At 34.5% G+C, this 72,089-nt stretch overlaps 2 protein-coding genes across 3 annotated transcripts in view; one reads left to right on the top strand and one right to left on the bottom strand.

Moving 5' to 3' along the window:
- Positions 1-22,834, top strand: part of LOC148956506 (uncharacterized) — a 397,828-nt gene extending 374,994 nt beyond the window's left edge. The window contains exons 11-15 of the mRNA XM_089108420.1: positions 1,641-1,743; positions 7,010-7,171; positions 12,734-12,933; positions 16,759-16,970; positions 20,687-22,834. Of these exons, the coding sequence (XP_088964546.1) occupies positions 1,641-1,743; positions 7,010-7,171; positions 12,734-12,933; positions 16,759-16,970; positions 20,687-20,844 (835 nt within the window). The 3' untranslated portion in view covers positions 20,845-22,834. The remainder of the gene's footprint in view (positions 1-1,640; positions 1,744-7,009; positions 7,172-12,733; positions 12,934-16,758; positions 16,971-20,686) is intronic.
- Positions 22,835-25,189: 2,355 nt separating this feature from the next.
- LOC148956505 (dnaJ homolog subfamily C member 8) lies at positions 25,190-67,789 on the bottom strand. Of its 2 annotated transcripts, none has more exons than XM_089095695.1 (6): positions 67,733-67,789; positions 46,141-46,299; positions 42,039-42,105; positions 39,640-39,734; positions 32,362-32,601; positions 25,190-25,348 (listed from the first exon to the last, which is right to left on the bottom strand). In XM_089095695.1, exons 1-6 carry the CDS (start codon positions 67,769-67,771, stop codon positions 25,238-25,240), a joined length of 711 nt encoding a protein of 236 aa, XP_088951821.1. In that variant the 5' UTR covers positions 67,772-67,789; the 3' UTR covers positions 25,190-25,237. The 2 variants fall into 2 exon arrangements, with proteins under 2 accessions (XP_088951821.1, XP_088951816.1); XM_089095690.1 differs by lacking the exon at positions 67,733-67,789 and adding an exon at positions 52,564-52,703.
- Positions 67,790-72,089: the final 4,300 nt, after the last annotated feature.

Below are 72,089 nucleotides of genomic sequence, written 5' to 3'. Positions count from 1 at the left end.
TATGCAAATAGCTCATTTAAACAGACTTCATAGCTACACTGATTTCCAAGCATTTGGTATTTAAGGATTTCTGAGCTTGCTGATTACGAATTGGAGGCTAAAAGTCCAAAATCCAAATACCTTAAGTAAAAATTTCATAAACAGTATTTGACCATATACAATCAAAGTTGCCATTATAATTAGTATATGGCTAGTGATTTACATAATATAATTAGTAAGTATCTACAACGTATCTAGCCAATGACGCGAGGTTACAGAACGAGTAGCTGAAGTTAAAATTTCCCTGGAGTACTTATGCAGTCAGAGACTCACAGTGTAATTGGTTTTGGATCATCACAAGAGAGAATACTCCGTTTTGTGTCACATCAGGAGGATCAATTTGAAACTTTCGGAGAAGGTTTTTTTGGAGAAGCAAGGGGGCTTCTAATTTGGTGGCAAAATATTTCTTTCTCTAATCTTCACAAAAGAGGATATGCTACGGTTTTTTTGTCTTTTTATTCCTGTTGACCAACAGGCCTCGCTGCTAGTTTCAATATAAAGCTCAAATATGAGAACATTTTAGGTATAAAAATTTTACAAATACTTTGATTTTTGCTAAAGTGGATATTTTAGGACCTGTGGATTTTGATGTTTCAAAGTATTATTGCACTGTAGAAGCACAAAATGGAATGCTGTTATAGCCTATATATTTTGCAAACGGTATTTGATTTTCACCAAATTGGGACTTAGGGATTTTTCAACTTAGAGTACAGATCTGAGGCTAATGTGGCAAGAGAAACGTGCAAAACTAAAAGACCGTCCTTATACTCGTATATTTTCAACCATCACGTTTGATATCCACCAGAGTAAAATTCATCACTACTATTTTTACAATCGCTATTCCCAACCCGATGCTTACCCATACGCTTTTCTCATCTAGACTCTCCTACAACGACTACCATAATTAGGTGTATTGTTGATAAGGCTTAGTTGCCAAAATCACTACTATTAATATATGCCCAAAATATATTGACTAAACTATGAGCAAAACGAGCAGAAATTGGTTACATAATGTGTCAAAAACAAAACAGTCCATAATAAATATGAACGGAAGAATTAAAACTATAACAAACAGAAATCACAATGAACAATCAAGCCAAGCTTAAAACAATGAACAATTACTTCAGTTAATTGCTCTGCTACCGAAGGTTTCAAAAGGCTAGAAAATCTTTTTCGTTTTACTGATTGCAAAATGGGTTTTTGACAGTTTTCTTTTTTACTTTGTTGTTAAAAACTAAATGCTGCTCAAACTTCCAGGAATCTCTTTCTACATTAGTATATTTGAAATCCTGAAGTTAATTTTAATAATCTAATATACAATAGATTTCCATCACTCTTTTCTTCCTTTTAGAATGTTTGGGTCGTTTTTAAATTGAATGAGCTTTTAAATTGAATACTTCTTTCCGTGTAAAGAGTCTTTTTTAATTTATATTTTAATTGAGAGTTGAGAGCTGCTTTCAACACTACATTGCACCTATTACAGTTGCCATTATTTTCACTAATATTAAGTTATCTCCTTTCTCTATTAATCTTGCCTTATGATACTAATTTTTATTTTCATCATTTTAATTTTAATTTCATTTTTATTTTAATAATTTTAGATATGTAAAAGTCTACTTGCTACCTGATCGTTCCAAGAGTGGGAAAAGAAAAACTAAAGTCAAACGGCATACCTTGTCGCCGGTTTTTGAGGAAGTACTGAAGGTGAGGAAAATTATATTTAAGCATTCGGGGTTTCAACCTCGAAGTTCAACCGGTTTCAACCTGAGAATTCAACCTATTATTAAAAACAACTAATAAAATAAGAAAATAGGTGAAAAAACATTATTTGACATCTTTTCGAAACTACAATTTGCAGTCTACAACTTTAAACTCACCGCAGCAATCACGACCGAATGGTTCAACCCAACTTTCTCGTATGTTATTTATTTTGAATAATAGTTTTTCTTTTTTCTCAAAAGGCCGAATGGTTCAAGTAGTAATAGCTGGGTCATGTACTATAAAAGGGTTTGGTTGTTTGCAAAATGCTGTTTGGAAAGGTAGAGCTTCACGACATTGCATTGGATAAAATAGAGAAAGCAGTACTCTCACAAAATTTCTTAGAATGCTATTTTACTCTAAGATGCTAGCTCATCAATAGGGAAAAGTATAATCCGGACAAATTATCCATATCTAGTTCTTAAGCCACCTGTGTTGCTAAGGCACCTATCAGCTCATGACCTTACACTGAAACTCATGGCCGTAGCTAATAACCCTATCTAGACCTGATTTTCGCATAAGCAAACACGCGTGTTAAATGCGTCTGATCTCATATGTAAAAAGAATGCAACATTTTTCTTTGACTTTGTTGAGAAATGTTTTATGCTTCAATTAATATAAAGGTTTTTCTATGCTCATTTTCAGCTCTATTTTTAAATTTTCCTACGGAGACTTTGAAGCCTTTTAACTCTATTTTATAATCACCCCGACCCGCTGGACTAAAGCTTAGAAAATTGCCCCTTTTAGCCATGAATACCTATATCTTTATGTCGTTTCCTCACCTCGAATTGTATTCTTATAACCGAAAATTCCCACCCCTATTTTCTCATTCTGGCCTGATTATTTTCTCTTTTTTTTGATAAATTAACGGTAGCTTACTTATTGCCAAAGAGTAGGTAAAGGACTTCCTTTCATTGATTTTTTTTTTCTTTTCTCATTTTTAACTTTATTTTTGGAGTTTTTCTCCGAAGGCTTTTAATTTTTTAACTCTATTCAATGATAACCCCCATGCGCTGTACAAAACCTTGGACAACCCGTATTTCAGCCGAAAATACTTGTATTTTAATGTCCTCTTTTTACCTGATATTTTATTCTCTTCCCTGAAAATCCCCCACGCCCCATTTTCTCATGTAATGTGAAATTCTTATTTTCTTGTATCATTATTTAATTATGCAAGTGGAAAGGTATATTAACAGCTTGTATTTATGTAATCACGATAGCTGCTATAAAAATAACTTTTAGGTTGGAAAAGCCTTGCAGGCCTGTCTGCTACTCTCTGAATTATTCAATTTACAATATTTAGTTGTTTTTTTAATGATTGCCCCTGCACCTCTCAAAAGGGTGATTATTTTCTTTTTTCATTTTCAATTAATGATAGATTGTTTTCTCCAAATAATTGGTAAAAAATATTCCTTTTATTGATCTTTCTATCATAATTCTTAACCCTATTTTCTTAAAAAGGAATGATATTTAATCCCCCCACCTTCTCAAGACCCCTAAGAGAGCTTATGTGCTTCTATCACTCTTCAATTATAAACTAGTTTTTTTTCTATTGTTATTATTAATGATAGACAATCCTCCTAAAAACCCCAAAATATGGGGTTTACTTTTTAGTAAACCCCAAAAAATGGGGTTTACTAAAAACCCCAAGATACTCCGCCTCCACTGTAGTTACCAATTTTCCTTCAACTCTATTTTTATGTTTGCAGATGTAATAAGAAGCAACGATAGTATCAAAAATGAGCCAACAAAACCCCAAAAACTTCAAGGAAGAACCCTTCCCAATTTAAGAATCAAAACAAATGTCACAGGGCAAAAGATCTGCGTACGCTGCTACTACAACGGTTGACACACTGAAAGATAAGTCCGGAGAACTCATCCGAACAGAAGAAGGACGCATGGAACGCTGGCGAGAGCATTTTTCCGAGCTACTGAACCCTGTCAAACCCCCGTGTGATCTACCTGCCTTCTCGAGTGCTGCTAGTGAGCCCTACGCAGTAAACCTCGATCCGCCAAGTATTGCGGACGTACAAAAAGCGCTGAAGTGCATGAAAAACAATAAAAGTCCTGGAGAGGATGAGATCCCTTCTGAAATGTTCAAGTCCTCACCAACTCTACTATGCCACCTAACCGACCTTTTTGTCCAGGTGTGGACAACAAAGACCTTCCCAAAAGACTGGAAAGTATCAGTCCTCGTTCCGCTATACAAAAAAGGAGATAAGGCCATTTGCGGAAACTATAGAGGTATCTCCCTGATCGACCATGCCATGAAGATCTTCTGCGTCATTCTTTTAAATCTATTCAAAGACGCACGTGACATGTTAACCCGTCCTGAACAAGCAGGCTTCAGACCAGGCAGAGGCTGTCCAGAACAGATATTGACGATTCGCCTCATCCTTCAGCAGTACAGCAAGTTTCATCTACCCCTTCTCATCGCTTTTATTGACTTTGCAGCTGCCTTCGACTCTCTCATCAGAGAGGAGCTATGGAGAATTATGGATGAAGACGGTGCGCCACAGGAGATCATTGAGATACTCCGAAGTGCGTATAAGGACACTGAGACTTGCGTCCGTGTTTCCGGCAATGACACCCCTAAGTTTCCAGTGGAGTTTGGGGTAAAGCAGGGATGCCCCCTTTTGCCTATATTATTCAACTACGCGATAGACTGGATCATGTATAATGCAATGAAAAACCACAGTGGAATAGTCTTCGGACAAATAGCTGGTTTCTTCCAGTCCCTGACAGATGTGAACTTCGCAGACGACTTTGCTGAGATGGAAACTACCGCCGCCAGCCTACAAGACGTGATCAATGTTACCTCTGTGGTCTCAAAGTACATTAGACTGATAATCTGTGGCACAAAGACTAAAGTATTGGCTCTCCACCAACCTGCTCCTTGCCAAGTTACCCTCGACGGTGAGCCAATAGAAAGCGTTGAGGAATTCAAGTATCTTGGCTCTGTCATAACACCAGATGGCGGAGCTGAAAGGGATATCTCTGCCCGCATAGCAAAAGCCTGGGGAGCCTTTACTAGTCGGAAAAAAGCATTATGGACCAGACAGGAGATCTCAACCAAAACAAAAGTCAGAATCTATGGTGCAACTGTTCGAGCAGTACTACTGTATGCTTGGGAGACATGGCCGATCAAGACTGAAGATGCGAGAACTTTGGATGTGTTCGACCACCGCTGCCTTCGTTACATCCTCCGCATTAAGAGATAGGACAGGATTTCCAATAGTGAAGTAAGGAGTCGCTGTGGCCAATCAGAAGAGCTATCGCTTATCATTAAAAGACATCGCCTGAAGATCCTTGGATACACATTGCGCCGTCCCAAAGGCACGATATGTCGAAACGTCCTTGTCTGCGAACCAGCCCCCTCCTGGAAACGTAAACCAGGAGGACAAAAGAAGAACCTGTGGCAAAAATTCAAGGAGGACCTGGAACCGTGGGGAGGATTCAGGAGACACGGTCGGAGATGGGACAAATACTGGCTGAAGATCGCCGGAGATGCTGCAGCCGACAGGTCCAATTAGTTGTCGAAGTCATCCCAAGATCCTTTGGTGCCGGGCAGGACAGTTCATCGTCTGGTTCCCGCCGAAAGTAAAAAGTAAAGTAAAGTAAAGACCCTTACGACGCATTACACCCTCCTATACCTATTTACTCCAATGTAACGTAATTTGCACAAAATACATTTTAAACGTTTTCTCTTTTGCAATTTTAGTACATTCAAAATTGTTGCGACTTTCAAAAATGAATATCAGTATATACTAAACTGTCAGTCCCTATTTATTTGTTCTTCTGAGTAAACTTGGTTATTATTGTGAATTTTTGTTGTTATGACCAATAAAAATATATAGTTCGAAGTCAGAGTTGTTATTCAGCTAAGTGTAAATTCCGTTCTGGTTTTTAAAAGGCACAAGGGGTGTTAAGCCTAATTTTCTTTGGGGTAGTTTTTTATTTTATTTTTATTTTGCTTGGTTATTTAATGTAATTTTTGTTCATTTTGGGTTTCATTTACTTATCAATAATGATTTATGGTACTCTTTCGCTCGAAGAATTATTTGACTTTATTTCAGCTTATCTTTGGTTTAATGTGGCTCTTTACTTTTCTTTGAAAAATTTTTTGGCAGAATTTTTTTTTTTAATAGTAATCAAAGAAAAGTCATTTTAGATGAAACTAAGTCAAAATTTTAGAAAATGATGGCTTCGTGGCCGAAAAAGTATTAAAGCTTATGATGCAAAGTTTGTACTAAAGCATTTTGGGGACAAGTTTGTCCCCAAAATGTGGTGGTAATTATTGAGAATAAAGTAAAAAAACAACTTCAAAGTCTTAGAGTCGAAAGATATATTAAATTAAAGGTGAGCTGTACGCCGCTTTTTTGCGCATATTGCTAGTTTTAGCATTTAGATGAATAACAAGTTGGACATTAAAGAAAAATAAATATTAATCAAATAAAGAAAGCTGTATGTGTAGCTGTGTTGTCTTTGTCACAGGGATGAACTATAAATATTATTTGGAAAATAGAGATGAAAAGGAAATATACAATACAAAGGAGCTAATTAGTGTGTAGCAGGGGCGTACGCGGATCTGTCGCCCCACGAGATTTGTTAAGATTCTTGAATTAGGAAGGGTTCTTTCTTGAGTTTCCGGAGATTTTTGTTGGGTTATTTTTGCTATTATCATTCTCATTACATCCTGGAAGATAAAAATTGGCTTAAAGCAAAAAAAGGGGTTAGGGTAGAGGTGGTTTCTTTTCGACAGAGTCAAAAAGAAAAATTAAAAATTAGGTTTCTGAAATAATTTAGAGGAAGGAGTGTGATTAGCTGTGTCACAATTCTTGTTAGGATAAGCTGTAATAATTTAAAAATAGACCTGAAAATATTGAAAAGAACTCATACTGGATCAAATAGGAATAGAAGGGTGTATGGGTGTCTAATGGTCTTGGAAGATCAATAAAATTTAAATGATAAAAGAGATGTACAAAAAATAAATTCTTGGTTTAGAGGATTACTGCTACTACTACTACTACTACTCTTGGTTAGAGGATGGTTAATAGAGGATTTTAGGGCAGTATGTGCTGGTGTCAGGTTTCAGGACACGTTTAAAACTATGTAGGAGATCTCTGAGTAAGGCCACTCTCTACTGTCTCCCAGTGTTCACCCTTGGTTCTGCTCTTAATAACTCTTAATGTTTTTTTGTTTTTTTTTGCAGTTCTATGTAAGTCTTGAAGAACTTGAATTACGGACGTTATGGCTAAGTGTTTGGCACTCAGATATGTTTGGAAGAAATGATTTCTTAGGCGAAGTCACTATTCCATTAGCAGGACGGGTGTTCGATGATCCACAACCAAAGTGGTTCCCTCTTCAAGAAAGGGTATGTCTAACTCTGCTAATGGTGCTGATTCTTCGTCCCTACAGTTGAAGCTATTTTCACCTAAAAGGGATGAAAGTAACTTAAAATTATCTAAATGACAACGAGACGTTACTCTACTTAAAACTCTATTTTAAGCACGCATATTTCAAATCAAATCATTTTATTCTAAAACCACTTTCATAGCAATTGCCAAATTACGGTTTGCGTCATAAATACATATCATAGGTCAATGTGTCATAAAGATACATCATATTAATACATAAAAATACATAAAAATACACAAATAAACATGAATAAAGATGCTACTTTTTAGAGGGTAACATTGTACTCGTTCACGAAACTGGGAACAAACGTTCTATCGTACCGCAAATGTTTGGCTTTTATTTTTGTCAGCTTCGGGACTGGTCCCGCGACAACCGTTGTTGGTCGTTTCGGGTTAAAATCTGAGGGAAGAATATCACGGTGTTTATTATTATCAAGACATTTTTTCCGAAATTCATATTCCGCTTCAGCCTCTTTTGCCCCAGCGAAACCAACTCAAATTTAACTAACAGTTCAGAATACGGAATTTCAGGTCCACGGGAAATTATAACAAGAGCACGTTTCTGGATTCTTTCGATGCGGTTAGATTGTTCCAGAGTTAAGCCGAAATGCCACACAGGGCAGCATACTCCAAAAGCGGTCTAATAAAAGTACAATAAATTCTTAAAAGATGGGTTGGTGAAACGCGAAATTTTGTCATTAATTTTAACATTTGTAAGCTAGCGTTACCTCTCTTCACCAACTCTGTAGTGAGCGCTTCCCACTTTAGATCAGAAGTAATGGTTATTCCTAGTAATTTAGTTTTATTCCTAGTAATTTAGGTTATTCCTAGTAATTTAGTTGCCCGGATTAGGCCTCAGCCATGTTAAAGGGGAAAAGCTTGGCAAGAAACTTACTCCAGAAGAAATATTGTTTAGCCCGATGATTTACCCCACCTTTAATAAGCTTATTAGGATTGTTTCTTGTAATTTTTGGCGTGCAATAGCCAATTCCAACTATTAGATGGCGCTCAAAACGCTTCGCCTTGTGAAAGCAAAAAGGTCGTAATTGACAACCCTTTTTAAAATTGAGATACTTGCGCTATCAGCGCTATTTTTTACGAGCTTTCTAGTGGTGTAGTTCGTTTTATCGTACGGTAACTCTTAGCTAAGCAAATCAACAATTTAGATTTGTTGTAAGTGCATGATCCCCCCCCCCCTTTTTTTTTAAAGCGAAAATCGTCGTAACTGATCGGAGGATTAGCCGCGCGACTTTTGTCGTAACTGTATAGCTACCATCACAGACATCCGAGCAGAAGGAGAATAAGGAATTACTAATTTGCATTCGTATGAAGGAAAAGGCTGGCATTTGCTGAAGCACTCAGCTGTTTTGAATCTCTGAGGCTAGTAATTGACCTTCTATCTTGGCATTTTGTAAACTGAAGTTCTGAAGTATAGAGGATATTTCAGTATTTTGGCTTACAGAAGGATCTAAAAGATAGTCAGAGGGTATTCAGAGTACACCAGTAAAGAGAAAAAGGTTCAGTTGCATACTGGTGCATAATGTTTTGGGACAATTCAATAAGTTTGAGAATAACAAGACAGATTTCGCCAAAGCTGTATTTGATGATTGTTTTTTTTTTACTCGCCTTCCTGTAAAGAAATATCCCCCTTTGTCGAAACTTACCTTTATTGCATAAAAACAACAAACATAACAAAGTGTGTATATAAAGCTTGAACGAAAAGTTTGACTAAATAGCTTTTAAGTATCTGCGATATCAACTTAAAAGTCATCTAGAACTTGGAATAATTTTGATCTTTCTAGTATAAAAGGAGTTACTTGACTTCAAACATTTTTGATCTGCCCAGACAAGCTTAGGTCGGGGGACCTGTTATGACCCAAGAATAATATTGTCCTTTTGGTGAAACCTGTAAGGCAATTTAAGATTGTCATTAGAGCTTGAATTAGTTATCTACTCTATCGACTTGGAAATCATCTAGAGCTTGGAATAATTTTGATCTTTCTAGTATAAAAAGAGTTACTTGATTTGGAAGATTTTCAATCCACCCAGACCAGCCAGATTTGACTTGAGTTAGTTGATTCAGACTTGAATCAGTTGCAGTCACAGTCATAATTTGTCGTAATCGCAAATAGTCGCAGTCATAAGCATTCGTAGTCTTCAGTGGCCACAGTCATAACTAGTAACGGTCGCAAGTAGTCGTTGGTGTATTCTGATGTCAACGGGCTTCCGGGGAACACATAGAAAATGTGTACTGCGTAGTGTGGCATGAAACAGCTGCAGGTCGAGAAGCTAACAAAATAGAAAACGGTTTTTCCTCGTGGTTGACAGAATTCTGTCAACTTAGCCTGACGTTTTTGAGATTATCACTTGGTCGGATTCACGTGTGAAACGGAACCAGAATTAAATCTTAAGATTCACTATGCATGACGTACTTCGTAAGTACCTTAGACTGCTGAAAGTAACAATGAAAGACTTTGATCCATGTCATTCGAGCATGCAAGAAGTAGATACAGTTTATTGTTGTATTGAAAGATGTCTCAAGCATCTCAAGTTACGCCCACTAGGCTACTGAACTTGGTGAAGCAACTCAAAAAAGTTAACTGAAACCACCCATACATCATCACCCAAATAAACAAAGTGCCGTATTTTCAGCAAACCTCCAAGATCTATAAGTACGCTAATGTTCCATTTTTCGAAGTTAAACAACTTCAATTTACACATGGGCACTCCAAAAGAGTCGGTTACGAACTTTTGTTTTTTGAAGAATCAGTCTCCAAAATAATCATGGCTGTGGAGACTAAACTGAAAGCAAGCAACGACCTTCTTGGTTGTTTCTATGGTCGCAAAGCAGTTGGATCTCAAACCAGTCATTCTTTTTGAAAAAATCAAACGATGTACATCCGTCTACAGGTTTATGTCGGCTCTAAATGAGGAAACTACAATTATGTTTTTGTAATCATCGGTCAAGATAACAACCATCCTCGCACTGCAGCAGAGACAGCATGCCGAAAAAAAGTGGTGGCCCCCTCTTCCTCCCCCTGGAAAAGCTGAGAAGGGGCAGGGCATGGCAATTGAAATATCCGAAATTGGTTTATTATCATTTTGGATTAAAGTTCAGTTTAAATGATCAAAGTTAGGGCCGTAAGCAGGATTTTTTGGGGAGGTGTTTTACACAAGGAATTTTTTCGAGGGGGGGGGGGCTTTACACAAAAAAAAAAAATACATAAAAACTTGTTCATATCCATTTTTGTTACGCTTTTACGAGTCAGGCCAACCATTTCGGGGGGAGGAGCTCAAACCCCCTAACCCCCCCCCCTACTCCCCCCTGAATACGGCTTTGATCAAAGTAGTGCAAAAAGGTAAAAATACCTCATTTGAGCCCTGAGATAAACCTTGACTATTTAAGAGAAAACCTTGGCGAAAAATTATAATATTAAAGTGGTAAAAATAAGCGCTGTCCTGCAGTTTTGTTGTAACGAACACAGCAGCAGAAGGGACGGGCAAAACTGTCGTATTAGTTTTTCGTTTGACCTTTGACCACTTAAATTGCGCCAAACAGACCAAAATTCTACCAATAGGTCTCCCAGACTAGCGGTTTTAAACTGGTGTTTCATTCGTTTTTCTATCTACAACACATTCAGCTCCACAAAAACCGATTTTTTCAATCGCATTTTTCTCGAAATTTTAAAGATGTATAAACGCCCATTTTGCTATCACACTGTGACTTGTTGAAACCCTTTGCAAATAATTGTTTGCTTATTGTGTTTCAGAGCTCAACAAGCCGCGATTCGTCCTTTTACAGGTAGAAAGTTCTTGGAATATTTATCTATTAGTGCAAGCTAACAGTATTTTCAGTTAGTTTCGAAGTTTCTACGGTTTTACAAGTTTTTTGTTGATGTCGTTTTTTTCTGCAATAAATTTCTTTATAGGTCCAAACCGCGTTCAGTAAAGCAAAACAATTACGCTTGTTCAATAATTTATTGCAGTTAATTGGAATAAGCTATGTTGAGCGCGGGCTTGATTTGACTGACTGTTTAAAGATTGGATTCCTCAAAGCCATACTGGATACGGTCTTCTTACTTGGGCAATAATGATCTTGGCGTTTATTGATGCTTCCTCCCCTGCGAAACTAAACAAAGTTCATATTGCCCTCGTAGTTCTGGAGTAAATACACTAATTACTCACTCTTAATAAAAATTATCGCTTATAGTGTTTTTTTTTTACCGTCGTTAACGCTATCTGTAATGAACATGTACATAGATCTTATAAAATTCACACAGAAAGCCAATAGCGTAGAGATATTAAATGTATGCAAGTACTTCTATTATTTTTGTTAAAACCTCGTAAAAATAAAAATTCTGTTTCTGTGCTTTCTATTTTCAGTGCTTTAACTCAGTATAATGCAGAGGCTATGGCTCAGTGTAGTCTGCATCTTTTCTTACTCTGTCTTTTCTCTTTCTCTCTATCCATGTCTCTGATTTCCCTGTTTTCTTCGTATAACTGGTCAAAAAAGGAAAGCCACCGAATAGACAGGGCGAAAGAAAGAGAGCGAGAGTAAATGAGAAAAGACATGAAGCAAGAAATAAAATGCCAAGTTCAACTTGATACTGTGCTTAAGATTGAACATTTGTTTACAGATCAAATTAGCAGTGTATGTATGAATCAGCTTAACCACTCTGAAATAGTTCTAAGACTCTAGACTAAGCATAATTAAAGTAAAAATTATTTATAGCTGTTTCGTGTTGTCTCTATTTATCCTATTCAACAATATTTTATTTTGTTGTGCATGATCTAAGTGCTTTAACTTTGGTTTCGCAATTGCTTTAGCCTTACACCAATGATTTTGTTGTTTCCGTTATTTACGCTGAAATATCATGTACTCGCAAGCCTATTAGCTTCCCTTAAATAGTTTCTAAGAGGGCACTGGCCATACATGACAAAATGGAAAATTGGTAGTAAAACGAGATGTTTGTAATCAGTGAAAAGAAGAAGGGAAGTACAAATATTTTCCATATCTCTGCTCGGCCGTCCTTAGTGTAGACGAACCTTAAGGGCAACAGACGGACCTTAAGAGCAAAAAAAGTTGAGAATCATCTTCTCACTTGAACGGTAAAAAGGTCACTAAACAAAAAAAACACAAAAAAAACGGTAAATCAAACATTTGAAAATTATTTTTGTAAGGTTTTTTAAAAGCTAAATTATTTACAGGACTTGAAACTATGCTTATTTAATATAGATATTGCTCAAGGCTATATAGTCTTTTCTTTCATCTATACAAGCTTGTTGGAGCGAGGGCGTGGTTCAATTTTTAGCCTTTCTTTGGTCACCAATCAAACATATTATTACAATTTACAGAATACCAAGTTTTTCTGTTGTATTTAGGACACATTTTGTAAACACACGAGTTCTCTAAAATGGGAAGCTTCAGCTCCGTAGAGGAAGCAAAAACTGTTTCGATTTATTTTGTAATGTGTTGTATTTTAATAAAAAATATTAAAATTATAATAAATGTTTTATAGAGCGATGCATTAGATGATTCTGCCTCAATCCTGACATCTCGTGGCGACCTGATAATCGCACTGAAATATGTCACCGTCGAGAATCTTCAAGGGAGTCGACGCGGGAAAAAATCCCGGGGAGCATTGCAAGTTCTCGTTCGAGAAGCTAGGAACTTGATGCCTCTTCGATTAACCGGCATCGCTGACCCTCTTTGTAAAGCGTAAGTTATACAATTCGTTATTGATTACCATTCATTTCTTCTGGTGTAAATTTGATGCTTCAACTAAGGTTTCCTTAGGTGGCGAGTCGGATCTTTGGCCATTCTTTTTTTGGGGGGGAGTGGGGTGCTAAAATATTGTGAGAAGGTCTGAATTGTCCGTTTACGCGTGGTCCTGTTTCAGAGGTTGAAATTTCGTTCGTCAATGCTATAATTCAGAAACAAATATATGGAGGTATTGTTGAACTAAGCATGGGATGTCATGTTGACCACAAATAAGGGCCTTTTCATGGATCATAACATGATTAGAGCTGTAGCTCTAACATAGTAAAGACCGAACCTCAGCCCATTGTAGCCGGAAGTTAAGGAACTTGTTTTCAAAGAAATTGTTTATTGTGAACAGCCGCTGTGCAAAAAGTGGGGTAGCAAAGTAGCAATGCTACTTGGCAGTTTTCAAATTTGTTGGCAGATTTTGTCGGAAAATATCATTTTTACACATAAAGATAATTTTTGCTCAAAGAAAAGCTGTCTAAACACACAGTTGTGCTCTGCCATGCAAAAAGTGGGGCAGCAGAGTAGCAATACTACTTGGCAGTTCTCTAAAACTCCCTTTTCGTTCAGGGTTGCCACACCTAGTGATTTACCACTAGCGACAATCCACCCCTAGTAACTATCACTTTCACTTAACTTTACATAATTTTTTCACTACTTTCCATAGTTTTTGTCTCCATTATTTACTAGACATCAAAAACCAGACATAGGTCATTGAATTGCTGACCTTTCTTCCTATGCTAGTAAAAGTGTAATGTTATAAGACTACACCATTTCATCAAAGATTGAGATTGAGACTCGTAGTAAAGAATTTCATTTGAACACGTTTATGTTCTATGTAATTCTGAGCATCGATGCAAAGAGGGCTATTTTAGACAGCTGGACCGTGAGTTTGAATTTTTTTGTTTTTTTTTACTATTCTGTTTAATTTTCAAAGGTCTGAAAATATAAGAGAATTAGATTGAAAAATTATTCTAAAATGAAAAAGGAAAATACTGGTACCTATGCAAGGAAAGAGGAGGGGATTTCATGATAAATTTGGAGATATTTTCATCATCGACCCATAAATTAGATGAAAATACCACTCGAAATTTTTTTATGCTCTTTCAAAATATAACCATTGTTTTACTCAGAAATTAAATGGACCTTTTAAGATGATACCTTTTTCTCTTATTTTATAGTTTGTCTTATTTTCTTTTACTCTACGTTTTGGGCATAATATATTAATCTTAAATATACATTAATTGAATGCGTGATAGATTAAAGGTTACTTATGTTTTATACCGCCAACACTCAAGTTTATGCTGTGTAAAACTCGAGAACAAACTGGTTTTATCTGTCTGTATTAAGAAATAATTATCTTACGCTAAGGGGAAAACAAGTGGCGGGTTACAGAATACATTGGAATTATTTAATTTGGGACATATATTTGCACATTAATTAGCAGTGGGGGTTAGGTTAGTTTTAGTCAGGTTACCACCCCCCCCCCGCTAATGTGCAAATATATAGCCCAAATTTGTTTCTTAAGTATTATATTTTTAACATGGGATTTTTCATTAAGATTAACCTAACTTGACTTCTTCAGTGTTGGCAGTATAAAACATAAGTAGCGATTAAAGTAATTGATCTTTTCGCCAGGAATCTTCCCCGTTTAAAAATTTTTTGAATTTTGCTTCCTTTGGTATGTAAAAATTGAGTACGTTTCTTTTTTCCTTGATAATTTTATTTTGCATATAACCTGTTATCTTCAAATATATTTTCCTCCTCCTCCTCCCTTCACCATTGCTATTCTGGTGCCCTTCCCCCTACAATTTTTTGGTGGGCGTCCATGCTTGATTGAGTGGTTCAACTGCGGTCTAGGATCTTTTTACAGTCTAGGAAAGCTGTTCTGAGAGTGAATGTAATTTTTACGGAATAGACATTCTGCTCGAATTTAGGGCACTAGATTTTTTTTCAAACACCTAGGCCTACCTTCACAACTTTTAATGCTTGAGCAATTATTAATCTTCTATGAAGGCTAATCCTGAGATAAAAACAATAGACTTAAAAAAAAAATTTGGTAGAATTAGATTTGCCCTTCAAAGTTTGCCTGAATATAATATTCTTACCATAAAAATTATGGCCCCTCCCCTCTCTTCCTCTTAATAAGACAGAATTAAGCTATAAATTTTATTGAAATTCAGGGAATAGTTGATTAATATGGAAGCGACCCCAAAACGATCAATAAAAAAGTGTATATTTTAGCCGAAAGTAAAAACTCGGTTGTTATTTCCAGATTGTTTTCTTGTAAAGTTTTATATTATTTTCAGATTATTAAAAAAAACAAAAAACGGTTGGTCTTTATTTCTGACTTTGCTACCTGACATCTTTGTTTGAAGATTGACCAAGCAGTTTGTGGTAATGAACTATAAGTAACTCGACTCAACAGGAACAAAAACTCTAAAAAAGAGCAACTACCTTTTTTATTGCGCTTTTTGAAAAAAGCGCAATATCCTTGAAAATTTCATTAGACTGAAATCAAAAGTGAATCATTGGAATACTCGTGGCCGAAGACCCTAAACCAAAGATTTACTATCCTCCGCATTGAAACCAAAGAAAATCACATTTTACCCTAACCAGCATGTTCCCCTTTCTACGGTTTTTCCCATGGGTCATTGTACAGAATGCTAGTTTTAGGAGGACGATCTTATTTCTTTTTATTACTTGAAAACGTACAGTTTATTTTAATTTATTCACCAGCTCATTTCAGTGCCAGTCCTTCGATTTTGCGTGCTGGACTATAACTCTTACAATCGGTTCTAAAAGTTAATTTAAATTGTTGGTTGTGTAATGTATCGGTTAATGGTTGTCTAGTTTAAGTTGTGAAACTTGATTTTATTAATTGGTTTTTGCAATATGGTATTATGGATTTGGCATACCGGGGTAGCCTCATCTGTCATTCTTACTCTGAGTTGTTTCATTCCTCGTTTTACTTTTTTTTTTTTTTTTTGTATATGATAAAGTTTATTGAATAATAGGTAGCGTTCTCTATGGGCTTAGCTCTCTATTGGCTCTGTTAGATATTTCCTTTTTTTTTTTTTTTTTTTTTTTTTTTTTTTATGTGTGTCAAATTAATAAAACACTAGCGTGTCGAGAATATTATCTGTTCTCAGTAAATACAACATAAAGGTTAATCGATGCAAATGAAGCGTTGGTACTCAAAACTGATAGTAACCCCTTTCTTATATGGGAGGAGAAAAAAAAAATTGAAATTGAATTTGTATTTTTCAAATGCAAGAAAAGAGCAAAATTGAAAATTAAAATGCCAAATTTACCCTCAATTGCAAGGGGAATGTTGTCCCCTCATCTGCCATTACTTCTGACGTTCAAGTACTTTATCGCACTTTAATGAAAACTTACTACAGCTCAATAGTTGTCCGATAGGTAACTACAAATGTTTTATCGATTTTCAAAGTTTTGATGTATTTTCGTGTTCTCAATGAAGATCGAAAAATTGCGTAATTGAGTTAAGGTCTTAATTCTCTTATAAGCGTCATTCAAATCATGCACATGTTAGGAAAATGTCATTAGTAAAAATAATTGAGACGAGGCCTCATAGCCTCACTGGCCAATAGGAATGTGTAAATATTACTTAGTCTAGTGAAAAGTAACATTAGACGAGAAGATTTCCGAAAAAATTGCATTGATAAGCGAGTATATAAAAAAAGAAAAAAATGTTTTAGTGTAATACAAAGAAAAGTACTGAATAATAAAATCTAAATCCTTTTATTTATGCAGGAGTTTATTACCCGAGCGAGGTAAAAGTGCAAAGCAGAAAACCAATGTCTGTCGGCGCACTTTAAATCCATGCTGGAACCATACGTTTGTTTTTGATGATGTTACTTCGACTGAACTGGAAACACGCACCTTGGAAATCACTGTCTGGGATCATGAAAGAGTTGCAAGCAACGAATTCATGGGTGGGATCCGATTAGGCTGTGAAGGCACAGGTGAGCTTCCTTCGTTTTTTTCTTTTTTTGTAACCTCCGTGGTGCCCTGTTTTACTTGGTGATATGCTGCTAATCTTGACAGTCATAACTCAAGATAATTGCAAGTTGTATAAATAATTAGCCCATAAAGCAGATGCAAAATTTCTAGAGATGATATTCTCGTCTCAAGAGAACTCCATTCCTATCACCAGAACAGGTTCTGCTATGACGGAAACTGCTTTCTTTGAATTTTTTTTCGTATTTACCATACTTAACATTTTTACCTAAATATTGTCCTACCGTGAACTGATTCAGTTTACGCTCCTTTTATTTTAATTAAGCACCTTTCATTCAAGGATCGCAAAGTTATTAAAGGTTACTTGGACATAAAATATAAAAGAACTTTTAGGCAGAAAAAGACCCATACTCGGTTTACATATTCGCTTTACAAAATTATAATATTTTTTTTATAAGAATTAAGAAATATTCTTCCAATTCCAAAGTTATTTGCAGAAAGTTTCAAGCTTCTATCTTGAAAAGTTTAGCTGTAAAACGGATGGAAGGTATTACAGAACAACAGATCGGCATTTAATTTTTATATACAGACATGTTAGTAAAAGAGTAGGCTTCCTTTGTTATTTATTCACCTAAAAACTTGCTTTTTTTTTGCCTCTCTCCACTCACCAGCTCGAACATTGCCAATGGCGGGCTCGAGCCTCCTGGCCTTCGAAATACAGCCTGGTTTCAAGGCTCTGGCTTTTTAGTTTATATTCTTTGGATTTTATTTTTCGCTGTTTTACAATTATTCTGTGTAATTTTGGTGTTTCTAGCTTGATTATTTTAGTTGCAAATTTAACAAAAGTAAGACTAATCAACTAACAAACCTAATGATGTTTGATTTTATGTTTGTATCAAACAGGTCGTGGTAACGAACTGTAACTAAGGAGCGACCCGGCTCAATGGTTACCGAAACTCTAAAACACGGAATTTTGATACCAATAGATACATCAAAAGAATCAGATTGTAATGCTGATTTCAAATATATAAGTTTCATCAAGTTTACTCCTACTTATCAAAAGTTACGCGCCTGAGAAAATTTGGCTGATTTTAGAAGAAAGGGTGAAAGACCCCCTAAAAGTTATAGGACCTTAATGAAAATCACAACATAATATTCAGCGTATAAGAGAACCCTACTGTAGTGGTTTCAAGCTCCTATCTACAAAAATGTGGAAGTTTGCATTTTTTGCCAGAAGAAAGATCACGGATGCGTGTTTTTTTTTTGTTTTGTTTTTTTTTTCCAGGGGTGATCGTATCGACCCAGTGATCCTAGAATATCGTGGGAGGACTCACTGGAACGGATGTTAAACTTTCTAGTGCCCCATTTAAGTGACCAAAAAAAATAGAGGGCAACTAGGCCCCCTCCCATGCCCATTTTTTTTTCCCAAAGTCACCCGATCAAAATTTTGAGATAGTCATTTAGTTCAGCATGGTCGAAAATATGATAACTATGTCTTTTAGTATGACTTAATCCCCCGAAGTCCCCTGGGGGAGGGCTGAAAGTTATGAACTTTACCCAAAGTTAACATATAGTATTGGTTATTGGGAAGTATACAGACGTTTTCAGGGGGGATTTTTTCTGGTAGGTGCGGGGGGGGTCGGGAGTTATATGTGAGGATCTTTCCAATGGGTGAAGGGACATGGCTATGAAGGGGGCGCCGGATTTCCCAACATTATTAAAGAAAAAGATCAGAAATTAAATATAAAAAAAAAACAAGTTTTTCAACTAAAAGTAAGGAGCAACATCAAAAATTAAAACGAACCGAAAATATTAAGTATATGATTGGGTTCACCCCCTAGTCAATACCTCGCTCTTTAAGACAAAGATTTTTTTAGTACTTCCATAGAGCTTTTTATTCTAATTAACGGCCTTTGTGATTAAGTAGTCATTTTTAAAGAATTGGATCAAATTTTGAAATTTAGCTTTAAAAGCACGGTATTGACTAGGAGGCGAACCCCCTAATATGCGTATTAAAAATCTATGAAACTAGAAGTTCGTTACGTTAGTTAATTCGTAAGTTACGTATATTTATTACTAATAAAAACGTTCGTAAATAAAATTAAACAAGTTTCAAGAAAGCCATTTAACCAAATAAAAATAAAATTAGTATGCAAATTTTGTCTTAATTATTCCTGTACGGTGTGCCAAAATCAATACCTGCATTAAGTCAAAAACGTTCAAAAATTAAATAAAAAAAACTAGTTTTTTTAACTGAAAGTAAGGAACGACGTTAAAACTTAAAACGAAAAGAATTATTCCGTATATGAAAGGGGATGTCCCATCCTCAATCCCTCGCGCTTTACGCTAAAGTTTGACTTTCTCACAACTATATTTTTTTTAAACAACAAAAAAACTTTAGCGTAAAGAGCGAGGCGTTGAGGAGGGGACAGCCCCTTCCATAGACGGAATAATTTCTGTTCGTTTTAAGTTTTAACGTCGTTCCTTATTTTCAGTTAAAAAAAAACTTGTTTTTTTATTTAATATTATCAAAAGATCGGGCGAAATGAGTATTTAGCCAGCTACAACAATAATTGAATAATGAATAATCATTTAAATTAATTAATAAGTTGTACACCTTTCACATATCTTCGCTATTGCAGGGTACAAGTTCGTTTCTCCACCCTTATAGACTGGTGACAGTTGGATTTATTAATTTTGTGTGATATCTGAATCTGAAGCATTAGCAGATATTTTCCTGTTTTTCTGCAAAACTTTTGAAGGGTGCCAAAGTTGCATCTCTTCTTTCGAGCCATCTATTTCTTTACTCTTCAATAAGAGATTGTTGGGGTGGAGTGCCTAGCTTGCTATAGTATTTGATTAATTGACCGAAGCATACAAAATAAATTACCGCACAGAAATATAAACAAATGGAAACCATGACATGGGCGCCCATATGGGGGGGGCAGGGGGGCTACCGCCCCCCCCCTGGCTGAATGATGATGCATTATTTTTATATTTTTGTTCTGATTTTTATATTATATAGCATTAAAAGTGCCAATTAGATTAGGTTTGCCCCCCCCCCCTGGAATTCAGCTTATGGGCGCCCATGAACCATGATGCCATAGAAATCGTTTTTTGGTTGGGTGATTCTATTTTGAATTCTAATATTTTTATTTTTTTATATGCAGCCTTTGAAAGAGAGATCAGGAATGCCTGGAGGCGTAAGTAAATATATTCTGTTTTCAATTTACGGTATATTAGATTCCTACTGTAATAACAGTATTATGGCTGACTTTTAAATGCTCAACAATTTGTATTTTCTGATGCTTCGAAGTACCCAGAGAATAGCCGACGAAACTCAGATCCTCAGGATAAGTTCTTGGTGGAATTAAAAATGCAGTATATGCTAATATTTTAGAATATTAGTTAAACGTCCGAATACAGCACCTTACTTTGTAATAGCAATTTTAGTATCCTTTGAGATATGGGCATTTCGTATTCATTTTATATGGTGACAACGTCAAATTTAGTCATCCCGAGCAGTGAGAATGGTGCATCCTTTGACAGGATGAGACTTCTATGATTTGTTCTATAATTCCCTAAGTTTCGAGTAATTTCTGCCAATTTTTGCACTCTTCTGCAGAAGTACTTGCTAACATTGTGGAAAGTCGAAAAATCAGTTCTATATTTTTGACCCCGGGATCCTACTTCAAAGTTTGATAGTATAATTTTTTTCTAGGAATGCACAATGGAAAACCAGACGGATGGGCAGACTCAGTTGGTCCGGAAGTGAGCTTGTGGCAAGATGTGTTGGAGAGACCAGGAATGTGGTGCGAAGGAACTGTTCCTTTGCGATCATCCCTCGGAAAATCTTTAGTGTCGCCGGAAAATCAATAATATTTTGAACTGCCATCTTACGCAGCTAGTCTTAAAAAACATCAGAAGAAGGTTCTTAGATCTTATTTCTGTTGATTGCATGGTACTGTTTTAGGAATTTGAGATGCTGCTGACATGTTCAATTATGGAAACTCAATACGCTCAGCCGGCAAATACGATTTAAATCTTAAAAAAAAAAAATCCATTCGCAGGCGTTTCTTTAAAAAAGAAAGACAATTATACTATAGACTTGCTAAAACAAAGTAATTAAAAAAAAAAAAAATCTAATTTTCAATATGAATTGTTGTGACTTTCGATTTTCTATGGAAAATGTAAACCCATCAAAATCTTCATTTATTTCTAGACCTATGTTAGACAGTATCTGACACCTTGCTTTGGGTAAATCACGAAAGAGAATAATTAGTTCGACTTTCTCGACGCTTTTTGTAACAAAATCAGGTTTTTTAAGAACTTATTTTGAAATAAGTATTCATTTCCTAAAAAACTCTCTGATTTTTATTTGCGATATATGCAGCTTATCTCTATTATAAAGAGAATAATATGAAATAAGCTGTAAGCTTCTTTAGTACTGACGGCTTCTGTGGCCGTGTATGGTGTCCACTGAAATTTGCCGTTAGTCTAACCAACGCTCTAGATGAAACCAAGTTCATCATCTCTAGGTGGAGTGAAAAGCTTCCGCTTCCTTTTGTAGATTTTTGTAAAAAAAAAGCTTTTTTTTTGAACTTTTAAGACAGCTTATTATTCTAATTAAACGACCATTGTGTTTCAGGAGTCATTCTTAAATAATTGGAACAAAAAGTCAAACTTTAGCGTAAATTGCTATTACTACTAAGGCAACCCCCTCCTATACGTAATAATTTCTGTTCGTTTTTATTTTTAATGTCACACTTTACTTTCAGCTGAAAAAACTTGTTTTCTTATGTAATCATAAACAGAAGGTCAATCGATTTGAATTGGAAATTCAACTAGTGATGGCTTTTATCCCAATTATATGGTGTAAAGGTCAAATTCTATACTTAGGGGCTCATTGTTCTGATTTCGAATAGCTCTATCACCCTTCGCATCTAAGTGAATAAGTAAGGCTGAGAGATCGCTTGATGTTTCCTTTTCGAATAAATAATAAATATAGAATAATTGGCATTGTCGTAAAGATAATAAATTGTCCAGTAGTAGCAGCAACTCAAAAGAGTAGTCAAGGTGCTTCTTCAAAATATCGCTGATCACAATTCTAAAAAATGTGATCAACCCCTTCTACGTGCATCTTTTTAAGCTATCATCAATCGAGAAGGAGGATATTATATCTGATAACTCAACCACAGAACGATTAATTAGGCTACTTTTATGTCCCTGCTGTTATTTTTGTAAATGTTTGCACAAGTGTAAATAGTAAGTTTCCAAATTTTATTAATTTTCCGCTTATTTACATTAATCGAAGTACAAAACAACCCACTCTTGAAAATGTCGTTCATTCAAGCGATAGATTTTGTTGTTGAAATTTTCCGTATGTAGTTTCCAGCCGGTTTCTAATTACAAAAAAATGTAACGATAATTTTGAGTTTGGTTTGAAATTAAATTTTTAGCAAAGAGGTGTTTTTAGAACTTGTAAAATTCAAATTTTTTGTAAAAAATATTTTAGAGTAATTATATTAAGTCGGAGTTGGTATTAACTTTTATTTTCGGAACTAAGTAGAAAATTAACGTTAACTAGTCGTAAACTTTAATGATTTATTCTTCATTTTCTAAAATATTGTCAGTTGGCATACTTTATTGGCCTGTTTTGAAAAATATTATTATTATAGCATCACCGTCCACGTCTTGTAATCGTGCCGATAATATACTTGTTATATATATATATATGTATATACATATATATATATATATATATACATTATATGCCTGATTCTTTGTCATCATGTTTATTGTATAATGAGGTCTTTTCCTGTTATTCATATTGTACAGATTTTCTAACAAAGCCTTTTGTTTTAATAAATATTGTCTTATACTTTTGGAATCTAGGGAAAATAGGCATATATACTATTCTTTCCTTCTTTCATGTCTTAGAAAACTTCTTTTATGTCTTAGAATCTCGGGGACTAATCTAAAACCCACTCAAAACCTAACTTTACACTCTATTTTGAAGATTTTCCTGTGAAGGTTGGAGGCCAATACGTTTTCCTGGGAGAGAGGCGACTGTCCCCTCGACCTAACCATACTTGAAGGACAGGTTTATTGAGATACCAGAGCAGGATTAAAAACACGCAGAAACAAGGTAGGATTGGATTATCTACAAGTGGAGACACCTCGTATCATGGCATCACGGAGACACCCCGTATCAACAGCATATCAGGACCTAAGTTTATAGTGGTATGGCGCCGTGAAAATTGTCATAAAATAGAAATAAAAGATACAGGAAGCCATTTTTTCTATCGCCATCAAATCTTAATTAGCAATTTTTTTCCAAATATGAAAAAAAAACCCGAGAAAGACGATTAGGAGGCTTCTCAGTTCGGCTATCCAATCCCAAATTAGTGATGATTGCACCTTCGTCTATAATAAGTTAAGGATTACATAGTAACCTATGTAACTTTTAGTTCTGAATCGATTGGTATATGCGGCGTTGCTTCCAAGGGCGTCGGCAGAAAATTTTTCCAGGAGGGGCCAGACGCCAAATTAGCAGTGGTGGTTGGGTGACAGTTTAGGTGGTTTAGGACACCAAACCACGACTTTACCCCGAAGAGGACGAATTTACAATTAATCAAAATCCTGAGAAGCTAACTGATTTAAAAGTATCAATAACTATATTTTAGGCTTCCAGTTGCAAAAAAGAATAATGTCACACGGTGGCAGTACTGGATTCAACCAAGTTGTTTTGCTTTATTTTTAATGAAATTAGGCTATGTTTGGTGATCTGTAATTGCGTATCAGTTAAAATGAGGAGGGGGGGGGGGTAGTAATTGTTTAGTTTGGGGTACGGTAGATTCCTACACAAGTACATTTTAATGGACAAACTGCTTACTCTTTATGAGGCTTCAGATAAATGCTGAAAGAGGTAGGGGGAGTAAGTATTAATTAAAATTTTCTATATACAGCTAATATGTTGCATTCTCATATCTACCAGCACAGAGGTGGAAAAGGCAAGGAAGGTCATCATCAGCCCCGCCATGAAATTTCTTTGGGGTGGCAAATACTGCTAGGAACTTAAGTTTTTAGCAATTTCAATGGTAATATATTTTTTTTTCTATTTATATGAAGTGCTTCAATGTATTTAAGAAAAATGTATGTCATGTATTTATCGGTAAAAAAAAATCCTATTGTAGAGGTTGTGATGGCTTCAGTTATGTAGAAGATCAAAAGTCTCACAGAATGTCCATCCATACAAACAATAATACTCCGAAATCCAACCGAAATCCTTTAGTAGTAATATTGACAAGGACTTTCCACCAAAATTACTGTTCATCGCCAATTTTTAAATATATTCAAAGTTCATCCAAAATTTAAATTGCAAATTTAAACATAGGACGGTACTAATCAATGTACAATTATTGGTTTACACATTTTTCTCCTAAAAAATTTCGAAAAATTGCAGATGCATTGTTCTGGGATTGGACAGTCGAGTACTGGACGGAGGCTTAAGAGGATTAAAATAAAAATTTCGAAGTAGAAATTTCCATAAAAAGATATAACAATCTTATTTGTTTTAACACTGACTTTTAATATAATATTTTGAAAGTTTTATATTTCGGTCGGGAAATGAACTTTACAAGACTGATTATAGTAAATTCCTTTTTTTTTATCAAACAAACTCTCATCCTTCCAGAATTAGCTGAAAAAAGAAGGAAACAATGTTCACGTGTATTAAAATCGATGGTTATAAAAAGAGGTGTATTTTTAACAACACAATGGCTATGAGATATGAGCGTCATAGATGCTAAAAATCTCATAATTTACAAAAAAAAAAATAATATAAGAAGAAATGGTAATTTCGGAGTATGATGACTTTATATTGCGGTCAATATATATGGAATAGGCTGTTTACCAAGGAGAAGAAAAGTGAGTTTAGTTTACACAACGTCACAGCATCTACACATAAAAGAACTCATCTGTTCAAAGCTATCTGAAGATTTCACTTGTATTATCAATTATGTTGTCAATATTTCAGTTTACGACATAGAAAAATTGCTCTAAAGGGATATTTAGCAATAGGTTCAATAAGCACAAATCAGTTTTGATTTTAACACACTTTGGAAGTCCCCCAATTTGAACTCAGATGATAAATATTGCTGTCATAAAGTGAATTACTGATGTTAATACTGCTAGCCGTGTGAAGACCGCTAAAGAAACTGAGAAATATAAGAATAAATCTTTGGGCAACAACATGCTAAAAAGATAAAAATCATCGCTTCTCCAGTTTTGGCTTAGGAGGTTTGAACCCAAGATTCTTCTTTTTGGTCTTGGATTTGTCCTGGAAATCTTTCCAGCTATTCACCCGACCTTCACGGGATTCCTAGAGAAAAAAAATTATTATTAGTCTAGTCAAAACAAAACTTAACAATAGTATAGGTCTCTGTCGCATTTGCAGTTGGTAATACATTTACCAAAGATATGTTTCTGTTTTATGTTTACTTACATCAAGAGTGACGTATTCTGAAGATATATATACTATATAAACAAGCAATAATTGTATATTTATGTATTTTTTCTCGAAAACAGCTCCATATTTTTTCGGGAAAATTGGAATCTTGGGATATTCTCGCATAAAAAAACGATCTAGATAGGTCGGAAGTCTGAGAAAATTTGTTGAGCCTTAATTTTGGTTTTTGCAAATGACGTGATATACTATGTTAGCACATCATATAAGCATTTCATATGACATCATATAAGCATTTTCTTATATGATGTCATGCATAGCATAAATAAGATTGTTGATTTCCCAACGCATCAGTTATTTATCTAATATAATGTCTGTTAGAAGGCCTACAAAACGAAAATTTGTACCATCAATTGTAACAGCGCCTTTACAGCCAGCTAAAGCAAAGGCCATTGCTGGATTGTGTTAAAAATGAAAATGAAGAGCAAAGACACAGGCGATTTAGAAGACATGCGATACCGAGCATGTGAGCGAGTCAAAAATGAAATGAAGAGCAAAGGCACACGCGGTTAGAAGACATGCGACACCGAGCATGTGAGCAAGTCAAAAATGAAAGTGGAGAGCAAAGACACATGCGGTTAGAAGATATGCGGCACCGAGCATGTGAGCGAGTCAATGAAAATCAACCTGGACAGCGAGAATCAAAACGAGTCAAAATTGAAAATGATAGCGATGATGATAGGGTTTGGGATTTTGACATGGATAAGGTCATCAATGCCTACCATACCTTTGTAAAAAAAAAAAAAAAAAAAAAAGGTTCGGCGATATGTATTTCATAATGACGAAATACAAGCCAAGGTAAAACGAACCAAACAAATTGAAAATGATAGCGATGATGATTGGGTTTTGAATTTTGACATGGATAAGGTCATCAATGCCTACCATACCTTTGAAAACCAAAAACCTGGACTAGATAGATCGTTGGAAGAAAAAGAAGTTTTTGTCCCACCTCCTGAACAAAGAAACAAAGGTTCGGCGATATGTCTTTCATAATGACAAAAGATAAGCCGAGGCAAAAGAAGAAGTTTTTGTCCCCATCACCTGAACAATTAAAAGAAACAGGTTCGGCGTTATCTCTTTCATAATGACAAAAGACAAGCCGAGATAAAACGAACCAAACAAATTGAAAATGATAGCGATGATGATTGGGTTTTGGATTTTGACCTGGATAAGATCATCATTGCCTACCAGAACCTTTGTTAAAAAAACAGAGATTCGGCGATATGTCTTTCATAATGACAAAAGACAAGCTGAGGCAAAAGTTAAAGGTATAATAAAAAAAAACTAATTGTACAAAGGCATGTGCAACAAAAGTACGACATGTTCTACGACAAGGCGGAGGCAACAAAAGTAAACTAAAAAAACAAAAAACAAATAAGTTTAATGTGGCGAGTCAAATAAAATTAAAAAGAACACATAACATTGTAATAATTGATCAAACGAAGGGGAAAATTGGCAAATAGGAGAGGGGAACAGAGATAAATACATTCAACACCACAAGGTCCAACAAGGTCTAACACCTTCAGGGTCCAATAAATATGACCTACGAGACACGGTTATCACTGAGGATATTACAATATCCCAAAATTTCCATTAAAAATCCCAAGGTAACACCATAATGATGGAAAATTTGACACCAGAATAGTCTGTGGTTTGTCATCTAGCCATCTACCCAAAAGGAAAACCCCATCCCAGGGTGTAAGAAGCCATAAAATATGTACAAAAATAGGAAAGCGAGAAATATTATCATTTAATTCCTAGTAGAAACAAACGACGTATGACGTATTGAAACCAAGAGAGGAAAGGATTCAATAAATAAAAATAAAATAAAATAGGTCAGAAAACGAGGATTTTGTCAGCCAATGGCAAAATATGAATATGAAGAAAAAGCAAATATTTCAACAAGTACCTCCACCAAGTCCTCCTCAGTTCTAAAAAAAAAAAAACAACAACAAAATCTAACCTTTTGAAGTGAAACTAACAAGAGCAGAATAGATACTGAATCAAAAACCCAGACAGAAACAAATGAAAGAAAACTCACCAATTGGATTGAATAAGTATTCGTTGACTGGCAATAGACTTCGTCATTCTGCAACTTCGATTTTCATTAGATATACGGACAGGTTGTCTTAAATTAGAATGGGCGAAAATATTGATTAAGTCTTTTGAAACTAAGATGTTATAAATTGGACTTAAGGAAATATCTCCAGTGTCTCTATTTATAGTCAAATTTCTGTTTATATATTTTTTTTTATCTCAATTCCCTCTTCTCAATTGATCTCAATATCTATTGTAAATGGCCTACCGCAGTCTTTTAAAGAGGCAATTATATCCTTTATATCCTTATTATTATAATATACATTATATCCTTTCCTCTCTTGGTGTCACATGGGAACATGGATCAAATGAAATTGCACAAATGGAATGTAAGAGGTAAACAAGGACTTTTTATTGATCTACTCTGTCGCAAAAGAGACGAAGTGTTTCCCATAGATCTCAATTATGGTGTGAACTGGTGGATATATTGGAACTCTTGGTGAGGCTAAATGGTAAAAGGCAGGATTTACGGGGTTATGGAGATCAGGGAAAACGGACTATGAGCGGAGTTTTGTCAAGGGAATTCAAGCAAACCCCAGGCAAGCGCTACCCCTTCCTCTTTAAGGTTGGTGAGGTATGCAGTTATAAGGGGGAAAATGAGATCTTTGTTTCATTATGCATAATTCTTGAATTATACTTCAGGATAAATTCGATTTTACAACTGAGCTCGATAAAAAAACAACAACTGGGTAATCCTCTTGAGTATTTGGGCTTCATCAGGAGCTTAGTGGAGCATCTGAAAGGGTCACATATAATATTCTTAGAGACAATTTTCAGGATTGGCTAGTCCCCAACATATTTTCTTCCGTGGGAGGTCATCACAAAGGTTATTAAGCAGAAGAAGAGATGACAGGCTCTAAAAATCGTTCCTTGTGCAGCTTGCAGTAAATACGGAAGATGTTTTTACAAACCGTTTTACAACACAACAACTTATGATCTATTCTTATATATCTTATAACTTATATATCTTAGATCTAATGAAGAGGAAGAAAATTAGAAGGTTTCAACTAAATGTCCAAAGGTATTTAATAGTTTAAGGATTAGGTTAGCGCGATAAATCATGTCAATTGCATTTTGGGCGTCAAACAAGACAGAGTTTAGCTAAATATCTTATATCTTGCAGTTGTTTCAGATAATGTCTACGAACTGTATAAGGTGACAAGTGGTCGAAGTACCACTCAAGCTATGAAATAGCCTGATGATAGACGAAATTGGAAATTGCTTTTCCTGAGACCAAAATAATTTCAATGATTTAAAGAACAAGATAATTGGAACTTGGAATGTTACAAAAATGACTATCGTATCGACATTTTCACAGCTCATTTGAAATGTCTCATCTGTCTGACGATAGCAATCCACGTTTTGACATGAATAGAAACCTTTTTCTCATGCTTTGACCTTACAGATGGTATTTCGAGACTAAAGCAGTAATAAAATCGCCCTAGTGAACTAAAAAAGTCACAAAGAGCTGTTTCAATTAAAAAATATTGGATTTGATGATAAATCCAAAAGCTATTATTTTTCAATTCATAAAAAAGTTGTATAGGGCATAATAAGCCAAAGCAATGCCATCAAAAGCTTTTTTGTAAGACAAGGACTTTGAATTTCTAAGAAAGATTTTATTTGGGATCTAAATTGAATTCGAGACTTCTAAACGCGATAAGACGCATATATTAAGAATCAGAGCTGGACTTATTAGCGGTTTCAGAAACTCATATCCCAGGGGTAGGAAGCATGAAATTAGGTGATATAGAATTTGTTTACTCAGGCAATAAGGATGGGGTACATAGACAAGGAGTAGGGCTCATGATGAATAAAGAAGCTGTTAAGTCTTGCTTAGGCTGGAAAGGTATTAACAATAGAATACTAATTGCTCGTTTTATGACTAAAAAGTTCAGGGAACTTTTTATCCTGGAAAGATAAACTTTCCAGGAACAGTTGAATACTAAACTTAGGAGTTTAAAAAATGACAATGTGGAAGATGGTTGGAATAATTTTAGAAAAAAAAATTTGTGAAGTTGCTAATGGTGTCTTAGGGAAGAAAGTTAGGACTGCAGCTAGGAATATCAGTGAAAAAGCTTTATGTTTAATAGAGAAGAGAAGGGGCTTGAACAAGAATTATCTGAGTTATAGATCATATGAAAACAAAAGAAATCTAAAGGAAGTGGAGAAGGCATTAAAATATGAACTAAGGAGGTGTGAAGTTATGGATAAAATTGCCGAGGATCTGGAAGATGCAGCTAGAAAGCATAATAGTAAAATATTGTACAGGCATGTTAATAAATTTAGACGGGGTAGTCAATCCGGACTCGTCCCAGTTAAAGATAGGACCGGGGCCACAATTAGTGATAAGTAAAGAGTTAAAGAGAGATGGGTAGACGATTTTGAGATTGTGCTAAACCGTGGTAATGTAACAGAAAAAGATACAGAGTAAAATGAAAAAGTTTGTGATACCTTGGATGTGAAGGAAGATTTGTTCTGTGAGGAAGAATTAGCGACAATACTGAAAGGATTAAAATATTACAAGGCTTCAGGTGCTGATAGTATGGTAAATAAGTTTCTTAAATAGGGTGGCTCTGAGGTCAGAAATAAGTTGCTGAAGATTATGAATACGATTTTTGAAAAAGGGGAAGTACCTAACGATTTTAGGAAAACCTTAATTAAGCAATTCTATGAGAACTGCGATAAGAGTGAGTGTGGTAATTATCGAGGCATTAGTGTGGTCTCTGTAGGTAGCAAATTACTTAGTAATATGATACTTTTTAGACTGAGAGATGCTGTAGACAAAATTTTAAGAGGAGAACAGTGCGGTTTCAGAAAAGGTAGAGGATGTGTAGACCAAATTTTCACTCTCAGGTTAATAATTGAGAAGTGCCTGAGTTGTCAAACACCTTTAGTCCTCAGTTTAATAGATTATGATTCTGTTCGCGTTCGATTCTGTTGATATAAGAGCTTTAGCAAAGGTCTTATCCTAGTATGGTATATCAGACAAATATATTAAAGTGATAAGTGCTATGTATAAGAATAATACTGCTGCGGTTAAGGTAGGAAATGAGGTTAGCAGCTGATTTTGTATTAGATAAGGAGTTAAGCAGGGTTGTGTTCTATCCCCCTTTTCTACTCTTAGTAAAGACGCTGGGAACGGTGAAGATGTTCAAAGTAGAAAAGCCAAGACGCAGGGTGTTTTTTTACAGTTAAAAAAAAAGTTTGGAAGAATAGGAAGAAGTCTGCAAACCAAGATTAGATTATTGGAAGGTACAATGATGACAGTGGTCAAATATGGCTCTGAAGCATGGCCGCTCCGAAAAATGGATGAAGATCTGGCTAGATGTTTTCCAGAGAAATTGCTTACGGATTATTCTGAGTACCCGGCTGACTGATCGTATTTCAAACAGTAGGCTGTACGAAAAATGCGGTTCAATCCCGCTTTCTAGGCCTCTGATGAAAGAAAGGTTGAGACGATATAATTTCTGTTCGTTTTAAGTTCTAATGTTGCTTCTTATTTTCAGTTGAAAAAATTTGTTTTTTTTAATTTAATTTCTGATCATTTTTTAAATAATGCTTGGAAATCCGGCGCACCCTTCATAGAAATGTCCCTTACCCCAAAGAAACATCCTCCCGAGTAAAGATTCTCTCGAGTAACCCCCTCCTCCAGCCCCCCCTCCAGCAAAAAAACTTCCTGAAAATGTCTGTATACTTCCCAATAACCAATAAATAATGCTGGCAAGTCTGGCGGCCCCTTCATGGCAATTTCCCTTACCCCATGAAAACTTCCTTCATGGACAGATCCTCCAACATAACCCCCGACCCCCCCCCACTACCATAAAAAAACCCTCCTAAAAACGTCTGTATACTTCCCAATAACCAATACTATATGTTAACATTGGATAAAGTTCATAACTTTTAGCCCTCCCCCCGGGGACTTCGGGGGATTAAGTCATCCTAAAAGACATAGTTATCATATTTTCGACCATACTGAACAAAATGTCTATCTCAAAATTTTGATCGGGTGACTTTGGGAAAAAAATGAGCATGGGAGGGGGTCTAGTTGCCCTCCATTTTTTTGGTCACTTAAAAAGGGCACTAGAACTTTTAATTTCCCTTCCAATGAGCCCTCCCACGATATTCTAGGACCTCTGAGTCGATACGATCACCCCTGAAAAAAAAAAAAAAAAAAAAAATAATAATAATAAACACCCATCTGTTATATTTCTTCTGGCAAAAAATGCAAAATTACACATTTTTGTTTATAGGAGGTTGAAACTTTTATAGTACGGTTCTCTTATATGCTGAATCTGATAATGTGATTTTCATAAGGGTTCTATAACTTTTAAGGGGGCCTTTCCCTCTTTTTTCGAAAATCAGCCAAATTTTCTCAGGCGCGTAACTTTTGATGGGTAGCACTAAACTTGATAAAAGTTATATATTTAAAATCAGCATTAAAATCTGATTCTTTTGATGTATCTATTGGTATCAAAAGCTCGTTTTCTAGAGTTTCGGTTACCATTGAGCCGGGTCGCTCCTTACTTACAGTTCGTTACCACGAACTGTTTGAAAAGGTCAATCGTATTCATACGCAAAACAATAATCAACCTATAGATCGCTGAATGCGATAAAAAAATACGAAAGGGCTAATGTTGCTCCGCAGCACAGATTTGGAAAAAAACACGAACTGTCATGAAACAACTATTTTTACATGCGCCACATTTATAAGAAAATTATTCATACACTTTCTACTTTAGATAAAATAAAGTCTGTAAAGTTTTTGTTACCTCAAAATTTTTCTGCCATTCTTTGGCAACTTTAGCCTTTTGGGCTTCGTCAGCTTCATGTTCCGCCTTTCTCTTCCGTTCCTCCATATCTCGTTTTTCAAGCTCTCTCCTTTTTCTTTCCATGTCTGCAAACAATTTCATAGTGAGTACATAAACAGCTCGGTTGTACTTATCAGGATCATCTTCATCAACCACTGTTGGCTTTCCTTCTTTCTTTAGTTTTTTCTTCTTCTCTTGGATCTAGAATGAGAAGTCAAAAAGTGATGTTGTCATTTTGCTGTGCTGCTATTAAAAGCAGCATTTTGTTGTTTTATAGTTTACTTGAGTGACTTAGAGCCTGGAGACTGATCAAGAGAGGAAACTCTTATGTTTCAGCATTGGTTTAATAGAAGTAAAAAACTACCAGCACCACCGACAATAAACGGCTCCCCCGCAGAACTAGTCAGATTCCAATCAAGCTCGATTTTAATTACTTAAAATTTTGCCTTTAAATAAAAGTCTTTTTTTTTTCAAAGTTTCTTTTGATTCAGCCAGAAATCACCTGACAGTAAGTAGATTGATTTGTTTATAAAACATTTTCGGATCCTAAAATAATAAGATCTACATTGCTGACTCAGTCCAAATGAATTCCTCCAAATTTTTAGATTTCCCCTAAAAGAAAATATATTTCCCAAATTTCCCGATATCTTCTGAAAATCCTCGTACCTCCCAATATATCCCGAAAATCAGATTTAGCCCTGATCTTTTTTTTCCCAAATGGCCAAGAAACCCTTGAAAAGTTTCTATTCTTGTATCTATAAATAATTCTATTCATTCTGATGCTATTTGTATACAATAAAAAAAGATAATGAATAAACAAAGCATCTTTGCACATTTTTTGGTCAGCCCAGTCACATCTAACTTCCAAAAGTTAGATCAAAAATGACTTTGCATAGACTATATTACTAACTAAATATTTAGCAAGAAAACTATTGTGAAAACTCAGGATGTTCTGGAATGATAACATAAGGCAAGCAGACAAGAAATAGCAAACAAATTTCAGTTTTTAAAATTCTACTAAGGATGAAAGAAACAATTTTTTTTGAGAAATTGAGATAAGATAATCAAACTTTTGGGTCACTTAGGTGCAGGTATGCTTGATGCAGCAATAAATGGCTTTAGTGTCCCTTTGCATGGCCAGGTTTGCGCTTATCTGTGTTGGTATTTGATATCAATTATTTAGTTAATGGTAAATTATACGAAAACAAAATTAACCATAAGGAACATTAAGATTGTTTTGGAGGGGGGGGCCAAGAAGACCTCAAAACCTTAAACGTTTTTTGTTCATATTTGGCTCTTTTGACAAACACGTTTGCCGATCACTAGGTCAGAGCATCAATTGTTGAAGAGCTCAATAAAAGTGAAACTTCGGTGTAAAGAACGGGAGACCTAGGGGCGGCAGCTTTCCTCATATCAGACGGTAGATTTTAGGGCACGATCATATCTGCTCGTTTGAATTTTTGTGTCACAATTTATTTTCAAACCAAAAACTCATTTTTTCCCTAAATTTCTTTTTGTATTTAACATTGCATTGTGGGTTGTTCTCATAGGAGAGGGGCTGCCGCTCCTCAGCCCAGCTGCCGCTCTTTATGCATAAGCTTTATTTTGTATAAAAAGACTATTGTATAATAACTATTTAAGTGAATGTATAGCAATGTATAGCAATTAAGTGAAGATTAGACGGAGCTAAACAGTCACAAGATAATGGTGACGAAAAGCTCTCACAAGTAGAAATTTCGTGACAGCCAAATGAGGTCATCGTCACAAAAACATCAGAAATTAAATGAACAAGCAACACCAATCTTCACTGCATCATAATTAAAATAAAATCTTTAATTTAAAAGCTTTGCCTTTACATAAAAGTCTAAGTTTCTTTTGATTCAACCAGAAATCACCTGACAGTAAGTAGATTGATTTGTTTATAAAACTTTTTTGGATCCTAAAATAATGAGATATACATTACTGACTCAGTCCAAATGAATTCCTCCAAATTTTTAGATTTTCCCTAAAAGATAATATATTTCCCAAATTTCCTGATATCTTCTGGAAAATCCTCGTACCTCGCAATATATCCCAAAAATCAGATTTAGCCCCGATTTTTTTTTTTTTGCAAATGGCTAAGAAACTCTTGAAAAGTTTAGATTCTTTTATCTATAAGTGATTTTATTCGTCCTGATGCTATTCGTATACAAAAAAAAATAATGAATAAACAAAGCATCCTTACACATTTTTTCGTAAACCAACCATATCCAACTTCCAAAAGTTAGATCAAAAATGACTTTGTATATACAATATTACTAACTCAATATTTAGCAAGAAAACTTTTGTGGAAACTCAGGATGTTCTGGAATCAAAACGAAAGGCAAGCAGACAAGAAGTGGGAAAAAAATAGTTTTTAAAATTCTACTAAGGAGGAAAGAGCCATTTATTTTAGAAATTAAGAGAAGATAATAAAACTTTTGGGTCACTTATGTGCAGGTATGTTTGATAGGTTATAGCGATAAATAGCTTTAGTGTCCCTTTACATGGTCAGGTTTTTACTTATCTATGTTGGTATTTGATATTTATTAGTAAGCTATATCTATTAGTATACATTATATATGAATAAAAGAAACCATTAGAAAATTTAAGATTTTTTGGAGGGGGAGTTGCCAAGAAGACCTCAAAACCTTAATAGATGTATTGTTCATATTTGGCTCATTAGGCAAACGCGTTTGCCGATCACTGGGTCGGAGCATCAATTATTGAACGAATCAGTAAAATTGAAACTTCAGTGTAAAGAACGGGAGACTCCGGGTTGCAGCTTCCTTCATATCCTCAGGCGGTAGATTTTAGGGCACGATCATATCTGCTTGTTTGAATTTTTATGTCACAATTAATTTTCATACAAAAAAACTCACTTTTCCCTAAATTTATGTTTGTATTTAACGTTACATTCTATGTTATCCTAATAGGAGAGGGGCTGCCGCTCCTCAGCCCGGCTGCCACTCTACGCAAAAACCTTATTTTGTATAAAAACGGTTTGAGAACAAGACTTTATTTATGGGTATTTATTTTACACAATGAAATAGGATCTTCCATATTATGAGGGATACTGGCGCCTCCATAAAACATTCCTTGCACTAAAGTCACCTTTTTTTTTTGAGAGAGAGAAAAAGGTTTTATTAAAAAAAATACAACACATTAACAACAAAACCCGAAGTTTATTAAACTTGTATGGGTACACATCACCTTTTACAAAACCCTACATACACAATTACTACCAGCCAGCCTTAGACCCCCCCCCCCCAAAAAAAAAGGACAAAAAATAATAAGAAGAAAATAAATAAATAAAAATAAACGAAATAAATTAATTTCTATTAATTTCACGACCTAATTGGATACCGAAGACACAAAACTAAAAATCATTCATTCTATTCTACCTCCTCGTCGCCCTCGCAAAAAAAAGTGTCACAATCAGTTGAGAGAAAATTCGCCCAGCAAGGATTAAAACTCATATGTAGACAAACACTGTCCTTTTAATTTACTGCGAAATTCATTTAGCTCATCAATTGTTGAAATTGCCTGCGTTAATGGTTCCCATACCCGAGGGCCAACATGTCTTATTGAAAAAACAGATCGCTTTGTAATAACCTGAGGTCGCCGAACTAGTGTTGATGTTCTAGTCGAGTTATTATGAAAATTAACACCACTTGTAAACATTTCCCTAAAACACTCAGGTCATAACGCGTGTGTATATTTAAACATAAAAAGAGCATTATAAAAACGGAATAATCCAGCCATCGGTAATATATTTACTTGATTATATCTATGTCTAACAGACATATTATGATTATCTCCAGTTAAAACACGTAGGGCATTATTTTGTAAACTTATAAGGGGACGAAGGTGCATTAAAAACGTGCTTGACCACACAAGACAACCATATAGAAGGTATGGGTGAACAAAAGAAAAATAAAGCAATCTCATAATGTCTTTCGGAAAAAAGTACTTCAGTTTCCTCATCATCCCAACATTTCTGGCAACTTTGCCACTAACACATGAAATGTGCTCTTTGAAGTTAAGGCACTCATCAACAATCACCCCTAGATACTTTGTCGAAACTTCCCGAGGCAGAATATTTTCACCTAACTGTATTTTTTCAATCCAAGGGTAGTAATTGCTACTTCTCCCATACATTACAAAATGGGATCTTGCATGGTATAGCTGAAGTCTGTTAACCCTCATCCATTTCTCAATGTTTAACATGCCAGTCTGAAGATTCTGTATAAGCATTTCCCCGGTTTTTGCAGCAACAGTTAGATGCGTGTCATCAGCGAAATAAGGCAAAATAGATTTTGATGCTCCAGTATCACGACATTTTAAATCAAAAGACAGTCCATTGATATCATTTCGCAGGTCATCAATATATATAAGAAACAGTAGTGGCCCCAAAACAGACCCTTGAGGGACACCGAATTCAACACTTTTAACTTGCGATTTAATTTCACCAGCACGGACAAACTGCTTTCTATCCTGGAGAAAAGATTCCAATAGACGATAAAATATACCTCGAAAACCACAATTCCTCAGCTTCACCAGAAGAATTTCATGGTCCACTGCATCAAAGGCTTTCACAATGTCCAAAAAAAAAGATGCAACTTTCCACCCTTGATCCAGAGCATCGTTCACAAAAGTCGTGAGAAAAAGAAGAGCTTGATCTGTCGACATTGCTTTACGGAATCCAAACTGAGTTTTACTAAAATACTTTTTATTCTCCAGAAAATCAACCATCCTGCCACTAATCAATTTTTCAAAAACTCTCGATAAAACTGGCAGCAATGAAATAGCCCTATAATCATTCGGCAAATTTTTTTCCCGCCCTTAAAAAGCGGAACCACTCTAGCAATTTTAATAAAATCGGGGAAAACACCAACTTTTAGGCACATATTAAATAGAACACAAACTTGGTCGCATATTTCCGAGAAAACATACTTAAGTATACGCAATGAAAGGAAGTCAGCACCCGAAGCATTATTTCTCATGTTCCACAATGTGGTACGTAATTCACTAGCAGTTACTGATTTCAGATATGCAGATACATCACTTTCCTCAGGTAAAAACTGGTGGTATGTTCCATCCTCAGAAAATTTTCTCGTGGAGTTCGCTATCCGTTTACCAACAATAGAAAAATGGTCACACATATTATCTACAATCGAAGCATCAGTGTTGAAATTTTCAGGTAAAATTGAACTTTTGGAAGGGCTGAGAACAGAGTGAATTACTCTCCACGTTCGCCTGGGATTACCTGCACTTTTTTTAAACTCATTTCGATAATAATTAATTCTCGCTTCTCGTAATAGGTTATTGAGTTCACAATTATATTTCTTGTAATCATGTCCTTCTTATCACATTAATTTCAAACATGCCAAGAAATTACCGTTCTCCCTTGAAATCGATCATTTTGGCAAGATGAGGAGAGCCATCAGTTTCCATGTACTCATATTGCAAGCTAAGTCCAATAGATTCCACCAATTAAGGCACAGTTAAGGGGTGAAATCCCTCCCTCTCCCCATTGACCTGATGGTCCTCTCATAGGAGTATAAAAATTTGGACTTAAAAATTCTCTTTTAGGGGGCTTTAGTCTCCCTCTCTTCAAGACCATAACAAAGACCCACTGATCCCCTCTCTAATGATGGGTACATAACTACCCACTTTCATTTTTGGTTGTCTGTATCTATGTTCAGAGACGAATTCATACTCAAATGATTTTACTGTCAAACGCCTTACAGGGTCATGCCGATCAGTGGCAGTCTGAGCCTGGTAGGTTATACAATAGCTTTTTGATAGTTAAATAAAAAAAACAAGTTTTTTTAACTGAAAGTAAGGAGCGAAATTAAAACTTAAAACGAACAGAAATTATTCCGTATATGAAAGGGGCTGTCCCCTCCTCAACGCCTCGTTCTTTACGCTAAAGTTTTTCATTGTTTAAAAAAAATAGAGTTGTGGGAAAGTCAAACTTTAGCGTAAAGAGCGAGGCGTTGAGGAGGGGACAGCCCCTTTCATATACGGAATAATTTATGTTCGTTTTAAGTTTTAATGTCGCTCCTTACTTTCAGTTAAAAAAAACTTGTTTTTTTAATTTAATTTTTGCACGTTTTTGAATAAATGCAGGTTTTGATCTTGGCTCACCGTACATGAATAATTAAAAACAAAATTTTCACATTAATTTGCTTTCATTTGGTTAAATGGCTTTCTCGACACTTGTTTAATGTTATTTACGAACGTTTTTATTAGTAATAAATATACGTAACTTACGAATTAACTTACGCAACGCACTTCTATATTCATATATTTTTAATACGTATATTAGGGGTTTTTTAAATATATTTACTAAGTTCAAAATTCGACCTCTGGTTTAACTTTTGATTACCTATGGTAAAGGTTGCTATTCATTATGATATGATTTATGAACTGTTAGATTCGCTATGCTTTGTAATAAAACTAACCAAACATTTATATGTAATTGTTGTGATTTTGTTTATTTAAATTAATCATACAACATAATAAACAATCCAATCAAGAATCAGAACTTTGTAAAGATAAGAATTACGTAATTACTAAAAACCGAATTACTAGAAACGATTATCCCCACTTTGTGACGAACACCATTTCTGAGAGAAAAAAAATATGCTAAAATAAAAACTCTGAGACATAGATTACCAACGAGAAGACTTGGAATTTATAGGTGGAACCTGTTTGTCAATATTTATCGATGAGTGAAAATTTGGGAAACACGTGAAAGTATTTTTGGTCTGCCATAGTGATAAGCACTTCTTACCATCACCAGGTGCTGGTGAAGAGAGAACGATTCCAGTTTCTCTGCAGTATAATTTGATTTCTGTCCAATCATACAAAGACATGTATTAAAACCAAAAGGTCCGAACATAACTGACATTTGTTTTTGTGTTGTTTAGTAATGTTTCTCCCAAAATAACCTTGTCTTGTCAATACAGCATCTACTTTATCCCTTAAAAAGCCTTAACACAATTAGAAATGACCGTTGAAAAGCTTCTTGCACATATACTTGCTTCTATGTCGGTACTGAGAAAATTTCAGAGTATGTAAATTATACAAAAATATCACTTATAAAAAGCTCGAGGCAATAAGAAAACAAATGTATTATCGAAATTCTAAACACGGTATCGGTTACTCTATTCCATATTGAAGTAGACATATAGTCAAAATGAAAGAACTTACCATCATGTCTGTCCTTCCTTTGGCTTCTTCCACAATTTCCAAACATTTTTTCCTCGTTTCAGGGTTCTCTAAAATCTTATAAGCGCCATTAACGACTAAAAAGAATAAATCATAACTACCATCATATAAAGGACGAAAAGAAAGAAAGAACAAAAGCAAATAAGATTGTTATCATTTATCATAAAATTATATTAGTCATTAAAATAGACCTCAAGAGGGCTTCCTTTTAATTGTATTGAACCGTATAACCAAAATGTCTCTGATTTCTATTTGATCTTCCTTAGTAAAGAACCAAGGCAGCAGCCAGAGCCTTCCTTTTAATTGTATGGAACTGTATAACCAAAATGTCTCTGATTTCTATTGCTCTTCCTTAGCAAAGAACCAAGACAGCAGCCAGAGGAGAAGAGATTCAGCCGCACTAAATTCGATGCAAATATCAATTTGAATCTTAGTAATCTATTTTTAACTTGAATGCCAACTGTTTTAAAATTTATCGGGGTCCATAATCCTAACCCGTAAAAGAGCTTATGTATTTTGAAAAACTAAAAAAGAATACTATCCATTGAACAACTAAAGATTATCGAAAAAGAGCGAAAGCGGAAGGCATGACAACTCTGAACATGTGCCTGAAGGGAGAAGGGCATTTGAGAGAAAGCCCAAGGCCTATTCTTTGATAGGTAAATATTGAATACACATACCTAGAGCCCCAATAGAAACTCACCACACTATTGGCCACTGGCCGACGTAAAGGTACACACAGCTAAAATTTATGAGGGATACAACCGTTTATGGGCCCAAACACTCTGATAGTTACCTAGGTAGTATTATTAGTAGATACGGTGTGTGCAGTGAACACGCTGAAATTCGAATAACCAAGGCCCAGGGCGTTTTTTCACAGTTGAAAAAAGTTTGGAAGAATAGGAAGATGGGTGTGGACACCAACACTAGAATACTGGAAGCTATAGTTATGAAATCAGCTACATTTGCTCACTTGTAGTTATTAAATCAGTTACAACTGAGCAAATAAGTACTTTGAAGCATGATTAATCTTAACTATCTTTTCCCTGGAACTTCATCAAGGCTCTCATGGTTGTCAGTAGTTTATTGAAAAAAAAGAAGAAAAAGAGAAAAAAACGACCAGATTACTAAGAAATCAATAATAGCACTACAACTTTAAAACCCCCTTCTCCAGTTATTTCGACCAAACATATTTTGCAGTAAAATAACAGCTAGTTCAGTTTCTCCGACAACAATCACAGCAGCTTAAAAATATCCTGATTGAGAAAGGGAATATATCCCGAATTTGAAGAACTGTGTATAGTGTTTCTAATAGCCTTAATTGACTGAGGTGCGGCCTGTTGCATAAATTAGGCTTAATACATCTGGATAAATATTAAATCTACTTCTAAGGTAACTGTCAAGTGGAGCTTTATTGATATTTAATCTTCTTATAAAGAAAATGCTTACTGTAGAGAATATTTGCACATCTTAATTTCTTTTTTTCTGTCCAATAGAGAGTTAAAAAAAGAACTTGGGCCACAAGCTGAGCAGTCTCAAGCACCGAGTTCTAAGAAAACGCTCAGTAAATTTTAATTTGAGTTGATTAATCTGAGTCAATTGAAAACAGATTTTGTTTCCCTATAATTTGTTGGATTACCCTGCATGGAATTATTGACTCATTCAGCACGATTCTTCTTCTGCGGAATAATGGTAAAAAATAATTTTTTTTCGGAAAATTTTATAAAACCAACAAGTTTTCCATTTCTTATTTTCTTTAACAAGAACATTTAACTTACCAGGTATAACCAGTTTGAAATAGTCAAGTGAAATTACGTTACACAGCAATGACTATTTTTTATTTTATCTGCTATTGCAACAGGGGAAAAAATTCTTTGTTATACTGAGGAAGAAAACTGAACGTTCTTTGAATCACGAAAAAAGTTGCGTAACCCTCTACTTTTTATGCTGAAGTCGAAAACCTAATGAAAATTTTTCCCTTGCCTACGGTCTTTGTGTAACGATTTCTCGAAGTTTTTTCTATCTGAAACAGAGTTTCAATCTTCAAAAAGTCACTTGACAAAAACTACTGGTGCTAGAAAGGTCAAACTTTTAAATATTAAAAACTAAATTGAATTCTAAAAATTATAAGAACAATTTTTGTTTTAATTCAAAATACCAAAATTTTGTGATTTTTTTTAAAAACGTTAATACGCAAAACTGCGAGGGATGGAAAAATTCAGATTACATACTTTAGTTCAGCATAAAAGATGCATTGAAAGCCCAAAGAAAGTCCTTTTATAAAAGCTGAATTTCCCGCATGTTATTTTACAAAATATGAATTTAAACAACGCAAACAAATAAGAGAAAAAAGAACAAAAAAGAAATAAGAGTCCAGGTACCTTCAAATGCCTGCTGAGCCCTTTCTAAATCGTTTTGATTCTTGTCAGGATGTACTAATATTGACAACTGAAAAAAAGAGATAAATTGAGGTACATACAACGCTAAATAAAGAACAATCTACTGAACTTTAATGTAGCTAATAATTCCATTATTAGTTTTGCATAACATTATCATTATTACATTGGATTATTATTTTCCATAATCAGTTTTATCTGGGTTACTTAGTCGTCATTCTTCACCCTGCCAGTACACACATACATTTTCGCTCACTAAGTACAAAAAATGAACACTCTATTATTATATGTATTACAAGAACCAGAACAACACTGTCAGATACAGTTTAAGTACCAAAAAAATCAAACTGAAAACAATTTTCATTCCCTGGCTCCACATTAGGTCTTTTCACACCTAGAAACTTTAATTTTGCTGGATTCCCCTTTTTGGTTGATGACAAAGTCACAATGTCAATATCACAATTTCGTCAGTATAAAAAATGATCTACGACAAAATTGAGCAAAACTAATTAGTTGTCAATGTTTGAATTTTTATGCAAGAAAAGCGTTGTCAACTTTAATCAATTAATTTTACGTATTCTTTTTTACTGTTCAGCGTTGAACACTGACGAAAAAGGGGTACTATCCTAAATACTTCTTAATTTTGAAATAAGCCAACGAAAAATTTTAGGAAGTCAAGATTTTCATGCATGAATAGACCCAAGGTGGATTTACGGGGGAAAAGATGTTTTTATTTTTATGTCCTTGCTATTTTAAGTAATTATTTTGTTCTCTGTGTTGATTCAAAAAGCAATTTTTCTTTAATCTTAAAAATTTAAAGTTGATTCCCAGACACAACTACACCTGCAAAGTAAAGCTACATCTTCTTATGCTGTTTCATGTCATATCTTTAGCTTACATTTTTTTTTTTTTTTTTTTTTTAACGAAGTGCCTGCTAATGTCAAAACTGCATAGTTGCATATGGAGGTTTTTTCGTCATAAGTTAAGTTCCCAATTATTCCTAACTTTTTAGGATATATAGGAGTGTGTAACTTTCCATTTAACCAGTTCAAACATTCAGACTTCCTTCTCACTGTCTTTAGTATTTTAAGGCTGAGAGATTTCAAATCTTGAAAGTTTCCTCAGTTTCGGTAAAGTTACCTTACGCACTATTTTACTTCCAGAACTTGATGTAACACAGTTTAGTATCAGTGCCGTTTCTGTTTCAATTGCCTTGTCTTTCTTTCCTTAAAAGCCTTGACAAAAAACTGGAATATGTCATCTCGAACTTCAGTTCGAGTTCGAAATGTTGCAGTAATCAGTTCTAATTATAGTCTTCAACAGTGGAAGCTTGAGCCTCCATTTTACAAAAAAAAATAGAAAAAATATGGATGCCTTTAAAAGATGCAACCACGGGTAGAAAGGATCCATTCTTTAAAATTATTAGAACTCTCCTTGGTTCAGTGTTAACCTTTGCATTTTCTTTCTTAATCAAAATTTAAAAAATACAAAAATTGGATGTCATGACGTCCAAATGGATCTTTAATTAGAAGTGGTGCCTTTGTAAAATTACATTTTTTTTATTTGACCTCTAACTTACGCCTTGGCTTGTCTTTTGTCATTATGAAAGACATATCGCAGACCCTTTGTTTCTTTTAATTGTTCAGGTGGTGGGACAAAAACTTCTTTTTCTTCCAACGATTTATCTGTCCAGGTTTTTGATTTTCAAAGGTATGGAAGGCATTGACGACCACCTTTGTTTCTCTTAATTGTTCAGGTGGTGGGACAAAAACTTCTTCTTTCGCCTTGGCTTGTCATTTGTCATAATGAAAGACATATTGGCGAACCTTTGTTTCTTTTAATTGCTCAGCTGGTGGGACAAAAACATTTTTCTTCCAACGATTTATCTGGTCCATATTTTTGATTTTCAAAGGTGTGGTAGGCATTGATGACCTTATACAATGTTAAAATCCAAAACCCAATCATCATTGCTATCATTTTCAATTTGTTTGGTTCCTTTTACCTTGGCTTATATTTCGTCATTATGAAATACGTATCACCGAACCTTTATATATTTTTTAAACAAAGGTATGGTAGGCATTGATGACCTTATCCATGTCAAAATCCCAAATCATCATTGCTATCATTTTCAATTTTGACACGTTTTGATTCTCGCTGTCCAGGTTGATTTTCATTGACTCGCTCACATGTTCAGTGTCGCATGTCTTCTAACCGCGTGTGTCTTTGCTCTTCATTTTTGTTTTTGAGTTGCTCACATGATCAGTGTCGCATGTCTTCTAACCGCGTGGTTTTGCTATTCATTTTCAATTTTGACACGCCACCGCTGTTATTCTAACAGCGTGTGTATTTTCTCTTGATTTTCATTGTTTACTTACTCACACGCTCGATGTCGCATGTCTTCTAACCGCGTGTGTCTTTGCTCTTTATTTTCATTTTTGACACGCCGTCACTTTTCTTCTAACTTACTTTAGCTGTCTGTATTGGTGTTGTCCAGGTTGTCGAATTTCACATCTTATCACGTTTGATAGTTCATGTGTTGGTTCCAAAAAAATCATCACTTATAGTAGCTGCAACGGCTAATTTTCGTTTTTTTGGCCTTCCAACAGACATTATATTACATAACTAACTGGTGCGTTGGAAACTTAATAATCATATTTATGCTATGCATGACATCATATAAGAAAGTGCTTATATGATGCCATATATGATGTCAAAAGAAATGCTTATATGATGTACTAACATAGTACATAACATCATTAGCAAAAACCAAAATTAAGCCTCTTAACGAATTTTTTCAGACTTCATATATATATATATATATATATATATATATATATATATATATATATATATATATATATATATATATATATATATATATATATATATATATATATATATATATATATATATATATATATATATATATATATATATATATATATATATATATATATATATATATATATATATATATATATATATATATATATATATATATATATATATATATATATATATATGTATATATATATATATACATATATATATATATATAGCTGAGTACACATATATATTCAGCTGACTATACATAAAGCCGAGTATATATGCTCAGCTTTAAGAATATAGACAAACATATATAAACAGTATGATTTCAGAATTATGGTTTCATAGTCCATGTTTGTTTTCCTGGTTTTGGAAATATTCTGCATACTGTTCACATTATTGACTGGTTATAGACAAAGTAGCAAAAGAGCTGGCTTTGCTGAATTTTTAGTGCCTACCACCATCACCACCCAGTGTTTGCTATGGTCAGCAGCCAGGATCCCATGCTTGTTATCATAACATCACATATCTTCTTTTTTTAGCTTAAGGTTTCAGATATATATATATATATATATATATATATATATATATATATATATATATATATATATATATATATATATATATATATATATATATATATATATATATATATATATATATATATATATATATATATATATCACCATTTAAATGTCATTAAAGCACTAAATGTTTCTTTATTTTCTTTTAGTCTAAACCTGTTTGGTAATTTTCTTCACTAATGTTTTTTTTTTAATGAACCACTACAGTTCCAGCCTAATCAGCAAACGACAGATCATAGCAAATAACTATTTGAAATTCAATGACAGCTTCTTATTTGAACTCTGTTTTTGTTTCCCCAGCAACTTTGTTTTCCCCAGCAATTAAACATTTTTTGTAACTGACTTAATTGTAATTTCCCAATGAGCAAATATGTTTTCTGATAAATCATTCTTTCTTAGTGTCTACCAAGATTTATCACTTCTAGGCCTGCTATGAATAACCATCTAGTATACACTAGAATAACTGGTGCATACAGGGACATTTTTATTTGTTTTCTAGTTGCAAAAATGGGATAAATAAGGAAAACTAAGCTAATGCTACTGATTAATCCTGTCTTATCAAATGATGCTACCTATCTACAAAGATTACTATTCTTAAGAAGACATTATTTGACCAATTGAATAACTTTTGCTAAAACTCTTAAAAGTAAAATAAAACTAGGGCAAATCATACTTACTCTTCTATATTTTTTCTTGATATCATCAATGCTGGATTCAGGTTCAATTTGTAAAACTTCAAAGGGATTCAAATTTCTATATGTGGCACCCTGTCTGAGCAATCGTTCAATCTGTTCTTTAGGTGTTAATACTGAATCCCGTTTTTCAACTTCTTTCAACTGAAAAGTAGATTTACTTTTTAATATTCCCACCATCTTTCTTTTGGGTTCCCAGTAGGAATTTTACATTCAGTTTTCTTATTTCTTATGACTTGATTGACTTTTTCTTATTTTGCATGACCTGCCATAAACGTTTGAGTCCAAAAGTTAAAGATATTTTTTAGACTATTGCCACTTAAAGCTGGCATTTCAAGTATATAGCCCATGAGCCACTAGCAGACTCAATGAATTTCACAACCTTTCATAGGAAATAAATCAAAGGCTGTGCAATTATAACACCATAAACAATAATTGTAAAAGCAGTTTAAATGTCTCAAGGATTTCATACTCGTTCTAATAGCTATTAAACAATAAAGAAAGAGTGACATCAAGCTTAGAAGAAACAAAAAAAAAATCCTTTATGTGAGGGGGCTGCCCTTACCCCTGAGCAACCTACCTATAATAAAAAAATATATCCAGTTGATTATTCAAAGCAGTTCATATATCAATTAACTTTCAGAATATTTAAATGGAAAATTTTATTTGTTTAAATGCAAACCCATAAGTCCTTTAATAGTTGGAACATTGTGAAAAAAAAAGTTATCACACTGCTCTTGTGTTATAGCAATTGTTTTTGAAATTATTTGGAGAAAATGTCCAACTTTCAAGTAAAAAGTAGTGTTGGCAGCCACTCACATGTAGGACAATATCTGTTAATTTTAAGCTGTAATGTCAGTCCTTACTTTTATTACATAATAAAAAAAAAAATTTAACTGAAAGTAAGGAGGGACATAAAGACTTAAGATGAACAGAAAGTATTACGTATATGCGGGGGTTCACCCCTCCCTCAATACCTTGCTCTTTATGCTAGAGTTCATAAAGTTCGTAAATTTTCAAAACAGCCCTAGCATCATTACTTCAAGGAAGTTCCTGGTTGAACTTCCTTGAAGTAATGATGCTAGGGCTGTTTGAAAATATTTTAGTTTTAAAGATTGAATTTTAATGTGAGTTCTTTTATAATTGTTTTGTTTTCCTTCATTTGTTTTGCTGAGGATGACCCTTGGATATAGGGTCGAAATATTCATTTAAAGTTGTTTTCCACTGTCCTATATAACAAATTTCCCTATTGTTCTACTTGTTGTTTAGTACAATAACCAATAATATATGCAAACAATCGGCACAGTTCACAACTTGCAGCCCTTCCCCCCGGGACTGTGGGAGATTAAGTCATCCTTAAAGACACAGCTATTAGATTTTTTGACTATGGTGAACAAAATGGCTATCTCAAAATTTTAATCAGGTGACTGGGACAAAATGAGCATGGGAGGGGGCCTAGTTGCCCTGCAATTTTTTGGTCATTTAAAAAGGGCACTAGAACTTTTAATTTCTGTTAGAATGAGCACTCTTGTGATATTCTACAACCACTGGGTTGATACAATCACCCCTAGAAAAAAAGTACAACATGCATACATGATCTTTCTTCTGGGAAAAATACAAAATTCCACATTTTTGCAGATAGGAGCTTGGAACTTCTACAGCACGTTTCTCTGATATGCTGAATCTGATGGTATAATTTTGATTAAGATTCTATGACTTTTAGGGGCGTTTATGTTTGTTCAATAAGGCAAATTTTCTCAGGCTTGTAACTTTTGATGGGCAAGACTAAATTTGATGAAACATATATATTTGAAATAAGCATAAAAATCCTATTCTATTGATGTATCTATTGGTATCAAAATTCTTTTTTTTAGAGTTTTTGTTACTATTGAGCTGGGTTGCTCCTTACTTACAGTTCATTACCACAAACTGTTTGATTTGAAAAACCTTATCTTTAATCTAACTCATGTTTGCTTTTAATATAATATTTTGGGTGCTCCCAAACTTGAGGGGGGTTACCACCCCCAAAAACACCCTGCTCTTTACACAAAAGTAGAGGTGGTTTTAGGGGAGGCACAGACGGGACTTGCCCCAGGCACAGAAATTTTAAGGGAGTAAAATTTAAAATAGGCCTATAGGCTATAATCTAATGGTTATTATCATTTTATAATTTCCCAAATTTTATTTTTATTAAAATAAAGTAGAGAGTTTGGTTAATAAATGAAAATTATCAAATAATTAATAAAATAAATTAAAACAATTGAATAATATTAATTAAAATAATTAATGAATTTAAATTATAAACTAAAAATTAACTAAAACAGAAATTACTCATTTATTAACAAATTGAAAATAATTTTATTAATAGATGAGCATTTTGTAGGAAACAGGGGGAGGGGTGCTAATCAGGATTTTGCCTTGGGTGCAACAGAGGCTAGAAGACCCACTGTACTAAAGCTTAAATTTTAAATAGAAACTCTTTGAGAAAAGGGGAAGATACTTCTATTGCAACTACTTGTAAGGCTAAGAGCATTAAGATGGAAATTTCAAGAAGTATATAAATACAAATATATATAGGTTATCAAAAGGACATATCAGCAGTATCATAGCAATGGCTAATTGTTATGTTGAAACTTCCAGAACTTGATGAGAGGGGTGTTCAACTGACCAAAAGGCAGTATGTTAATACTGCTGCTGCAACTAGTACTACTGGTATTACAATTAATGCTACTAAAGTAATACCAATACTACAATTGTGACTACTATTACAACTATGCCCAAGGGTTTGGAAATGATCTTTTGAGGGAAATTGGGAGGGGGGAGTGAACTGAATCACAACATGCCATCTGTATGCACATTGTCAAAAGAGCACAAAAGCAATACCTTAGGAACAGTTTTGTGTGTGAAGATGAAACTAACAGGGCTTGTTGTGGGGGATGTTGAACTAACCAAAAGATAAAATATTTGCATTCTAATGCTACTTCTTCTAACCATACTACTACTACTGCTGCTATTACTACTAATACTACTGCCACTAAATCTAGGGCTACTACTATTAATTCTACTGTTACTGCTGGTACTACTGGTACTACAAATTTGGGAAATAATAAAACTGTATGGAACTAAATTGAAACACACAAAACCCACACAGGTTGTCAAGAGGACACATCAGAAATGCTTCAGGAACGGTTGATGGTATTAAGTTGAAACTTTCAGCACGAGTTGAAGGGGATGTTGAAGAAACCAAAGGCTCTATATGCATACTGCTCCTAATGCTAAAACTATGGCTACTATACAAGCTAAGTGTATGAAGGTGAAGCTTTCAAGGTGTAATTAGGTGGATGGTGAGCTAAATTAAAATGAACTATGAGGATGTAGATTTCCAAAAAGGTGACAAAGCAATATCTCAAGAACAGCTTACATTATTAAGTTAAACCTTTGAGGGTAAGTTGTAGCAGATGTTGAACTAGCCAGAAGGCAATAGTGTATGCTACTAATACCACCATTACAATTACTGTAACAAATATCATTGAAATTTCAAGGAGCTACTTTAATTGGAAATTAAAAGTTCTAGTTCTATTTTTAAGAGTCACAAGGAATTGGATGGCAAGCAACCCTCCTCCCAAGCTCATTCACTTTTCTAAACACATCAGGTAAAAATTTTCTGGTAGACATTTTATTCAGAATAGCACAATGACCCAGTAGCTATGTCTTGGATATTGGGCATGCCCCCCCCCCCAATTACACAATTGGCCCAATATGGTTTAAAATTAAATGTTGCTTTAAAACTAAATCAAGGGCACTGTGTGTAAGGTTGTCAATAAGACAACTTGGCAATATATTAAGAATCCACTGGGGTTATTTTTTTTGGATAATTTTTGGGGCTACTACTATTACTATTTCTGCTCTTACAGTTCAAATAAATCAAAAGAGTGTAAGTGTATCCAAGTTGTCAAAAGGCAAAGACAGAATTTTTGGGGAATGATATTATGTTTTATTTTTCAGGTCAACCTGAGGAGGTATAAAATTAAACTAAACAAAACTCCTGACATAAAATTTGTGTCAGGATTAAACATAAGTGGAAAAGTTACTCCAGCATACAAATAGCAAGTCAAACTGTGGATTCTTACAGAAAAAAAAACAAAAGATATAAGAAAACAATTTCAAGAAAAGACTATGTCAATAAAAAATGAATAAAAATTAATTTTCTGAGCTAAATAACCATATGTCTTCTCAAGATCAGAACCTAATTTGCACTTTACAGAAAAAAATGGTAAACGATTGTGAGGTTATACATATACTGATATTTATTCCTTAAAGTTTCAAGAATTTCTTATTTATTAAAATCAAAAAAGTGAAAACATTTCAAATGTATTTTGTTTTCAGTAAAGTGCAAATTATGTTCTAGTTTTAAGAGGTATTCAGGTATTTGGTATTTATGGGGGTATTCAGCACTACTCATGTTAATATTGCTTGTTTTGAGTTTGAGGTGGTTATTTATTGTCATCTCTGTTTGTTCTGGGTTTCATTTATTTATTGAGTGTGATTTGTATTAGTTTTACTCTTGGATGATTATTACTACTTCTTAATTGGATTATTAATACTATTACTTGGATAAAGATTGTTGAAAAGTTTTCTCCAACATACAAATAGTAAGCCAAACTATAGATTCTTATAGAAAAAAAAACGAAAAGATATAGAATATTTTTTCCCCATGGAAAAGACTATGTCAATGAAAAACAAACAGAAATTAACATATTTTTTTTTTCCGCAAAACAAATTTCTCAACAAAAGTATAGACCTCCATTAAACCAAAAATGAGCAGATATAAAGTCAAATAATCTTCCTACCACATAATCATCTTCCTACCACAAATCCCCATCAGCAGATAAAAGAAACCCAAAAGAAACAGAATTACAATGAATAACTAAGTCAAACTCAAAACAAGCAGAAATTAACATGAGTAAGGCTGACAACCCCTATGCCTTCTTAAGACCAGGACACAATGTGCACTTTACTGAAAAATAAAACAAAAAACAAATAACCATGGATTGTCATACATATACTGAAATTTATTCCTTAGTTTTAATGATTTTTATTCATTAAAGTAAAAAGGTGAAGACATTCTTTATGCATATAGTTTTTAAATTTTGTCATTTTAATAAGGTACTTTACTAGCTACTGGAATGCTACTATTTCACCAACACTATCATATCAGAATTCTTAGCATGGTTCAAATAAACATTTACAATTGTAATGCAAAACTTACAGTCAAAATGCATTTCATGCCATGGGCACCCATGAAGGGGTACCCCTCCCTGGATGAATGATGTTGCCTTATTTTTATATTTGTGTTCTGAGATTTCTATTATATAGCATTAAAAGTGCCAATTAGACAAGATTTGCCCCCCCCTGGAATTCAGCTTATGGGTGCCCATGTTTCATGCAGTACCAGAATTCTTTATCCCAAATTTGCATTTCTATATTTTGTTTAACCATAGATGGAAATACCAATTATCCTATTTTGATGTATGTATCATTTTAGTTTTATTCATATATTAACAGAAAGCTGATTTTCTTCTGATTCTAAAAATATAACTTTTATTGCTTGACATTTATTCTATAAATCACAAATATTTAATATTTTCTTTTTAATTGCTTGTCAGAACAAAGAACACATTTAAAATTTATGTTGACAAATTATTGGTGATGACTTGACCAAGAAGGTGGAGTTCTTGTTGCTACCCTCACACTGCATTAGCCTATGCTTTAGTAAAATAAGGATGGTCCAAAAACCCATTGTTACTTTTCTGGAATGCCACAGAAAAGTGGTCTTTCCCAAAAACAGGTCTTTTACCCTACCCTGAATTGTCAACAGCAAAGTTTTGAATTACAGTGCTCTTTTTCTCAATGGCATTTGAAAAACTTGATACAGTAGGAAAATCATTTATATGTTCCCTAATAGGCTAAATGAGATTTGAATTAGGCTATTATAAATAAGTATTTTGGAATATATTACTCTTGAACAACTTCTATAAAAACTAGTGATATGTTTTTAACCACTTTTCAATAACTTAACTAGTATTGATAACTTCTTTGTGTGGTTACAAAAATGAAATACCTTTGGGGCCCCTTTAATTGCTCAAGATGCAACTAGCCCCAAAAGTGATTACTGAATTACGAAAGAGCATAAAAAAAGACATGAAATAATGTTTTCACTTTCAGCTTAGCTAAATTATATGGCCCACTAGAAATTTACCTAGAGGGGAAGGGGTGCATTGTCACAGATGGAAATGTGATTTAGAATCATTTCTGAAAGTTCATTCACCTAGCTTATTTTCAAAAGGAAGATTTTGCTTAGTTTATACGATGCTTAAATATTAATTTGGCTTAGCTGGCATAATGTACCTCATTGTAAAATTGCTGAAAATTGGGCTCTCCAGCCATTGTTGGTAAAAATTCGGATTTTCGTCTGTTTCTTCTAATTTGCTCGTTGTTAGTTCAGATGGTGAATGAGCTAAATTACAAATTGCTTTTATGTGATGAATTCTATCTAAATTTTAAAGAAAGAAAATGAAATCTAGCTTTGGGCAATGCAAAATGGAGATCAGAACGTCATTTGCACGTTATTGAAAACAATTCTTATATCCAGATGGCAATTTTCATGTGTAATAACATCTACAACAAAAAGAGAATCCTCATATCAACGAAGACCAATGAATTGAGTTTGAAAAAGCTCAAAACGATCAGCTGGTTTCTTTTCATAGTCATAAATCCCTCGTTCACGTTTAATTGTACTAAATTAAATGCCCAAAAGACAGTAAAAAAAAAAATTTAAGTAAAGTCAGCATGGTTAGTTTAAACTCTTTTTATTCATTCTCGTTTAAGCTAGTTATTTAATCCTTCTCGCTATTCTACCGCCCCGTCAATCTGGAGCCTTGATCTTTGGCTGTACATTGAAAAATACCAAGCAGAATCTTCATAATTCAAATTTTGATCCTGTCTTCAGATCTTTTTTATGTCAGTTGAATAATACTATTTTAAAATGTTATCGTTCAGTCTTACTAACTCGTTATCCAGTCCAAGGGGCTGCTTACCTAGCGTTCATTTTGGACAACCACGTTTACTGCATAGTTATACCATGCTTGGAAGAGTTATGCCACGCTTGGCACAGTTCCACTCCTCTTGGCAGAGCTCCAATGTGCTTGGCACAGTTCCACCACACTTGGCAAAATAATGCCACGCTCGACACTTTTCCGCCATACAAATGTTCGAGTGTTGTGTCAAATACTTCTAAAAAGTATTTAAGTATAAGTACCAAGTACTCAAGCAAAATTGTAATTAATTATCAGTACTAAGTACTCGAAGTAAATTGTACTTAAGTACTAAGTACTTGAAGTAAATTGTACTTAAGAACTTGGTTCTTAAGTACGGAAGTACAATGCTTGAATGCTTTTTTTGCATGGTAAAGAATATGGTTATTTCGTCAGAAGAGAAACTTACATTAGTTGTTCCATTATTTCCAGCGGAGAAGGGAAAAGGAAATCCATTCTAGCACCACCAGGGTCGCATCGAGGGGGGTACTGGTTTTGAGCCCCCCCCCCCCCAAAAAAAAACAACAAATGCTTCTGTGACTTGCAAATTTGTCTAAAAATGTCCTAATCATACTCGAGGCTGTTAGAAAAATTTTATAGTTTTTGGTAAACTACCCTCCCAAAAATTTTTGGAGGGGTTTTACCAAAATTTTTTTTTGGGTAAAACCCCTCCCGGCTGAGAATCCTGGATATGGTCCTGAGTACGGATCATCCACAACAACTCAACTTGAACCATATTAGAACTTTCAGAGCAAACAACAATACAAAAAATTGGCTTCTTATTCATTATAACAATATAAACTGTCTAAAAATTATACCAGTATAGGCTTTCACAGCGGCTTCATTGGGTGAACATGACGGGTGACGTAACAAGCATGGTATATCCAATTGTTAGGTCAAATAGACTTTTTACGCTTTTCAGAATTTTTTTTCTTATGTCGCCCGTCCGAACGCAGCATTAAGTATGGTTCACATTGGTGTGATAAGAGGAATAAGGAAAATGAACAGTTTTCCAACTTTCGGATACTCTTTCAGAGAATCGAGGGTCCTCCTCTTGTCTTGAAGAACTTTGAAAAATTTAGCTTTGAGACTTGTGTCTGTAATTGATTCTGGATCAGTGACAGTATCATCATCTTCCATAAGCAAAGATGAATCATTAGTCTCATTTGTACCAAACTTCTAAGCACCTTCAGCCAGCTCATCACTGGAGACAAACATGGCTACTTTTTTCATTTCTAACTTTACTATGTCTATTATTCGGTTTTTACCCTTACAAAGCTGGAGTCAACCATCGTAATTTGAAACTCGGGTAAGAGCAAATAGCTATGTCTAATTCACTAAAGGCTTTCTCTTCCAATTCCATCGAGAAAAGATACGAGAAGTGTTCATGCCAACCACCTAAAATGACCTCTACTAATTGCAAAGCATTCTTGAGAATACGGATATATTGAAATCCTGTTAGTTTAGTCTCCAAACCATAAAGTACTGGCAAAACAGCACCAAGTTAGCAATTCTTTTCGCCTTGCAAAAAATCTAAGGCTTGGTAAAATGGATTTGTAATGAGCACACACTCTTTAAGCAGTTCCCTCTCCACCAGAATTAACGTTGGAAGTTTCAGTTCTTCACAGGCACTGGATAACTTTTCCGCATCAAATACGTCTATAACACGCTTTACTGCATTATGGAGAGAGTTCCAGTGTGTAGCATTTGGTACGACTGGGTGCCTTCCAGTAATTTCGAAACACTTGTTGGTAGCTTTTGTGCTACGATTTGTCGCATTCCATATACTTTGGCATTTGGACACGGCAGATTGATAAAGTCTTTGAAATGGAACATTAACAAATGCTTGCTCGCTATCGTTTTGTGCAACCAGGTTCAGTGCATGACTGCAATATTTCAAATGATCTGAGAGATAACAATTTTCACTGGCGACATCATCTATGCTGTTCCCGAGAAAGTGAACAACAGATTCAACGTTTTATTTTTCAGGTCAACCTGAGGAGGTATAAAATTAAACTAAACAAAACTTCTAACATAAAATTTGTTTCAGGATTAAACATTAGCGGAAACATTCTCCAGCATACAAATAGCAAGTCAAACTGTGGATTCTTAAAGGAATAAAACAAAAGATATAAAAAAACAATTTCAAGAAAAGACTATGTCAATAAAAAATGAATAAAAATTAATTTTCTGAGCTAAATAACCCTATGCCTTCTCAAGATTAGAACCTAATTTGCACTTTATAGAAAAAAATGACAACAGATTGTAAGTTTAAGATACATATACTGATATCTATTCCTTAAAGTTTCAAGAATTTTTATTTATTAAAATCAAAAAGTGAAAACATTTAAAATGTATTGTGTTTTCTGTCAAGTGTGGGTGGGTGTTAATTGCCCCAGTGCCTGTATGCGTTTTTGTCTTTCTCACTCTCTTTGCCTCTTTCCGTTTGGGCGGGTATTTGCCTGTCCCAATGCTTGCCTTTGTCAGTTTCCATGTCTGAATTTATGTGTTTGTATGAGTTTTTGTCTCACTAACTCTCTGTGCCTGTGTGGGCAAGGGTTTTCTTATCCCAGTGTCTGTCTTTGTTTGTTTGTATGTCTGACTGTATGAATTTGTATGTGTTTTTATCTCTCTCACTCTCTTTGCCTGTGCGTACGAGGTGGTGTTTGCATGTCCTTGTGCATGTCTTTGTCTGTATGCATGTCTGAATTTATGTGTTTATATGCGTTTTTGTCTCTAACTCTCTAATCCTGTGTTTTTGGACAGGTGTTTTCTTCTCCCAGAGCTTTTCTTTGTCTGTTTGTATGTCTAAATCTATGAATTTGCATGTGTTTTCTCTCTGTTTGTCTCTTTGCCTGTGTGCTGGGCAGGTGTTTGCTTGTCCCAGTGCTCTGTCTCTCTCTTACTCTTTGTGTCTGTGTGTCTGGGTAGTTGTTTGATTGGCCTAGTGTCGGTATTTTTCTGTTTCTATGTCCGTATTGTGTATTTGTATGTGTTTTTTGTCTCTCTCACTCTCTAAGCCTGTGTGTCTCGGCAGTTGTTTTCTTGTTCCAGTGCCTGTATGTGTTTTTGTCTCTCTCACTCTCTTTGCCTGTGTGTGTGTGTGTGTGTGGGCTGGTGTTTGCTTGTCCCAGTACCTGGCTTTGTCGGTTTGCGTGTCTGGATTTATGTGTTTGTATAAGTTTTTTTTTGTCCCTCTCACTCTCTTTGCCTGTGCTTCTGGGTGGGTGTTTGCTTGTCTCAGTGTCTGTCTTTATCTGTTTATATGTCTGAATTGCGTATTTGTAAGTGTTATTGTCTCTTGTCCCAGTTTTGTTTGCTTGTCCCAGTGTCTGTCTTTGTCTGTTTTTATGTAGGAATTTATGTATTTTTATTTGTTTTTGTCTCTCTCAATCTCTTTTCCTGCGTGTTTGTGCGGGTGTTTGCTTGTCCCAGTGTCTGTCTTTGTCGGTTTGCATGTCTGAATTTATATGTTTGTTTGCGTTTTTGTCTGTCTCACTCTCTATGCCTGAGTGTCTGCGCGGGTATTTGCTTGTCCCAGTGGCTTTCATTGTTTGTATGTCTGAATTGTGTATTTGTATGTGTTTTTGTTTCTTTCACTCTGTTTGCCTGTGAGTCTGAGCGGATGTTTTCTTGTCAGTGGGTATTTTGGAGAAAAAACGTTAAAGTTCAATTCTGAATTTCTTCCACAGAAGAGAAAAAAGTTCCACTTAAGTTCAGAATTTTCTCAAAGAAGAGAAAAAAAAATTCAAGTTCTGTTCTGAATGTTTCCGTAGAAGATAGATAGAGTCATACTTCGATTCTGAATTTTTCCCTAAAAAGAAAAGAAGTTCCACTTTAATTCTGAATTTTGTAAAAACAGTTTGTGATTGTCAAGGATTCATAATAGGCCTCTAAACAATCTATGCAAAATCAGATATATTGAAACCATTTTTACTAAGATCTTTCTAATATTTTCCAAAAACCAAGAAAGTAATGCATAAAAAGTTTTTAATGAAATAACGACTTGTAAGATATTAATGTAAAAATATGTTACATACATCAATTTACATTATTAATATCATTGAAGAACTTTGGACATTTTGGATCTGTTCCATAAAATAATTCGAAGATCCCCATTAGAGTAGTTTAAATATTTCTCCTTGTCAGCATTCAACGCAACTATTATTTTATCGCGTGCACACACTTTCTTTGAATATTTTATTTTTGCTTTTTTAAAAATATGATGCAAGTGTTTATCGTTCCAATGTACGAAAATTACCGATTTAATACATACAATAAACTAGGTAGTGTCTATAACCAGCCATATAGTACCATTGGTACAGCCGCATAAATAAAAAAAAGTCCAAAAAAAATTCTAAGAAAAAGAAAAGTGTTACTACAAACATTATTTTTCTAATAGTAAAAATCACGACGAACATATCTATATCATTCTCTTTTTTTTATTTCGGAAATTCTAAATGTGAATTTTTATTGTTTTAATTATATTTCATATCATTCTAAGAAATTAAAAAAATCTTAACAATTTTCTATTTTAAAAAACAAAAAAAAAATAAAAATAAAAAAAACTTCAAAAAATTAAACTTAAAAACATCACCATTCCCTCAAACTAAGGTAGAGAAAGATCACGGTTGCGTTTCTTGCCAAGATTAACACGAATGTGGGCACCCTTCCCCCCCTAAAAATGCTCCAATGACAAATACTATACGTAAAAAGTTGTTAAATTTTGTAACTTAAAGATCTTTCCCCAGGACCATGTCAATAGATACTGATTGCACATAATTTATGCATAATTAGACAGATAGCAAAAGATATCTTATTTGCATAATTCATACCTGGACATGAATATCATGATAAATCCGAATGACAATAATATGATTAGTATATATTCAACCTTTGAGAAGTCAATTGATTTAAGTACACTCGCAGGGTTAAAATTTTAATCGCTTACCAACTAAAGGTAAGTTTTTAGTCGGTAAGCGATTAAAATTTCAACCCTATGAGTGTACTTAAATCAGTTGACTTCTGAAAGGTTGAATATATACTAATCATATTATTGTCATTCGGATTTATCATGATATTCATGTCCAGCTATGAATAATGCAAATCAGATACCATTTGATATCTGTCTAATTATACATAAATTATATGCAATCAGTATCAATTGACATGGTCTAGTCCCTCAGGCTGTAATTTCCGTATTGTATATCATTTTGATGTGAACTAGATCGTGTTCTGCTCGCTTTATATGGTCTAGTTCAGCATCTAGTTCAGTATCTATTATAGTAATACTACTAATTGTGAGGTATATGTTGAGTTAAACTAAAAGACATTATTCGAATCCAGGTTATCGAAACGGCGTATTTGCAGTTCCTCAGGAACGGCTGAGGGCATTAAGGTTAATTTCTCGGGATTGTCAAGGAAAGTGCTAAAAAGGAACTGAAGAGTAGCCAGCCCCCTTAAATGGCGTATTTAGTTGCTCATCTCGAACACATCCAATCAGAATTTTGAGATTCATTTTGCTCAAAATAGTCTAAAGCCTAAATAACTATGTCTTTGGGGATTACATGAACTCTCACAGCCCCTGGGACAAGGGCTTTAAGTTATGTAATTTGCCCATTATTTACATATCGGGTTATTTTTTAGGAAAGGGTGGCATGTTCAATGAAAGGTCTCCAAAGAGGTTTAGGTAATTGAGGTGAAACTTTCAGGAAATGTTAAGGGGGTTTTGAACAAAATTAAAGGACACTAAGTAAATAGTGGTCGTCGAAAGGGCCAATCAGCAGTATCTGAGGAACAGGTAAGGGTATTAAGTTGAAACTTTCAGGGCATGTTGAGGGGGTATGTTGAAAAGTGATCCGAGGACAGCCCAACGAGTTTTGTCTTTTTAGATCCTCACTCTAGAAAAATCAAAATCTATTTTGATTTTTGGAAACACTCAAAAACTAGGCCTCCAGGGATGACATGACCCTTCAGAACCCTCGGGCAAGGGTTGTGAATTATGCCCTTTGCCCGTTGCTTGCATACAGGATTAATCATAGAGAAAGGAGGAATGTTTGATACTAGGTGGGTCCGAAAAGGCTAAGGGTATTAAGGCATCAGGCAATATTGACGGGTATGTTGAACTAAATCAAAGGACAATATATGACTCTAGGCTATAAAAAATTATGGTTTTAATATCTTAGAAACAGCTTAGGGTGTTATTTTGAGACTTTCAGGGATGTTGAGAAGGATGTTAAAGAGGGATTTGAGGGCAGCTAGTCCCCATTTTTTCCTCGTCCTTTCATGACACCCCCTCACTGGTCAAAATTTTGAAGTAACTATTTTGTTCAGAATAGTCAATAGGTCAAATATCTATGACGTCGGGGATGACGTGACCTCCCAAAGCTCCAGGGACAAGGGTTAGTAGCAGAGGCCCTTTGGATACCAGCAGAGCCCTATCCCAATGTAATATTAAAGTTGCTAGTCCCTCGTATCAAGCTAAGAACTTCTAAGAAGAGTCTTAACATTTTCCAGAAACAACGTACGGCTATTTTCTCGGTGAAATTCTTTTATGGTTATACAAGCGCACATATTGTGTTATGAGCAATTTCCGGGGCGATAAGACAAATACATGCTAAAAAGTCAGAGATAGTTCCTGCAAAATACAAAATAATTCATACAACAAAAAATACTTCTTACAAATCAAAAAAATTATTTTTACAAAACATAAATACATTATAAGAAATCACAAATTCTTATCACACAGAATTAAGTAAGACGTATTTCTTTTTTTGTAACAAGTATTTTGTATTTTATAAGAACAGTTTGTTATTGTTTAGGATGTATTTTCGTTTTGTAAGAACTATGTTTTGTTTTATAATAAGTAATTTGTAGATTGTAATAACAATTGTGATTTCTCAGGATGTATTTATTTTTTCTAAAAAAAAAATTTATTGTAAGAAGTATTTTCTGTTTTGTAATAAGTATTTTTGTATTTTGTAAGAACAATCTCTGATTTCTTAGGATGTATTTTTGTTTTGTAAGAATTATTTGTTTTGTTTTGTAAGATGTATTTTGGATTTTGTAAGAGGAATTTGTTATTGTTTAGTATCTATTTTTGCTCGGTAAGAATTATTTTTTGTTTTGTAATAAGAATTTGTAGTTTCTTAGGATGTATTTGAGTTTTGTAAGAATTATTCTTTTTTTTGTAAGAAGTGTTTTGTATTTTGTAAGAAGAACTTTTTATCTTTTAGGATGTATTGTTTACCCCAATACTATGCAATTCTTTTCAGTATGCTTTATGCTTACATTTCCCTTATAGGGCTGTCGTATCACCGCTTAAAATATATACAACTTTATTAATTTCAACTTTATACACACCTCAATTATAAGCAATATTTTTCAAAAGGCTTTATGTATCATTTCCCTCACAGGAATGTCGTATAATCACTTAAATATATACGATTTGATTAATTTTGACTTTATGCATACTCCGATAATAAGCAGTACTTTTCAAAGAAAAATTCTAAGTAAAAAAAAGAAAAAATGTCACTACACACATAATTTTTCTAATAGAAAAAATCATGACTAACATACCCATATCACCTTCATTTCGTATTTCGAAAATATCACAAGTGAATTTTTTTTGTTTTAAGTATATTTATTGTCATTTTAAGACATGTAAAAAAAGTTGAAAAAAATTTCTAAGTAAAAGAGTTACCCCCCCCATTAAAAAATTAACCCCCCTCCCTCTGAGGGCATGGAGCCCTGTCATGTTCATTACGATGCTATGTCTATTGATTTCTCGTTCAAAACTAGAAAACAAATTTTAATGGGGAGATGGACCCTGTCGTACTCATAATATACATTCTACTAATATTTTTGTTAAGGTTTGGGTACAATAATAATCCATGGATCGAATACAAAAGTTTACGAATAACTAGTAGGGCGGGTGTCTTTTTTAAACTAAAGATTATATATGATTTAAAAACACGTAAAATTTAGTGAATGCTTTTTTTTAGATTTCATATTGCTCTTTAACTTCCCCTGAAGATCCATGAATAATTTTCCACCGCGAGGTAGAGAAAGTTTTGGAAGTCCCCCCCCTTACCTCTAGGATTCTTCTGTATTCACACCATTGCTCTTAGGCCTTAGGTTTAAGAAACTATCTTTGCTCTTAATCCTCAGGCACCAAATTAAAAATTATGGTTACCAGGCACCTAAATCACGAAAATTAAAGCCCATGCCAAATCTTTCAATAACTTGATGAAAATAGGTATATGAGCAAGAGGCTTTAGATGACCTACTGCCGTCATATATTTAATTGTTTGAGCAGAGCGTATGCTATTCAATCATGCTTGGTCCATTTTTTTTTCATTACCATCTTAAATCCTCTTATCTTCATATTCTTTAAATCCCAACATATACCTGTGCTATTTCAATGTATCTGCAACGTGTTCCGTTTTTTGTCTTTAAAAAAAAAATTTTTTTTTTGTAGCGTGTCCACCCTCGTTCGCATCAGGCATTTGTCAAATACAGGGAGGAAGCAGAAAAATAGTCCTCTGAAAGTAAAAGACTCCTAATGGATGATGAAGGAAATGAAGAAAGCATGGAAAAGGGGGCACTGCAAGATTTGTGTTCTCTTCTAAGTACAAGTAGCTCTAAAAAACTGCAAAATTATAAAAAAGCACGAACCCCAAGTGGGGAATTTTTTGAAAAGAGACTGGTGAAACTGAGTAAAAGCCAAGCTGATGATTTGATAGTCAACTATGTAGTTGAGTCTACTTTTTCTTTAAACACAGTTGAGAAACCTGCCTTCACAAAACTAGTTCAAGGATTGTCCCCATATACAACCGTAATGACACAAAAAGCACCATATTCGTATGTTGAGTCGAAGTATATAACAATGAAAAGATCCTTGACTGAACTATTTCGTGAAACTGACTATCTTTGTACTATTTCTGACATTTGGAGCCCAAATCACAAAAGCTACATAGGTGTTTCGGCCCATTGCCTTGACTCTGATTATGTAAGGAATTTGGCTGCAATTTTGTGCAGACGTTTTATTGGAACCCATGATTTTTCTGCTTGTGTTTCCCATATAAACTCAATCAATGAATTTTTTAGCTTATTCCAGTCAAAAACAGTTAAAACAGTCATGGATAATTGCAGCAATTTTGTTAAAGCTTTCAGGGAGTATGTTGCTTCTTTGGTGACAGAGAAAAAGAGTAAACTGCCAGTTTTTAGTGTTTCGGAAGATTTTGATTATAGGATTGACTGTAATGAAGACACCAGTGCAAGAGACAGAAAACACATACAACTACACAATTCAGATATACAAACAGACAAAAACAGACATTGGGACAAGCAAACACCCGTCCAGACACACAGACACAAAGAGTAAGAGAGAGACAGAGCACTGGGACAAGCAAACACCCGCCCAGACACACAGGCAAAGAGAAATAGAGAGAGAAAAACACATGCAAATTCATAGATTTAGACATACAAACAGACAAAGAGAAGCTCCGAGAGAAGAAAACACCAGTCAAGAAACACAGGATTAGAGAGTTAGAGACACAAGCGCATATAAACACATAAATTCAGACATGCATACAGACAAAGACATGCACTGGGACATGCAAACACCACCTCGTACGCACAGGCAAAGAGAGTGAGAGAGATAAAAACACAAACAAATTCATAAAGTCAGACATACAAACAGACAAAGACAGACACTGGGATAAGTAAACCCCTGCCAGGACACACAGGAACAGAGAGTAAGAGAGACAAAAACTCATACAAACACATTAATTCAGACATGGAAACCGACAAAGTCAAGCACTGGGACAGGCAAATACCCGCCCAAACGCACTGAGGCAAAGAGAGTGAGAAAGAAAAAAACACATACAGGCACTGGGGCAATTAACACCCACCCAGACACACAGGTTTAGAGATTGGGAGAGATAAAAAACACAAATACACAATTCAGCTAAGTTCCTCAAAATGCTCTAACATTGCTAAGGATATCAGATTTATTTTGACCCTATGCATCCTTGTTTCTCTCAACTAAATGATAAGTTCCTCAAAACGATCTAACATTGTAAAGGATATCAGATGCATTTTGACCACATCTATCCCTGTTTTCAAAACTAAAAGCTAAGTTCTTCAAAATGATCTAACATTGCTGAGGATATCAAATGAATTTTGACCACATGCATCCTTGTTTCTCAAAACTAAAAGCTAAGTTCGTCAAAATGATCTAACACTGCTAAGGATATCAGATGCATTTTGACCCTATGCATCCTTGTTTCGCTCAACTAAATGATAAGCTCCTCAAAATGATCTAACTTTGCTAAAGATATCAGATGCATTTTGACCACATGCATCCTTGTTTGTCAAAACTAAAAGCTAAGTTCCTCAAAATTATTTAACACTGCTAAGGATATCAACTGCATTTGGACCACATACATCATTGTTTCTCAAAACTAAAAGCTAAGTATCTCAAAATGATCTAACACTGCTAAGGATATCAGATGCTTTTTGACCCTTTCCATCCTTGTTTCTCTCAACTAAATGACAAGTTTCTCAAAATCATCTAACATTAATAAGTATATCAGATGCATTTTGACCATATACATTCTTGGTTCTCAAAATTAAAAGCGAAGCTCCACAAAATGAACTAACATTGCTAAGGATATCAGATGCATTTTGATCCTATACATCCTTGTTTTTCTCAACCAAATGATGAGTTTCTCAATATAATCTAAAACTACTAAGAATATCAGACGCATTTTGACCACATGCCTTCTATTTTCTCAAAACTAACAGCTAAATTCCTCATAATAATCTAACATGGCTAAGGATATCAGACCTTCACCCGGGTACCTGCAGCCAACCTAAAAAATGAAAAGTGCTGCCATCTATTTCATTTAGGTATATATGGCAGTAAAACTGATTTTTTACCTTCACCCGCGTACCTGCAGCCAACCTACCATACAACCCTTTTTTTCAAATAACTGCGTTCAAGTTAGGTTCATTTAGGTTCGCTTTGCGTGGCGCGTTCATTGAGGAACTTAGGTTTTAGTTTTGAAAAACAAGGAGGGATGTGGAAAAAATGCTTTTTATATCCTTAGCAATTTTAGATCATTTTGAAGAACTTATCATTTAGTTGAGAGAAACAAGGATGCATAGGGTCAAAATGCATCTGATATGCTTAGCAATGTTAGATCATTTTGAGGAACTTAGCTTTTAGTTTTGAGAAACAAGGATACATATTTTAAAAAATGCATCGGATATCTTTGGCAATGTTAGATCATTATGAGGAACTTAGCGTTTAGTTTTGAAAAACAAGAAAATATATGATAACAATGCATCTAATATCTTTAGCAATGTTAGATTATTGTTAGGAGCTTATCATTTAGTTGAGATAAAAAAGGATACATAGAGTCAAAATGCATCGGATATCCTTAGCAATGCTAGATCATTTTGAGGAACTTAGCTTTTAGTTTTGAGAAACAAGGATACATATTTTCAAAATGCATCGGATATCTTTGGCAATGTTAGATCATTATGAGGTACTTAGAGTTTAGTTTTGAGAAACAAGAATGTATATGGTCAAAATATATCTGATATCTTTAGCAATGCTAGATCATTTTGAGGAACTTATCATTTGGTTGAGAGAAATGGGGATACGTAAGAGAAATAAGAATGGATGTGGGCAAAATGTATCTGATATCCTTAGCAGTAATAGATCATTTTGAGGAACTTATCATTAGTTGAGAGGAACAAGGATGGATAGTGTCATAATGCATCTGATATACTTAGCAATGTTAGATAATTTTGGGGAGCTTAGCTTTTAGTTTTGAGAAACAAGGATACATATTGTCAAATTGCGTCTGATATCCTTAGCCATGTTAGATCATTATAAGGAACTGAGCTTTTAGTTTTGAGAAACAAAGATGCATGTGGTAAAAATGCATCTAATATCCTTAGGAATGTTATATCATTTTCAGGAACTTATTATTTAGTTGAGTGAAACAAGGATGTATGTGGTCAAAATGCATCTGACATCCTTAGCAATGTTAGATCATTTTGAGGAACTCAGCTTTTAGTTTTGAGAAACAAGGATACATATTGTCAAAATGCATCTGATATCCTTAGCAATGTTAGATCATTTTGAGGAACTTAGCTTTTAGTTTTGAGAAACAAGGATGGATGTGGACAAAATGCTTCTGATATCCTTAGCAATGTTAGATCATTTTAAAGAACTTATCATTTAGGTGAGAGAAACAAGGATGCATAGGATGAAAATAAATATGATATCCTTACCAATGTTAGATCATTTTGAGCAACTTAGCTTTCAGTTTTGAGAAACATGGATGGATGTGGAAAAAATGCTTCTGGTAGCCTTAGCAATGTTAGATCATTTTGAGGAAGTTATCTTTTAGTTTCGAGAAACAAGGATACACATTATCAAAAACCATCGGATATCCTTAGCAATGTTAGATCATTATGAGAAACTTAGCTTTTAGTTTTGAGAAACAAGAATGTATAAGGTCAAAATGGATCTGATATTTTTAGCAATGTTAGATCATTTTGAGGTACGTATCATTTAGTTCACAGAAATAAGGATACATATTGTTAAAATGCATCTGATATCCTTAGCAATGCTAGATCATTTTAAGGAAATTAGGTTTTAGCTTGGAGAAATAAGGATGTATGTGAACAAAGTGTATCTGATATCTTTAGCAGTATTAGATCATTTTGAGGAATTTATCATTTAGTTGAGAGAAAAAAGGATTTATAGGAACTTAGTGAGATCATTTTGAGGAACTTAGCTTTTAGTTTTCAGAAACAAGGATACATATTGTCAAAATGCATCTGATATCCTTAGCAATGTTAGAACTTAGTGAGATCATTATGAGAAACTGAGCTTTTAGTTTTGAGAAACAAGAATGCATGTGGTCAAAATGCATCTGATATCCTTGGCAATGTTAGATCATTTTGAGGCAATCATCATTTAGTTGAGAAAAACAAGGATGCATAGGGTCAAAATAAATCTGATATCCTTATCAATATTAGATCATTTCGAGGAACTTAGCTTTTGGTTTTGATAAAAAAAAGGATGAATATTGTCAAAACGCATGTGATATCCTTAGCATTGTTAGATCATTTTGAGGAACTTAGCTTTTAGTTTTGAGAAACAAGGATGGATATGGACAAAATGCTTCTGATATCCTAGCAATGTTAGATCATCTTGAGGAACTTATCATTTAATTGAGAGAAACAAGAATGCATGTGGACAAAATGTATCTGATATCTTTAGCAGTATTAGATCATTTTGAGGAATTTATCATTTAGTTGAGAGAAACAAGGATGGATAGGAACTTAGTTAGATCATTTTGAGGAACTTTGCTTTTAGTTTTAAGAAACAAGAATGCATATTGTTAAAATGCATCTAATATTCTTAGCAATGTTAGATCATTTTAAGGAATTTAGCTTTTAGTTTTGAGAAACAAGGGTGCATGTGGTCAAAATGCATCTGATATCCTTAGCAATGTTAGATCAATTTGAGAAACTTATCATTTAGTTGAGAGAAACAAGGATGCATAGGGTAAAAAAAATCTGATATCCTTAGCAATATTAGATCATTTTGAGAAAATCAGCTTTTGGTCTTAAGAAACTAAGGTGCAAATGGTTAAAATCCATCTAATACTCTAAGCAATGTTATGTTATTTTGAGGAATTTAGCTTCTGATCTTGAAAAATAAGAATGTATATGGTCAATATGCATCTGATATACTAAGCAATGTAAGATCATTTTGAGGAACTTATCATTTAGTTGAGAAAAACAAGGATGCATGGTGTCAAAATGCATATGATATCCTTAGCAATATTAGATCATTTTGAGGAACTTAGCTTTTAGTTTTGAGAAACATGGATACATATTGTCAGCCTTAGCAGTATTGTATTGTATTGATAGCCTTAGCTATTCCTGGTATGATGAGAAAAACGACCAGAAATTAAAATAAAAAATGCAAGTTTTTTCAACTGAGATTAAGGAGTAACATTAAAACTTGAAACAAACAGAAATTATTCTGTACTGGGGAGCGGGCTTCCCCTTGCTCAACACTCTCTCTTTACGTTAAAGTTTGAATTTTTATCACATTTCTTTAAGAGCAACTCTTTTTACGTTAGTTTTACGTTTTTAAGTTGATCCTTACTTTCAGTTGAAAGTAACTTATTTTATAAAATAATTTTATCTAATTTTGATACAACCCGAAATGGTCTCAATGAGTAACCTATTTTTTTAATTCAATCAAATTGGGTCTTCCTACAGTTTGTCAGAAAGAATCCCGGCTTTTGGCAAGGATCTAAAGGGTACTTCTCCTGGCAGGTAACTTTGCAGGGTAGATGCTCCACGTTTTAAGACCTTGCTTAGGAAGATTTTGCTTAGTTTATACGCAGCTTAAATATTAATTTAGCTTAGCTGGCATAATCTACCTCATTGTAAAATTGCTGAAAATTGGGCTCTCCGGCCATTGTTGTTAAAAATTCGGATTTTCGTCTGTTTCTTCTAATTTGTTCGTTGTTAGTTCAGATGGTGAATGAGCTAAATTACAAATTGCTTTTATGTGATGAATTCTATCTAAATTTTAAAGGAAGAAAATGAAATCTAGCTTTGTACAATGCAAAATGGAGATCAGAACGTCATTTGCACGTTATTGAAAACAATTCTTATATCGAGATGGCAATTTTCATGTGTAATAACATCTACAACAAAAAGAGAATCCTCATATCAACGAAGACCAATGAATTGAGTTTGAAAAAGCTCAAAACACTGCTGGTTTATGCTCATAGTCATAAATCCCTCGTTCACGATTAAATTGAAAAATACCAAGCAGAATCTTCGTAATCTAAATTTTGATCCTGTCTTCAGATCTTTTTTATGTCAGTTGAATATTACTATTTTATAATATTATCGTTCAGTCTTACTAACTCGTTATCCAGTCCAAGGGGCTGCTTACCTAGCGTTCATTTTGGACAACCACGTTTACTGCATAGTTCTACCATGCTTGGAAGAGTTATGCCACGCTTGGCACAGTTCCACTCCTCTTGGCAGAGCTCCAACGTGCTTGGCACAGTTCCACCACACTTGGCAAATTAATGCCACGCTCGACACTTTTTCGCCATACAAATGTTCGAGTGTTGTGTCAAATACTCCTAAAAAGTATTTAAGTATAAGTACCAAGTACTCAATCAAAATTGTAATTAATTATTAGTACTTAGTACTCGAAGTAAATTGTACTTAAGTACTAAGTACTTGAAGTAAATTGTACTTAAGAACTTGGTTCTTAAGTACGGAAGTACAATGCTTGAATGATTTTTTTGCATGGTAAAGAATATGGTTAGTTCGTCAGAAGAGAAATTTACATTAGTTGTTCCCTTATTTCCAGCGGAGAAGGGAAAAGGAAATCCATTCTAGCACCACCAGGGTCGTATCGAGGGGGGGGGGGTACTTGTTTTGAGCCCCCCCCCCCACCCCCAAAAAAAAATGAATGCTTCTGCGACTTGCAAATTCGTCTAAAAATGCCCTAATCATACTCGAGGCTGTTAGAAAAATTTTATAGTTTTTGGTAAACTACCCTCCCAAAAATTTTTGGAGGGGTTTTACCAAAATTTTTTTTTGGGTAAAACCCCTCCCGGCTGAGAATCCTGGATATGGTCCTGAGTACGGATCATCCACAACAACTCAACTTCAACCATATTAGAACTTTTACAGCAAACAAAAACACAAAAAATTGGCTTCTCATTCATTATAACAGTATAAACTGTTTAAAAACTATACTAGTATAGACTTTCATAGCGGCTTCATTGGGTGAACATGACAGGTGACGTAACAAGCATGGCATATCCAATAGTTAGGTCAAATAGACTTTTTACGCTTTTCAGAATTTTTTTTCTTATGTCGCCCGTCCGAACGCAGCATTAAGTATGGCTACACATTGGTGTGATAAGAGGAATAAGGAAAATGAACAGTTTTCCAACTTTCGGATACTCTTTCAGAGAATCGAGAGTCCTCCTCTTGTCTTGAAGAAATTTTAAGAATTCAGCTTTGAGACTAGAACCGAGCTTCATTGTCTATCCAAAAGTTCGAGAACTATTTAAGATACTGTTTGTATTAAATTTCTTAAACTGTTTTCAGTCTTTCAGAGAATCAAGGGTCCTCCTCTTGTCTTGAAGAACTTTGAAAAATTTAGCTTTGAGACTTGTGTCTGTAATTGATTCTGGATCAGTGACAGTATCATCATTTTCTATAAGCAAAGATGAATCATTAGTCTCATTTGTACCAAACTTCTAAGCACCTTCAGCCAGCTCATTACTGGAGACAAGCTTGGCTACTTTTTTTCATTTCTAAGTTTACTATGTCTATTATTCGGTTTTTACCCTTACAAAGCTGGACTCAACCATCGTAATTTGAAACTTGGGTAAGAGCAAATAGCTATGTCTAATTCACTGAAGGCTTTCTCTTCCAATTCCATTGAGAAAAGATGCGAGAAGTGTTCATGCCAACCACCTAAAATGACCTCTACTAATGTCAAAGCATTCTTGAGAATACGGATATATTGAAATCCTCTTAGTTTAGTCTCCAAACCATAAAGTACTGGCAAAACAGCACAAAGTTAGCAATTCTTTTCGTCTTGCAAAAAATCTAAGACTTGGTAAAATGGATTTGTAATGAGCACACTTTCTTTAAGCAGTTCCCTCTCCACCAGAATTAACGTTGGAAGTTTCAGTTCTTCACAGGCACTGGATAACTTTTCCGCATCAAATACGTCTATAACACGCTTTACTGCATTATGGAGAGACTTCCAGTGTGTAGCATTTGGTACGACTGGGTGCCTTCCAGTAATTTCGAAACACTTGTTGGTAGCTTTTGTGCTACGATTTGTCGCATTCCATATACTTTGGCATTTGGACACGACAGATTGATAAAGTCTTTGAAATGGAACATTAACAAATACTTGCTCGCTATCGTTTTGTGCAACCAGGTTCAGTGCATGACTGCAAGATCAAACGATCTGAAAGATAACAATTTTCACTGGCGACATCATCTATGCTGTTCCCGAGAAAGGGAACAACAGATTCTACGTTTTATTTTTCAGGTCAACCTGAGGAGGTATAAAATTAAACTAAACAAAACTCCTGACATAAAATTTGTTTCAGGATTAAACATTAGTGGAAACATTCTCCAGCATACAAATAGCAAGTCAAAGTGTGGATTCTTAAAGAAATGAAACAAAAGATATAAAAAAACAATTTCAAGAAAAGACTATGTCAATAAAAAATGAATAAAAATTAATTTTCTGAGCTAAATAACCATATGTCTTCTCAAGATCAGAACCTAATTTGCACTTTACAGAAAAAAATGGTAAACGATTGTGAGGTTATACATATACTGATATTTATTCCTTAAAGTTTCAAGAATTTTTTTTATTTATTAAAATCAAAAAAGTGAAAACATTTCAAATGTATTGTGTTTTCTGTCAAGTGTAAATTATGTTCTAGTTTTAAGAGGTATTCAGGTATTTGGTATTTATGGGGGTATTCAGCACTACTCATGTTAATATTGCTGGTTTTGAGTTTGACGTGGTTACCTGACTAAAAATTAATTTTCTGAGCTAAATAACCCTATGCCTTCTCAAGATTAGAACCTAATTTGCACTTTACAGAAAAAAGTGACAACAGATTGTGAGTTTAAAATACATATACTGATATTTATTCCTTAAAGTTTCAAGAATTTTTATTTATCAAAATCAAAAAAGTGAAAACATTTAAAATGTATTGTGTTTTCTGTCAAGTGTGGGTGGGTGTTAATTGCCCCAGTGCCTGTATAGGTTTTTGTCTTTCTCACTCTCTTTGCCTCATTCCGTTTGGGCGGGTATTTGCCTGTCCCAGTGCTTGCCTTTGTCGGTTTGCATGTCTGAATTAATGTGTTTGTATGCGTTTTTGTCTCTCTTACTCTCTGTTCCTTTGTGTCCTGGCAAGGGTTTACTTATCCCAGTGTCTGTCTTTGTCTGTTTGTATGTCTGACTTTATGAATTTGTATGTGTTTTTATCTCTCTCACTCTCTTTGCCTGTGCGTACGAGGTGGTGTTTGCATGTCCCAGTGCATGTCTTTGTCTGTATGCATGTCTGAATTTGTTTGTTTATATGCGTTTTTGTCTCTAACTCTCTAATCCTGTGTTTCTGGACTAGTTTTTTCTTCTCCCAGAGCTTCTCTTTGTCTGTTTGTATGTCTATATCTATGAATTTGCATGTGTTTTCTCTCTGTTTGTCTCTTTGCCTGTGTGCTGGGCAGGTGTTTGCTTGTCCCAGTGCTCTGTCTCTCTCTTACTCTTTGTGTCTGTGTGTCTGGATGGGTGTTTGCTTGTACTAGTGACTGTGTTGTTCTATTTCTATATCCGTATTGTGTATTTGTATGTGTTGTTTGTCTCTAATTCTGTAAGGCTGTTTGTCTCGGCAGTTGTTTTCTTGTTCCAGTGCCTGTATGTGTTTTTGTCTCTCTCACTCTCTTTGCCTGTGTGTGTGTGTGTGTGGGCTGGTGTTTGCTTGTCCCAGTACCTGGCTTTGTCGGTTTGCGTGTCTGGATTTATGTGTTTGTATAAGTTTTTTTTTGTCCCTCTCACTCTCTTTGCCTGTGCTTCTGGGTGGGTGTTTGCTTGTCCCAGTGTCTGTCTTTATCTGTTTATATGTCTGAATTCCGTATTAGTAAGTGTTATTGTCTCTTGTCCCAGTTTTGTTTGCTTGTCCCAGTGTCTGTCTCTGTCTGTTTGTATGTAGGATTTTATGTATTTTT

This window comes from Artemia sp. Qi Xiang Cuo, chromosome 1, assembly GCF_049724085.1.
Source record: "Artemia sp. Qi Xiang Cuo chromosome 1, ASM4972408v1, whole genome shotgun sequence".
In the NCBI taxonomy this organism is placed as follows: domain Eukaryota; kingdom Metazoa; phylum Arthropoda; class Branchiopoda; order Anostraca; family Artemiidae; genus Artemia; species Artemia sp. Qi Xiang Cuo.
Note: the sequence above shows the minus strand (reverse complement) of the source record. Positions and strands in the feature narration are given on the sequence as shown.

Bases quoted from the DNA above. Each gene is read 5' to 3' on its own strand.
- LOC148956505 (XM_089095695.1), bottom strand. From the start codon at position 67,771: ATGGCCGGAGAGCCCAATTTTCAGCAATTTTACAATGAG. The intron at 46,300-67,732 runs GTAGATTATGCC...TCTACTTTTCAG, and splicing joins TTCAGCAATTTTACAATGAG to TTGAAAGAAGTTGAAAAACG. The intron at 39,735-42,038 runs GTACCTGGACTC...TATTCTTTTTAG, and splicing joins GGCTCAGCAGGCATTTGAAG to TCGTTAATGGCGCTTATAAG.